Source organism: Halichoerus grypus, chromosome X, assembly GCF_964656455.1.
Source record: "Halichoerus grypus chromosome X, mHalGry1.hap1.1, whole genome shotgun sequence".
Lineage (NCBI taxonomy): Eukaryota > Metazoa > Chordata > Mammalia > Carnivora > Phocidae > Halichoerus > Halichoerus grypus.
Window position 1 is genome coordinate 41,144,825 of NC_135727.1, and position 64,100 is coordinate 41,208,924.

The 64,100-nt window shown below is 36.0% G+C and overlaps 1 protein-coding gene across 1 annotated transcript; it reads right to left on the reverse strand.

The window, feature by feature from the left end:
- Nucleotides 1-4,595: 4,595 nt before the first annotated feature.
- TBC1D8B (TBC1 domain family member 8B) lies at nt 4,596-60,708 on the reverse strand. The gene is made up of 21 exons (XM_078063882.1): nt 60,479-60,708; nt 45,391-45,501; nt 42,297-42,415; nt 41,508-41,733; nt 40,587-40,827; nt 37,487-37,694; nt 36,503-36,670; nt 30,691-30,840; nt 29,993-30,143; nt 29,108-29,322; nt 21,005-21,122; nt 19,798-20,083; nt 18,729-18,858; nt 17,583-17,681; nt 14,444-14,512; nt 14,029-14,269; nt 13,206-13,271; nt 11,436-11,519; nt 10,332-10,388; nt 9,242-9,339; nt 4,596-7,279 (listed from the first exon to the last, which is right to left on the reverse strand). Exons 1-21 carry the CDS (start codon nt 60,606-60,608, stop codon nt 6,884-6,886), a joined length of 3,363 nt encoding a protein of 1,120 aa, XP_077920008.1. The 5' UTR covers nt 60,609-60,708; the 3' UTR covers nt 4,596-6,883.
- Between the last annotated feature and the right edge of the window lie 3,392 nt (nt 60,709-64,100).

Below are 64,100 nucleotides of genomic sequence, written 5' to 3' on the forward strand. Positions count from 1 at the left end.
GTCAGGTCACTTTTATGAAAGTAAGGGCATTTATTTGATTAGAGAGACACCCTAGAATAGAAATTGGGACATTTGAGTGAATTCAGATGACTCTAAGTATTTCACCAATGAGCCTTACTTGCCCGTGGAAGCATGCTATTTGATGAGGCTGGCTCTGCCTTGCTTGAACCAGCTAGGGAATGTTGCTTGAAGGGAATGTTCGCTTGCTTGAAGCTACTTGCTAGGGAATGTCAATTTTCCTCAGGTACCACCCTTACCTCCTCTCATTGCTTCCAGACCTAACTAGTTAGGTCATAGAATTGCTCTAAGGATACAAATAAAAGTCTGAACTGGGAGGAGATAATTACAGAATTTTGCTAATTTGTAATGGCAGAGATCTGCAGAATATGTGCAGGAATGTATTTTGAGAATACTATGCCATGGAGGAAGGAATGTAATTTTAGATTAGGCTAAATATATCAACACCTGAATACTTACTAGAGATTCTGGATTCAATTACTAGTTTGCCCAGTTGGAAGTGGTTCTTTTTCGCTCAGTTGACTGAAGCCAAGGCTAAAAACTAGCCCATATTAAATAAAGTTGATATGCCAGATATTCCTTGGTATAATGTATAGGAGATACTCCAAAGACAAGGAAATAGAAACAATGGAGTCCATTTATGATATATGACCTTACATCCTAACTATGTCTCCCAAGAGGACCCAGGGGATGTTCTCTTCCCCAAGGCATTGAAATATATATTGATGAGAAAAGCCTTATTATTCCCGAAACATGCTACAGTGATAGTCTTCAATAGGCCAGGGATAAAAATGAGAGATGCTGCCACTGAAAGGAACTTGCTAATTTCAATGAGAATAATGGGATCTTAGACTGGCAAAGACGAAGTGGCAGCACTTAATGACAAGAGATGGGGTGAGCATGGTTAATGTGATAGAAGCATGGCCAGAGATGTAATCTGAATGTTTGGACTTGCCGAGAAGTTTGGTAGTGGCTGTTCTTCAGTTTCCTTAGATGGAAATAAATGAGCAGCCTACTTATTTTTTACTTGATCCGTATAGCCAACATATGTGTCTGGTGAACAAAGATCTAATTTAAGTCATTGTGATGGAGATTCATGGCCTCTACCCCAGTTTGCAGGCCTGAGTCAGTTCACATACCCAGAGGCCCTTGAAAGGAAAGCCAGGTACACTTGAAGAAGGACTCCACAATGAATACCATAAGCATGTTGTACATTTTCTTTCTGGCTTTCCTTTTTCTTTCTGGCCAGAGGGGCCTGTGGCCATTTACCAGGGTAATCATGACTGGGCAACTAGAAATACTCATACTTTTCAGAGACTGGACACTGACGTTGAATTCACACTTATCCAGGGCCACTTAGAATACAACTGGCATCCACTGGTGAGAATCAGGGCTTACGGAGTCAAGAGACAGAATTTTATCCTGAATCCATCTACAGTGGGTCCAGTGGATCTGCAAATACTTATATGGTTAGTTCTTAGTTTATGGATGTATATTTAAAATAGCCATACTCAGGGATGCCTGGGTGGCTCAGTCAGTTGAACATCTACCTTCGGCTCGGGTCACGATCCCAGGGTCCTGGGATTGAGTCCCCCATCGGGCTCCTTGCTCAGTGGGGAGCCTGCTTCTCCTTCTGCCTGCCACTCCCCCTGTTTGTGCTCTCTCTGACAAATAAACAAATAAAATATTAAAAAGAAATAAAATAGCCATACTCAGCAACTGACAGATCGATCACATTTTCTCCCTGACCAGTGTAGTAAGGACTATTTATGGTAGGAAGGGCCACAAAGGGTTTGCTGTATCTGTCAATACTGTATCCTTGGGGAAATCACAGAAATGAGTGCCCATCAAAGATATGAAGGATGTATGTAGTTATATGGGAGGCGGGAGAGGGATTTCTATTACATCCTCATTTAACTTGCCTGTTTGGCTTGTGCAGAAGGTACATGGGTCTTAGGGAATGAGAGTTGATTATCAAAATTTAATCATTAATCCCAAACAGGATTTTTAAAAAATCTACATAAATCATAAGAAGCTGCAGAACATTGGAAAGACCAAGATCTTAAAAGCAGCCATAAAGGAGACATTACCTGCAGAGGAAGACAAGTAGAATTAGAAGCTAGGAAATCTATTGCTTGATGCTTCTAGGATAGGAGAAAGATGTGGTTCTGATAATAGAAACAGAAGTTGCAGTATAATGTGAGATGAAGGATAAAACACCCTTCTACTGGTGATTTTAAGCTGAGGAATGTAGCTACCGGGATAATTTGCTTGCGTTGCTTTGAGGGATCTAGTGGTATAGGGCTCCCAGTGTCACATGTATCAATCTTACTTTAAATAGCCAAAGAAATGGATTCTGGCTGGAAAAGCGGAAAAACACTTTATTGAACTGTTGAGCTCATGGATCCACTAAGAAGCTCCCCCCAAAAGGGAGAATAAAGTCTGGGCATCCAAAAGCACTTTAAGTCCTATGTCAGAACCAGAGTGTTAATGTGAAGATGCCACCACTGCCACCAGAATGTATACCTCACTTTCCATCCTGCTCTGCTATATATTAAGAAATTCCAAGCAGAAGCATGTGATTAGCCAATCCTTGGTCACGTGGCCACAGGAGGTGGGGATTCTGGGAAAGCAAACATCTGGTCTTTTATATGGTGGGCAGAAAACATGAGTGGTTGTTGGGTGGGAGGAGAGTGTGACTATAAATGGATAGCATGAGGGAGTTTTGGGGGGTGTTGGAACTGTTCTGTACTGTAATTGTGATGATGGTTATAGGAATATATACCTGTGTTAAAATTCATAGAAGTGTATAGCAAAAGGAAGTTAATTTATTGTGTGATAATTAAAAAAATAAAACACAACTACGGCCTCATGACTAGTTGCAGAAATAAGGACTATAGTAGCTACTCATAGTTTCTCCCTTTCTCTTTAAGGTACGTAATTATATATAGCAATCAGTTTATTTCCCTACTTTCCCTCTACTGTTTTATATAAGGTGAGTTTTATGGTAATTAACTTTTTTTTTGTTTAGTTCACGTTACAGGATATCAAGATGGGACTGAGATTGAATTAGGACAAGTAGGTATCACTCATCCATGGATCCAAGTGACCAATAAAAACTTGGATCTTCCCTCAGGAGAGAGGATTAATGTATTTTTGTTCGTATGAGGATTTATGTCATGACAGGCAGCAGCTTGCCATTGATGCTATTAGCTCTTATGTATAAATATGGGAAGAAGGGTATGTTGCATGGTAAAAGAGGTGGATAACATAGATAGGTACTTGTAGTGGACAGACTCTATGGTGTACCCCCTATGGTCCCTGCTTCCTGATGTACATGTCACTGTGTAACCTCCCCTTGAGAGTGCGTAGGGCCTGTGACTTCCCTTTAACCAACAGAATTTGACAAAGGGGATGAGATGCCACCACTGTGAGATGTTACATTATGTAAAATACCGTCTTGTTCTAGAGACACTCCTTACTAGACTGATGAAGTAAGTGGCCATTTTGGGGAAGTCCACATGGCAAGGAACTGTGGGCAGCCTGAAGAAGTTGAGGGCAGCTGCTAGGAACTGAGTGAAGCCTCTAGGAGCTGAGGACAGCCTCTGGCTGACTAACAGCAAGAAGCTGGTGCCTCCAGACCTCTAACCATAAGGAAATAAATTTTGCCAAAAGCCTAAGTAAGCATGGAAGTCGATTCTTCCCCAGTTGAGCCTTCCCTTGAGAACCAGCCTGGCTGATTCCTTGGTTGCAGTCTTGTGAGAGCTGAGCCCAGCTAAGCTGAGCCCAGAGTTCTAACCCACTGAAATGGTGAGATAATAAATGTGTGACATGGTAACTTGTTACACAGCAATAGAAAACAAATGCAGTGCTCAATGTCCATTCTAGCCTCTTAGTGTGCCTTACTGTACTGCAGAGGCTAAAAAGCTAAAAGGATATTTTCCAGATTCCCTTGCAACTAGGATTCTGGATATATTATAGGTCAATCAGATGCATACTCTTGAGACTTGAATGGCAGAAGGGAGGTGAAGGCTATGCTTCTGCCATTTCTGCTGGTAAACATGGTTGCGAAGACGTTTGCTTGTTCTATTGCAATTTAGTCACTAGAGTGGGTGGTGAGAGGTGGGATGCTTGGCATCTCTTTTGCTGGTATAAATCATAGCAGGTGGAGCATGGATCTGTAAGTAGCAGCTGTGGTGTTGGCTTTTCATCATGGTAGCAGGAAGTAGCAGTTTCCTAATCGCAGAAGAATTAGCAACTCCCTTGGTGGCCTGGTTCTGTGGTGTAGTTTTGGAAGTTGTTCTTCAAAGTTCAATTTAGAGTCAGTCCCCTTGATAATTCTGTAAGCCACTTAATGTCTGGTAATAAATCTTTTCTGCCTTAACTAATTAGAGTGAATTCTGTTCTCTGCAACCTAACCTTAACTAATAGAGAAGTCCTCAAGTGATAACTGAATTAAGTGTAAATAAAAATACATTATAATAAATAACAGTAATATCTTTTAGTAAACAATTTTTCATGTTTACTGTAATAGATTTGTAATATTTATTTTTTTACAAGATTTTATTTATTTGACAGAGAGAGAGACAGCCAGAGAGGGAACATAAGCAGGGGGAGCAGGAGAGGGAGAAGCAGGCTCCCTGCTGAGCAGAGAGCCCGGTGAGGGGCTCGACCCCAGGACCCTGGGATCATGACCTGAGCCGAAGGCAGACGCTTAACGTCTGAGCCACCCAGGCGCCCCTGTAATATTTATTTTTATAAAGACAAGTAAAGCCTCCTTATAACACATTTAATTTAATGTATAAGGTATAACGCAGTGGTTCAGTTCAACACAACTACATAAGATTTTTAATATTAAGAACAACTCATTTGCTTAACAAGGTAGCAACTATAAAACTATGTGTTCATCTTATTTCTCTTGCAGACTCAGAAAATAAATGTTTGCCTTTTAAACTTCCATTTATAATCATTTTGCAATTCAAAAATCTAAGTATTCAATTTTAATTAATATAGGCTAAACTTCAATATTCAGACTTTAAAATCATATCAAATATTAATAACATATGCTCTTAAGAAAGTATCTTTTTTTGTAAATATAATTGACAAAATATTCAACAGAGTATGTGCAATAGTGCCTTTGTATATAAGCACAGAACCTTGTGTATTTCTAGACCTACTATAATTTAACAATCATTGCAAAATAGCAGATGTATGATAGTTTACATATAAACTATTAACTAAACTCTAAAATTTGGACACGTTTCAGCAAATCATTTCTGAGAAAAGGCATAGATGCTTATTTACCAACTGTATCTTTAAGTGATAATTTCCTTGAAAAGAAAAAGTTGACCAAATCATTTTAAAGACAACACTATTAAGTGTTTGGCCAAGTCCAATTTATGAAATTTAAAGGATCAACTTAAAATCCTTGAATCTCTTTGAAAATAACATCTTCTGTGATGATGAAACCCTTTGTGTTAGGCCTTGTTCACAGTGGACTCTTGTCAAAGGTTGACTATACCAATTCCTTTCCAGAAAGGGCGTCATCTTGGGTTACTCTCTAAAGAATTTTTGCCCTTTTATTGTTTCATATCTGAAAAGTCAAAGGGCTTAAAACCAAAGCCTTTTGTGAAAAAAGCAGCTCCAATGGATGATCTCTCCCCACAATCTAAGTCAATTGATTAATAAATTGCTCTTGTCAAAAATAGCACAGAAGATCGAATAGGTGTGGTTTGCTTGTTGTTTTTTTTTTTTTCTTTAAAGTGCTAACAAAAGCCCATTATCTCTAAATGGGCTTTCATTGTAATGACCAAAATATAAGCAGCATAAAATATAGAAATCACACATCTAAATCAGATAGATGGTCAAAACTTTTTAGGTAGACACCAGCAATTACCTTAACTATTATTACACACAAGTATACTTTATGAACTTGCCAGACTAACACAGTAATTCAGTCTATCTAATGTAGCTTAAAACATGACTGGTGAAAATTCAAAATCTAAAGCTAGAACCAAAGCAGTCACAGGCTGCTCTGAGACAAATGTCACAAACAGCAGTGCTCAGAAGAATTTCAAGTAATTGCGCAGTCTAATGAGAGACCTGTATAGTTAACTGAATTGTTTCTTAACACTTCTGAAGAGACTGGCTTTATCCAGCTTAAAATTAAATCCAATATTGTTTCTCCTTATATTAGCCCAGAATTTTGAGTTCTTGACTTGTTTTTATCAGTCACAGAGTTAGAAGTGTGTCAGCAGCTTCTGAACTGCTCTCAGGTAGGAAGAATGTAGAAGTTACTAAAAAACCATTTATTATTAGAAAACTGAATGGTATTAACTTTAAAAAGTTAGTATTATTTCAGTTAGATAACTTGAAAATGAGGTCCCTGTATGGTAATCACTTAGATAATTAAGGCTATAGATCTAAGAGCCTGGATTTCTAAAGCATTCTAATAGGACTGAGGCAATTTAGAAAGTAGGGTTTATCGATGACATGTCAGCATCACTAATACTCAAACATAACATCACATGTTCAAAATCGTCAGTAATTCATATGTAAATAGCAGCACAAATTAGGAATTTTCTTACTAAAAGTGATATGGTAGTGCCCTCTGGTGGTAACATTTAGCATATTCCCCTGATATTGCATATCATGTGAACTATAAAAAGTTCATTTGTAATGAAGAATATCAAAATCAGAGATTACCACAAAGCAATGAATTATTGTGCTTCCACATATCTTTTTTTTTAACCTTCAAGCACATTGGTAACAAGATAAATCCCTGATCCCTATTCCCAAGAATCAAACTGACAGCTACAGGAATCTTAGTAAACTTGTCTATAATAGGCAATTCCTGTTAAGAGATTTACATCTTGGTTCTACAGCTTAACTGAGAGGTTTTTGCATTTTCTAGTTTCACTTTTACATCTATGGGTTTCTCAAAAAACCTCACCAATGCTGGTTCATTCAACAAAGACGCAAGAATCTGTTCAAATGCAAATGACCACTGAGGTTCTTCCCTCAGAGAGGAGGGATCTTTCTTCAAGTGGCTCTCTGTTTTCCCCTCACTGGGTCCTCCAGAAGCACAGACTGTACCAGAGAATTCTTTGGCTGATGCTGTAGGGCTATGTAGTTTCCTTCCAACTTCTTCCATCCTGAGCAAAAGGCTGGTTACAACAGCAATGGCTTGATATAACGACTCTTCTTCAGGGTCCCCATGAAATAAGTTATATAGGGTCTTTGAAAACTGAATGAATTGTGACTGAAAGACATAAGTTAGAAATACCACATTTGATATTAGACTTAGCAAAAAGAAAGAGAACTTAGAAGTAAACAGTCTCCTATTTAGAATTTGTACCATTTAACCCTCACCATAGAAGTTAAAAAAAAAAAAACTAATGATTTGGTTAAAAAAAATAAATAAATCTTGGTTCTAGAAAGATGGGTATAAACCATGGAAGAAAATGCCCTTTAAAATGCCTTTTAAATCTTCATATGTTGCCTAATAGCAGTACATTTTATATATATATATATAAACATATATATAAATATATATTTATATATATATATATACACACACACACACACACACACACACACACACACATACATACATATACACACACACAATAATTCTTGGGCAGCTTACCTGCCATCATTCCCTCAATGTTAGGTGGTACTTTTTTAAAAAAAAAAAAAAGATTTTATTTATTCATTTATTTGAGAAAGAGCGAGAGTGAGAGAGCACAAAGCAGGGGGAGCGGCAGAGGGAGAAGGAGAAGCAGGCTCCCCACTGAGCAAGGAGCTAGATCTCAGGACTCTGGGATCACGACCCAAGTGGAAGGCAGATGCTTAACCAACTGAGCCACCCAGGCGCCCCTAGGTGGTACTTTTTTTAAAAAAAGATTTTTATTTATTTATTTGAGGCGGGGAGGGGCAGAGGGAGAGGAAGAGGGGAAGCAGGTTCCCTCCTGAGCCCAGAGCTTGATCTCAGGACCCTTAGATCATGACCTGAGCTGAAACCAGGAGTCAAACGCTTAACCACTGGCTGTGCCACCCAGGCGCCCCGGTGGTACTTTTAATTAGGCAAATTCACCTATTTCCTTACATGTTAATCATTCATTCATTAACCAATATTAATGAAAGGCTTAATAAGGAGTTTCCCTTGATCTCTCTAAAGGGCTACAGTGGGCAGCTCAACTAGGATGACTTAAATTTATGGAAGAATGTTTTGGGAACTATCTAGCAGTACAAGGGAGCTCCACAGGGCCCATTTAGACATGTTTCTCTTTAAAGGCTGAGGTGGGACCCAAGTGGAGAAATAAACTGGTGTGTTTGCTAATTGCCCCTAATAATCCATAGACATTCCTAAAAGGTATCTGTCAATTAAAAAAAATAATTCTAACACAATAAGTCAATCACCCTAACAGAAAAGTTTATCTGTAAATAAAAAGCAAATACAAAGGATGTACTTAATCAAAATAAATAGTACCGAACTCTTAAGTTTTATTTCTCTTTCTACCTTAGTCTGTAATACTGCTTATTTATAAAAAATTTTAGACTAAACATCATATTAATTCATTTTAAAAGGTACTTTTCAGCTACCAAATTACCCAGTCCACGAGGAATACCGCTATTTGATAGTTCTCATTTTGGTAAAGTTCTGGGAATCCTCAGTATCTAATCACCAACAGATTTTAATTTAAAAAACATAAGAACATAAACTGACCGAACAGTGTTTAAGAGATGGCTTTAGAATTGTGTCAAGTAGCAGTCATTAGTATTGTTCGAGCAGGTTCAAATACAAGATGATTAGAAACCAGCATGTGACCTATTTTAGTAACTTCTTATTCCTAGTACCTAACATTGGGTCTGTCATCTAGTAGGCACTAAAAAAAATGTTTACTGAATAAATGAACACTTCTAATAAAGCTGGAAATAGGAAACATTGAAATGTATGTTTATACATACATCTTTTCTATAGTCACAAATGTTGTCATAGCAGAGGAACTATTCTGAAACACTAAATGCATTTAGGTGCTTAAAGTAGGAAATCATTTAAAAATTTGCTCCTACTCTTCTGTGCTCATCTGAAACTTACAGAGATGATACATAGATTACTTAACTATTTTTGTAATAGTATATTAACTATTTTAGAGTTGGATACACCCACATTCATAAAAACAAAGAAGAACCTAGAATTTTTTCTTTGAAAATACTATACCTGATTCATTCTTGGTAAATCCTTAATGTTTTCTTCTTTTTTGGAAAGCTCATCTTGCCATTGACTTAGATATGCTTGAATATCAACTTTTCTTTTGCCTGTATGAGTGGAATAAAACCATTTCATAATGAACAGTTCACTTTACTTCCCCAAATCTCAGAAGGAATAACTACAATTGGAAATTATTTAAGATACAAGATTCTACCTTTAAATAACCCAGAAAATTATCTGAATTTATCTTTCATTTCACCCACTGGCTTTCAGAATATGTTCTCTATTTCCATTAAACTAAAACTTGTACTTTGGGAAGGCTGGGGATTAGGGAAGATGTGAAGAGAGAGGGAGAAGGATGCATTTTAGATTAAACAGTACACTCTGGCTTGATGATGTAAATTTCATGTAGATGTTCTCATGCATACTATTAAGTTTAAAATAGCTTCTATATGATGTTCTTAATATGCAGATTCTGAAGTGGTCTATGGTGGCTCTTCTTAAAAAAACTCAAAATACTACTATCCATTCATTCCTTTGAAGAATTTAATGAAGACAATTAATGTGACTATTAATAATTACTTGAGACTTACTGGAAAACTACGTAGATATACTTAGCAACCTAGGGAAGGTGTTGTATCCAAATGTACTGACATGAAAATGTCCATGATATATCACAAAATTGAAAAAGCAAATTGTAGAACAGTAGTTATGGAATGTTTCTTTTTCTATATGTGTTTGTGTATACATAGAAATGGGTCTGGAAAGGATATAGAACAAAATGCTTTCACATTTACTTCAGGGTGGAGTTCAGTGGGGGTATGAAGACTTCTGTTTAAATTTCTTTTATTATCTACTAACTCTTGTAATTAAACATAATAATTTTCAAAATAGTAAAATGAATATAGGTCATTTACTCTAAGTTCTGAGACTTAAGTATCAAGACAAGAAAGACTAAATTGTTAAACTAACACACAAAAGTGAAAAGGCTCTCAGGACAAATCAATAGCCTTTAAAGGGAATCCACTATTTGCCTTTGTAGCTAACCCTATTCACAAAAACAGTAACTTAAGCTAAATGATATTCCTAATCATAGTACCTTTTTCAGGGCTGTTTTTTAGTGATTCTGCTTCCTTCACATTTGTAGGCTTAGAAACTAGAGGAAAAGAAAACAATTGCATTTTGTAAAATATTTAACAAGTAAATACCTTTTGAAAGTAAAATAATATTTTATATAAAGACTCAGGCACATGTTATTTTCTTCAATTCCGGAAACCAATTTTAGCTGACATGACCTCCTCTCATCAGAAGACAAAATTTCAAGAACTTTTATAGTAGAAAGAACACTGGGAAAAAAATCTATATTAAAAAATCCTAGAAGTATACCAAATATTATTTATTTCTTGGTGGTATTTTCTTCCTTGTGACCTTCTTCAAACTAAACTGTATTACTTTTATTATTAGGGGAAAGAAGCATGCGGGAGATCAGAAGACTGAGCTACTAATCCTGATTGTGACAATACCTCATTGTGAAATCTTGCACAAGTCACTTCTCCGTTTTGTGTCTCCGTGCCCTTATCTATATAAATTAAGGGATTTGACGAGATGATTTATAAGGTCTCTTCAAACTTAATGTTCAAACACCAACATATAGTAACTATAAACATACATTAATCAGGACTTATCTCTCTATAAGACACTCATGTTTATGAAAAAGAGGCAAAGGATACAAAAATAAGCTTATAACACTTCCAAATTATGTCTTGGAGACAGATTCATCCCTGTCTCCTACACCTACAGTGATTTATAATAAGTATTCACTGTTGGAATAATAGCTATGACCTTCAATCATCAAAGATTCTACTGTTTCCACTGTATTTTAACAAGGCATGAAAATGGCTGGATACATTTTAGAAATTTCTGCAACATAAGTAGAAACAAAATGCATTTTCTTTCTAATCCTCCAGTAGACAAAAAATTCCATAAATCAAAACCCAAAACATATTTCAGTTAATTAGTCAAGTATTTATGGGGTACTTACCATGCATTTAGCACTGTGCTAAGTGTTATGGTAGCACCAAAGAAATATAAAGTATAATTAACTCAAATTTTATTAATGGTAGCTGGGTAAAAAATTATTTAAGCCAGGAAGATCTCTGAGTGACTAATCATCAAAAAAGATACATTTTTAACAGATATTTACCATGGAGCTGACTGAAATAAAGTAATTCTTCCTTGGAAAGTTCATCTCCTTTTGAAGGGTCCTTAGATTTCACTTCAGTATAAGCTGAAAACAGATAACCCAAATCAATTTACTAACAATAAGGGACAGAAATGGGTCAAGCAAATCTGGGGGCAGAGAGTTAAATAAAAGGTCACTATAAGAAAGACACATGTGAAGAAATGTAGAAGAGGTTCTACTCTATAGCAAATAAGAAGTACTTGATCACTCTGAGTTCTATTAGTTCTCTTACTTGCTTTTTAATAGTTTTCTGAGAGCCATTACAAGTTGAAATAAGAAAATCTGGCATTTTGAAATCTCTGAAAATGTAACCTCAGTCATTTAAGAACATCTTCAATAATAAGGCAAACATGAAGCTGAGTGCTGTAACAGATACACAGTGGTTTTTCTTTCCATTTTTGATCCTCTACTGAAAGCATATTCATTCCACGGCAACATTAAACATTCTAACAGTAATTTGACTTGACAATGTAAAGTCCTCCATAATTAAATTATTAGGTGGTTTATCTTTGGTTTTTTTTTTTTTTTTTTTTTTAAGATTTTATTTATTTATTTGAGAGAGAGAGAGAATGAGAGACAGAGAGCATGAGAGGGAGGAGGGTCAGAGGGAGAAGCAGACTCCCCGCCGAGCAGGGAGCCCGATGCGGGACTCGATCCCGGGACTCCAGGATCATGACCTGAGCCGAAGGCAGTTGCTTAACCAACTGAGCCACCCAGGCGCCCCTATCTTTGGTTTTTAATGCTCTGTTTGTGATCTGAGTGTGTGAAGAGTCAAAGATGGCTTTTAGAGTTTGGGTCTGGTAAAGAATGGTTCCTGGCTATCCTGGGAAGACTCTAAAAGAAATCCCAGGTGTAGCTTTAGACAAATTACGAGGTGCTGTTTCCTTGTGTGACTTAACCCCATCTAAACTAAGTGGTACTTTTGCAATGTTCCTTTAGCTTAAAGCCTAAGACTCTTTTCCCAAGATATGGATCAGGCCTGGGAAAGGCAGCCTCTTAAGGTCAGTGGAAAACACTGAAGTAAACTGGCATTATATGGTAACATTAGGGCAGTATGATAGAATAGAAAGAAACCTGAGCTTTGGAGTCAGACCTCAGTTTGAATCCCAGCTATGCAATTTATTAGCTATGTGATCTTGGCCAAATAATTTAATCTTTCTGAGCCTTAGTTTCCTTATCATCGAAATTGGAAGGACATTACCACTTCTCTGAGATATTGTGAGAATTAAGTAAAAGAATACATGTAAAGCAAATGCCTCAACAGAGCAAGTCCTCAATAAATGGTAGCTTTTATTTTGCTTCCTTTCCAAATGTTTAACATTCCTGCTGCCTAGTCTCAATTTTTCTGAATAATCTGTAGTATTCCACGAGTTTGGCAGTTTGTCTAAAGTTAAATTCTACTCCCCAGTGACAACAATAACAACAACATCACATTTCAATATTATACCAATATTCAAATGTCAGGTAGTTCTTATACATGAACTATCATTAAATTGACCACTAACTTGAAGGAAACTTGTGAACCCATCTGTTACACAGAATCTCCTCCATAGATTTCACTGTAACTATATATCAGCAAAAGTACTGGACATACGATCCATGGGCCATAATGAAGTAATGACCTTTTATCATATTGAAAATTATGTTATTTATTAAAATTGAATATCTGTAATTATACTTGTTAAAATGGAATCAACTCCTGTATATCATTAAAGATTGTTAAAGTCTTACCTGGAGGAATATGCAGCTTAAAAAGCAGCTTAAGCTTCTCAGTGAAATTTCCATTGTACATTATATCTGTCCAATAAAATTCAATTACAAATTATCATGTTTTCAAAGACCATTCAATCAATTCCAGTGGCACAGATTAATAAGATACAGATATTAGTCAGTAATTAGGATTCAAAAACCTTCTGTTACTTAAGCTAACAGTTAAACCACCATCCAGTCAGCCAGATTCTCTCTTCTTCAAGTATAAGCAAAATACCCTTTATCAGAGGGAAAAATGCTCACCTGCTGATTTCCCTTCCCCCCAACCTAAATTTTCTTTTTTCTTTTGAATGAGGCCTTATGACTCATTTGAGGAGAGAACTCCTCTTCAAGGGGGCAATCCCTGATAAGAAAGTATGCTGGGGTGTCTGGAAAAGCAAAGGAACAATGTAATTGGTGAACTAACTGCAGGTACATGTTTGTTGGATTATTTCTCTACCACTTTTCGAGGTTATGTAGTTGATTTTTACTGAGGGGGAAGCTCCTTTTGAAGTATCCATGTGCCTGAGTGGGGGGAGACATAGACATTTGCTTCCTTCATGTTAACCTTTAAAACATCCATATCTAACAGCTTGCTTTTCTGAGAGGGCTGGGTCAAAATGAGACCAATATACTTAGTTTTAGTAATAAACCCAGAAAAGGTCCACTTATTGCTAAAGCTGGAGATAATGTAACTCAGGCTGATAAAATCTGACTAAACTGGCAATAACAGGCAGTACCAAGTATTTCTAGGGGTACCTTTATTTTTGGCTTTAAAAAAGAAAATTACCGGACATCATCCTACCAATTGCAGAGGAGAATTCTTTGAAGTTTATAAGGCAGTCAGAGTTTTCATCCAACAATCTGAATGTCCATAAGGCTAGTGAGTCTTTGTTTGCAGAATGAGCCCAGGGACTCAACAAGTGATATAACGCTCTGAACTGCTGGCAGTCAATCTGATACTGTTCCAAATATGGCAGACTGGGGTCATGGTACTTCAGGACTGGACAACTCAAGCACCAATAATAAGAAAAAAACAGCTCTTTCTATGAAAAACAAATAAGAAGAGGAAAGTCAGTAAGTCATAAAAAGTAATTTTATAAAATTATTTTCTTTTAAGCATGCCTACTAAAACAATTAAAGATAAAGTATTTAAGAGTGGTTGTGGTAAAATCTTGCTTAAAAGTATTATTTTTTCACTTGAAGAAGAACAACAGTACCTTAAAGATGACATAAAGTTCATCCAATTCATGAAGGCTCAATTTCACATCTTGTGATACAACACGCAACTGTAAAAAGATTAAAAGCAATTTAGAATTTAACACTTCAGTATTGAAATTCTCCTTGAATCCATTTAGAAATCTCCTTCTGCTAGAAGAAAATAATTTTCTTCTAACTTTTAAAAAGAATAACAAAGATAAATGCACCAATTTTGCCCTTTAAAAAGGTTGTACATAGACTACAGTTCAATTCTACTCTGACATGTACTTTCACTTTCATCCCTTCATAGCCGGAGATCATTGCCAAAGGACATCCATTTAATGTCCATAAATATAAGCAACAGTATTCTAAGTCTCATTCCACATATTCCTCTCTTGCCACATAAGCAATCTGTCAAGTCATCAAGTGTGGCTGTCATTAAACACTTCAAAGACATCGCGAGAGATGTGTATTCCCCTCTCTGTGCCAAAAGACATAACCCAAGAAGAAGCTTAGAAAATATGTAGTTTTATCCTACTACATGACGAATAAGCATCAATGGTACAATGGTTTTGGTATTTAGGAAATTTAAAAGCAAGAGCGAAGATAAAAGAATTAATAAAACAGTGGAAATTAAAAACAATAAATAAAATGAATAAATAAAAATAAAACAATAAATAAAAGAGTTGGCTAATTTTAAAAAAGTAAAATAGACAAATATCTGACAAGGGAGATAAAAGAAAGCACAAATAAACATCATTGAGAAGTAAAATGATAATATAAACATAGGCACAGAGGTTATTAAAAGTGTCCAGCACAGAGGAGGTAGCATTAAATATCTGTTGAATGAATTCTATAAGTTTTATATCAATATATCTGAAAGTCTAGATGAAATGGGTAATTTTCTAGGAAAAAAATAAAACACTAAAATTAACCCAGGAAAAACAAATTCTGAACAGATAGAACTGAAAAGGTAATCAAAAAAATCTGCCTTCTACCAAAAGGCAGCAGATCCAGATGGTTTTATAGGCTCAATTACTCAAACTTTCAGGTAATGTATAATTCCTATGTGATCTAAACTATTCTCAAGCATAGTAAAATATAATTTATTCCAAAATTCATTCTATGACATGAGTACAACTCTGATATGAAAACTAAAGTTAGCACACACACAGAAAGAAAACTGTAAGCCAGTGTCATTTAAACACAGATGTAAAGAACATAGCTAAGCTATGTAGCAAAATCATCAAAGCAGGATATTAAAATAACAATATGACATGACCAAATAGGATTCATTTCAAGAATCCAACAGAAGTCTAACATTAGGAATTCCTTAATATAATTTACTACATTAACAAAGCTGGAAAAATATATAATCTCAAGATATGGAAAGGTCTTTTGATCAAAGTTAATATTCAATATTCATTTTTTAAAAATGTCTGAACCTGAATGAATCAGTAAGGCTCCTGGTCAACAGCAGGCTATTAGTACAGTCGACCCTTGAACAACATGGGGTTTAGGGGCACTGAACCCCCTGCACAGTCAAAAATCAACAGATAACTTTTGACTCCCCCAAAACTTAACGACTAATAGCCTATTGTTGACCAGAAGCCTTACGGATAACCTAAACAGTGGATTAACACATATTTTGTATGTTATATATATTACATACTGTGTTCTCACAATAAGTAAGCTAGAGAAGAGAAAATATTAAGAAAATCATAAGGAAGAGAAAATACATTCACAGTACTGTATTTATCAAAAAAGATCCATGTATAAGTTAACCCACACAGTTCAAACCTACGTTGTTCAAGGGTCAACTGTACTTAACTTTTTGGGAAGTCAAAAGTTACATGTAGATTTTCGAGTGCACAGGGAACCGGGGCCCTGTGTTGTTCAAGGGTCAACTGTATAGTATATCCATACTATGCTATACTATTCAGTACATTAAAAAAAAGTGAGGGGGGGTCTGTATGTACTGATATGCAATGATTATCATATATTTCTGATTGAAAAAAGTAAGCTGCAGAACAAAGTAACTGATATGATCTCATTTAAAAAACTATATCACCCCCCTCACACACACACATTTATGTCTACAGATACACAGAAAAAAGATCTGGAAGGATATATGCCAAATAATTTTAATACTGGTTGCTCCTGGGATAGGGAACCTTTACTTTTTTACATTTCTGTCATGTTTAAATTATTTACAGTGAACATGTATTACTTATTTTTTAATATTAATATATAAGGGGCGCCTGGGTGGCTCAGACGTTAAGCGTCTACCTTCGGCTCAGGTCATGATCCCAGGGTCCTGGGATCGAGCCCTGCATCAGGCTCCCTGCTCGGTGGGAAGCCTGCTTCTCCCTCTCCCACTCCCCCTGCTTGTGTTCCCTCTCTCATTGTGTCTCTCTCTGTCAAATAAATAAATAAAATCTTTAAAAAATACTAATATATAAAAACCAAAACAAGGGGACTATGCTAACTACATCACAGTAACATCACTGAATTATTTAATTGAAAGCTAAACCTAGAATCTTCAGAAATGTTTATTTTCCCATATTGGTATCTCTTAGGATGTGGCCTTTAAGCAAGCAGGTTTACAAGAACAATACATGCTAATGATAAAAGCTCAAACAGTACAGAAGGATGTATATATAGCAAAGTAAAACTCTCCCTCTTCCAACTAGCAATCTATTAATCCCACTCACCAGAGGCAACCAATATTAACAGCTTCTTATGTAGCCACCCAAATATTAAAAAAGACAGTATTTAAAACACAGTTTTATATCTTTTTAACCTAATCTTAGGTTTCCAAGGATAATAATGTATATTAGCAACACTGACTACTATATAGGTCAGCTGTTCTTACTGATGAAGCACATCACAAATATGTTATGCTTAAATGCCTATATCATAGCATTCAATATTAAAGGTCAAATAACAAAACATTTTGGAGAAATCAACATAATTCAACTAGAAGAAAATAATTTTACTTCCTCTCAAAAAAATTTACAGTAAGCTAAGCTGTGGCAAGAATCTAGCTCAAAAATTTAGTTATATTCATTTTCTTTACATGGAATGTCAATTTTTTAAAGGAAGTTGGAAAAAAACCTGTTTCTCCAGTTGGTTTCCCCCCATAGGGTAGATACTCACCACATTCTGCTTTGTCGTTTCCTCTAGGGTCTGTATGACATATAACCTATTTCGACAGCGCATGCTGTGTATATCCTCATAGCGAATATTACCATATTTCTGCAAAAAATATGATTTCAGTAGATACTCATTCATAATAAATATCCACTTTTCCCACAATTGAATTTCACTAGACTCAATTCTCAGAGGCCTTGGTTCTATTTCTAGCTATTTTCCTAACTTGTTCAGTGGTTATGCAAATTTTCACCTCCCACGTTTCAGTTTTTCTATATATTTGCTGGAGAGAATTCCATCTACTATGTGTCTAGCCTAACTACAAGAACATTGGAGAAATTCTTAGTCTCTAAGAAGAGAATAATTTTCACCTTTTTATACGGTGATAGATATTTAAAAGTGGTCATTACCTGTGAAAGCAAGTGAACATCGTTTCATTTAAAGGATAGCAAACTGAAGCACATGAGGCTATATAACCTAGGAACAGTTCACAGAACTCATTTTTATACAATGGAATACTACTCAGTCATAAAAAGAAGGAAATCTTGCTATTTGCAACAACATGGATGGACCTGAGGGTATTATGCTAAGTGAAATAAGTCAGAGAAAGACAAATATGACATGATTTCACTTATAAGTGGAATCTAACAAATAAACAAAACAAAACCCAGACTCAGATACGGAGAACATAACAGTAGTTGCCAGAGGGGAAGGGAGTTGGGGGGGTGCAAAATGGGTAAAGGGGATCAAGAGGTACAAAGTTCCAGTTGTAAAACAAGTAAGTCCATAGAGATATAAAGTACAGCATGGGGAATACAGTCAATAATACTGTATTAACTTTGTATGGTGACAGATGGTAACTACACTTATTGTGGTGATCAGTTCACAATGTATACAATACAAATGTTGAATCACTATGTTGTACACATGAAATTAATAAATATTGCATGTCAACTATACCTTAATAAAAATACACAAATAGAAGTGAAATTGGATTTTAAATTATGTCTTTACTTGTATTATCATCTTACTCTTAACATACCACTAGAGATAGAACTATAGTACCAATCATTTAAACTATGCTATGAACTATAGTACCAATCATTTAAACTATACTATGTAATTATATTTGTGGTATAAAAAAAAACTTACCTCATTTGACTCTCTAATCAAATCTGTAATATCCACTCTAATATGACTGCTTTTTTCATCACTCACGTTTGAACCCTGCTGAACACTTGAAGGCAATGGGCTATCCTTATTAATGACATTGTCAAAGAACCTATCCAAAAGTAAGAGTAATACAAGAATTAGTGGAAGTAAAATGCAGAGGAAATGACAGCTAATTTCTCCCTAGCTAGTTAGAGGTTAATGTCAACTGAGAGGACAAAGGATGGTCTTAAGAAGAAGTGGAATTTGAAGATGGTTAGGAATTAGGAGGACAAAGGAGCAGGGAATGGGATGGTGAAGAAATTATTTCACAGGCAGAGAGGAGAGCACAAGGAAAGCAAACAGCCTCAGAGAGTACTCAGCAAATACCACATAGCCCGGTAAGGATGGAATATAAGGTATGTAGAGGCAGGAGAGGAGAAATAAGAAAGGTACCTTGAGGCCATAACACAGAGTATTCTGAATGCCAGAGTGTTTAGATTTTATTCTGTACAAAATGTATTTGATGCACCATTCCAACGGTTACCCTAATCAAATATTCATTCATTTAACATACACATACATAGTGTATATACACATACATACACACACGCAACACACAAATGTTCCAATATAAAATAACATTCACAGAAAAAGCACTGAGTAAATAAAACTGAGCCTACCTGATTGAAATTACTTGAAAACCAGGACAATTTCTCCCACTGAATATTTAACATTATCAACTATCCTTCCCCTTTCAAATTACTTTTACACAATAACACTTTATAGCTCAAACTGGGACTATGAAAAGTCCCAGCATACTGAATCAACAATATTAGTATAAATGTGTATGTTACCAAGTGGTTTACTTCAAAAGGGATTTACTCTTATTATATTCTATTTGGAAATAGAGAAGGGGACTTTAGTCCTAGATTTTTCATGCAACTAGCTTTGTGACATTGGGCAAACTGTTTAAAGTTTCTAGGGCTCACTTTCCTCATCTGTAAAATAAGGGAGCTGAACAACATTCCAAGGGGCTCTCCAGATTGAAACTCTATGGTTCTGACAGTACCTGTTTAAAGCTGTCACGGCTTCAGCATCATCTTTACATGTGAGCAGTTTGTCCAAATTATAGTCAAGTATTGCCAATCCCAGCTGTAAAATGGCTTTTATTCCATCATAGAAGAAACAGTCCACCACATTCACTGCACTTTCAATTGGCAGCACACTAATAAAAAGTGTGAGGAACCATGAGAGAGAAACTGAGGAAAAGAATGTCATATCAGTCATGTGTTCTGTCAGCTGGGGAAGGTGATCCCTGATAAGTTCTTCGAAGACTGCCTGATCCACCAAGGCACCTGGCGAACATAAAAGGAAGTTTAAAAATGAACACCTTTCAAAAGGATTTGTTTCTGATACCTTCCCACTTGTTAGTATGCCAATGTATCTCATTTCTATTCCTTAAATTATGAACTTTTTCAGGGCCTTTTCTATATTTCACACATCTCTTTATCTGCTAGCAAAGTGTCATGCATCAAGGAAAAAAAAAGAAGCACTTGAGAAACTCAGTTCAAATTCATTTGAACAGTAATTTATTGAATATGATGTGCAGAAACCTGTAATAGGCACCATAAGAGATACACTAATTAATGAAATAGCCTCATTTTCAGAGGGCTTAATATCTAGTAGAACTTAAGATAAATATACAAATAACTGTAATGAAAGACAATATAATCAATAACCCAGCCATGATACTGAAGGCTTATGAGGGCATAAAGTAGAGACCACCCATGGTTTTGTGGTAGTGTCAAAATCTATAAATATTTGATGACTGAAGAAGATATAAGTAACTAACCAAGAACTTGATCCTTCTTTCAAACCTTGCAAATATCAATACAGTTCACATAAGCTAGTTAAAAATCTCTCTCTCATCAAGAAACTACTAAAAATGTTCCAGTAGCTCTGGATACTTCAGATTGCCATTGTTTCAGCAATACAGAGAAGGTATACTTAAAATTTCTATTTTATTAAGAGACAGACCAAGTATTTTATCTTAAAAAAGCAACATATTAAACAATCTTTCTAATCACCCATTCAGTACAAAAAGCTCTTCTCTTGAGCATGTCAGTGAATGTGACATTTTGATATTGCTTGCATTTTGTATATTTCAAAACCTAATTGATCAGTTCTTCCATTTGATACATAACTGGATAGACAAGAGACATATAAATTGTTTAAAAAAGAAATATCTGCTTATATATGGGATGTGTGTGTTTTACCGATGATTCGACGGTTAAAATAATCAGGCAACATTCGTTCACACACAGCAACCAGAAGCCAAAAAGCTTCTTCCTCTTTTGCATACAGAAGCAGCACTGAAGTTAAGATGTTCATTGCCTAAAATTCACAGAAAAATAAATAAATAAATAAATAAATAAATAAATAAGTGTGTGTGTGTGTGTGTGTGTGTGTGTGTGTGTATAGTTCGGGTGATAATTACATTTCTTCTTCAAATCTTAGTTTGCAGCAATAAAAACTATGAAAAATAATCATAATGGAAACATAAGAGTTCTGAGCCAGTCCAAAGCAAAACAAGGTGAAGTCAGGCTAACATTTGCTAATCAGTTACTTAACAGTAAATTCAAAGAAAATAAAGCAGTAATATGACTATAGAACAAAATAAGTAAAACCTCTGTAATTTTAGACTAATTTCATAAAATATCTTAATTATCGCAAATCTGGAAAAAAAAAACCACAATGCTCAAAAACATATTAGAATTGGAGAAACAAACTTCACCTGTATTTTCAACTACCTATAGAACATCCCTCTAGATGTCAATCATCCTCGATTGTGTTCAAAAATAAACATCTTTTTTCTATTAAATAGGATTCTTTTCTTCGCTATCCTAATTTTGATCATGCTAGAAACCCTTTATCTGCCACATCCAATTTATCTTTATAGCCTAGAGTTTCTTCTTATAAAATGTCTTTTAGATCTGCTTTACCCTCTCTATCCCACCCCAACCTTCTCCTTCTAATCTATCTTGCATACAAATGTCAGATCATTACTTTTATATAACATTCGGCCACAGCACTTATTATAAAGGAATAAAACCTTAATGTATAGAATCTGGAAAGAACGGAAATGTGTGAAGAAAATTAAATCTCCTGTATCCTACCTACCCAGAGATCACCACTGTTAACAAGTTGATGTATTTGTGTGTGTGTGTATTTTCCTTCCTTTTTCACCTTCTAAAGTTTGGAACAAGCTGTTGATTTTTTCACTTAGCATCACATTATATATACATTTTCAACGCCATTAAATAATTCTTCTCAAACAGTGTATTTAATGACTATGAAATAATCTAGTAAATTGAATATACTATAAATTACTTAACGAATCTACTACTGTTGGACATTTAGTTTGGATCCAATTTTCCACTATTATATATAACACTGCAAGGAACATCTTTTTATATAAATCTTCATCCAAATGTTTTACTCTTTTCTCAGGAAAGATACACAGCAATGAAAGTATTCAGTCAAAGAATGCTGTTTTTATTTTATTTTTTATTTTTTATTTTTAAAGATTTTATTTATTATTTGAGAGAGAGAGAGAGGGAGGGAGGGAGAGACAGCACAAGTCGGGGGGAGGGGCAGAGGGAGAAGCAGGCTTCCTGCTGAGCAGGGAGTAGGATGCAGGGCTCAATCCCAGGACTCTGAGATCATGATCCGAGCTGAAGGCAGGCGCCTAACTGACTAAGCCACCCAGGCACCCCAAGAATACTACTTTTAAACGACATATTACTGCCAAATTGTATTCCAGAAAGACTGTACCAATTCATATTTCTGACCAATAGTGTTTGAATGTTTATTTCACTCCTTCTTTGCCAATACTACTGAGAATTGTAATAATTATAATTGTCCTTGTTGATTTGATAGTGAAAATAGTATTTCATGGTTTTAATTTGAATTTCTTTGAGGCTGAACTTTCCTTTTTTGGTTTTATTAATCCATCTGTACTTTTGGTTCTATGACTAATCTTTTCATGTTCATTGCTCATTTTTATATTTTAATACTTTTCTTATAGATATGTGTACTAAGGATGTCGATTATTTGCCAGATCAGGCACAGTATTTGATCTCAAGTTTAGGTTGTTTTTTTTTTTTTTTTTTAAGATTTATTTATTTATTTGAGAGAGAGAGAGAGAGCGCATGCCTGAGCGGCAGGCGGGGGTGGGGGGTGAGGTGGGAGGGGACGGGGTGGCTTGGCAGAGGGAGAGTGATAGAGACAATCTCAAGCAGACTCCTTGCTGAGCGTGGAGCCCAATGTGGGGCTGATCTCAGGACCCTGAGATCACAACCTGAGCCGAAACCAAGAGTCAGACGCTCAACTGACTGAGTCACCCAGGCACCCCTCAAGTTTAGTTTTTACTCCATTAATTTTCCTGTTCAAGAAGTCATAATGGGAGGGGATGTCAGTGAAAATGGCAGAGTAAGTCCCTCTGAAAATGCTCTCCTCTATACAGGCAACAAGAACACTGGTGAATATTGTCAGAATCAATTTTTCAGAACTCTGAAAATTAACCAAAATCTTAGGGCAATTCAGAAAGCATTTATTTAATAAAATGGCTGAATCTCAGTAAAAAAGTGAGCTCTTCGGCATTTTAAATTACCCTATACCCAGCCCCCCTCCTCAGCTTCATAGTAGTCTTAAAAACCAACATTCCAGCAATCGTGATTAAAAACACCTAGCAGACAGCCACCTTAGGGAACAGACAGGGGCTAGAGCTCTTTAGGAGTCCCATTTCCACATAATTGTCATTATTTGACCTGTCTGGTGGTTTCCACAGAAAGACGCCACTCACAAGGCTGTGTTTATTTGACCTAACACAGGGTTCACGGTAAGCAAAGAGCCTTTTCCCCAGAGTGTTTGTTGGAAACAACTGGAGACAGTTATTGAACAAGTATGTGGCTTGCTGAGCAAATGGATAACAGTTGGGCCAAACAATAGGCTAAGAAAGGGTTAAAATGAATAGCTGGGGAATGAGATATCCATAGGGGCCGAACCAAAAAGATAAAAAGCAGAGAAAGGACTCAAATTATTAAAATCAGAAAATAGTGAACATCACTACCAATCTTTTTTTTTAGAGATTTTATTTATTTATTTGACAGAGAGAGACATAGTGAGAGAGGGAACACAAGCAGGGGGAGCGGGAGAGGGTGAAGCAGGCTTCCCGTGGAGCAGGGAGCCAGATGCGGGGCTCGATCCCAGGACCCTGGGATCATGACCTGAGCTGAAGGCAGAAGCTTAACGCTTAAGACTGAGCCACCCAGGTACCCCTATTACTACCAATCTTAACAGAAATAAAAAGGATTATAAGGGAATGTGATAACAAATTAGATAACCTAGATAAAATGGATAAAATCTTAGAAAAACACAAACTACAGAGACCAAGTTAAGAAGAAATAGAAAAATCTGAATAGACTTATAACAAGTAGAGACTGAATTAGTAATGAAATAATTTCCTGCAAAGAACACTCTAGGAACAGATGGCTTCACTAGCAAATTCTACCAAACATTTAAAGAAAAATTAACATTAATTCATTATAAACTCTTCAAAAAAACAGGAGGAAGAAATACTACCCAGCTCATTCTATGAGGCCCTGATACCAAAACCAAAGGTATCTCAAGAAAACTATGTATCGATATATTTTATGAATGTAAATGTAAAAATTCTAAACAAAATACTAGCAAACTGAACCCAATAACACATAAAAAGGATTATACACCAAGATCCAGTGAGATTTATCTTGGAAATACAAGGTGGTTCAACCTGTGAAAATAAACTAATGTAATACAGGATATTAATAGAATAAAGGGGAAAAAATCACATGATTATCTCAATAGAGAAAGAAAAATTGTTTAACAAAATCCAACACCCTTTCATGATAAAAACACTCAACAAACTAGGAATATATGGGAACTTCCTCAACCTGATAGAGGACCTACAAAAAAAACCCACAGCTAACATCATACTTTATGATGAAAGACTAATTGCTTCCCCCTAAGATAAATAGTAAGACAGGAATATGCATTCTCACTACCTCTCTTCAACACTGTACTGAAGGTTATAGCCATGTCAATTAGTCAAGAAAAAGGAAAAAAAGATATCCTGATTGGAATGGAAGAAGTAAAAATATCACCATTCAGATTCTGTGGTTTTATATATAGAAAATTCTAAGGAATCCACAAAAAAATGTACTAAAACTTAATAAGCTCAGCAAGATTGCAGTATACAAGATCAGTATATATAAAAATCAATCTTATTTCTATATAGTGGCAGTGAACAATCCAAAAATTAAATCAAGAAAACAATTCTATTTACTGTATCAAAAAAAATAAAATATTTAGAAATAAAATTAACAAAGAAGTACAAGGCTTAGGCAGTAGAAAACTATAAAACAACTTTGAATGAAAATAAATAAATGGGATAGATATTCTGTGCTCATGGATTAGAAGACTTAATATTGTTAATATATAGTATTCCCCAAGTTCATCTACAGATTCAATACAATGACTATCAAAATCCCAGCTGGCATTTCCTTTTCTTCCCAGAAATTAACAAGCTAATCCTAAAATTCATGTGGAATGCAAGGAACCCAAAAGAGCCAAAACAATCTTGGAAAAGAATAAAGTTAAAGGACTCACATTTCCTTATTTCAAAAGTTACTACCCAGCTGTAGTAAAAAAAAAAAAAAAAAGTGTGATACCAGCATAAGAACAGAAATATAAATCAATGAGATAGAATTGCAAGTCCAGAAATAAACCCTAATATTTATGGTCAACTGATTTTCAACAAGGGTGCCAGGGTGATTCAATGAGTGAAAGAATAGTTTCTTCAACAAATACCACTGGAACAGCTGGTTATCCACAAGTAAAGGAATGAAGCTGAACTCCCTCCATACACCATACACAAAAATTAACACAAAATAGCTCAGAGACCTAAATTTAATCATCAAAACTATAAAACTCTCAGAAGAAAACATAGGAGTAAATCTTTTTAAGCTTGGATTAGGCAATGGCTTCTTAGATAGGACATCAAAGGCACATACAACAAAGAAAAACAGATTGGACTACATTATTAAAACTTAAAAAAAAACTTAGATTAAATTAAAACAAATTAAAACTTTTGTGCTTTAAAGGACGCCACCAAGAAAGTGAAAGGATGGGATGCCTGGGTGGCTCAGTCAGCTAAGCGTCTGCCTTCAGTTCAAGTCATGATCCCTGGGATCAAGTCCCACATCAGTCTCCTTGCTCAGTGGGGAGCCTGCTTCTCCCTCTACTTGCTGCTCCCCCTGCTTGTGCTCACTCGCTCTCATTCTCTCTCTCTGGCAAATAAATAAATAAAATCTTTATTAAAAAAAAAAGAAAGTGAAAGGGCAACATATAGGGTAGGAGAAAAAATTTGCAAATATTATATCTGATAAGGGATTGGTATCCAGAATATATAAAGAATCATTAAAACTCAACAATAACAAGATAAAGAACCCAACTTTACAAATGAGCAAGGGATTTGAATAGCCATTTCTTCTAAGAAGACATACAAATAGCATATTAGGGAAATGGAAATCAAGACCACAATGAACTACCACTTCACATTCACTGGAATGGCTATAATCAAAAAGACAATAAAAAGTGTTATCAAGGATGTGAGAAATTGGAACCCTCAGTACGCGTTGCTGGTGGGAAGATAAAATGGTGCCGTCTCTTTGGGAAATAGTTTGGCAGTGCCCCCAAATGTTAAACATACAGTGAGCATATAACTCAGCAATTCCACTTCTAGGTATATACCCAAAATAATAAAAAACAATGTCCACACAAAAAGCTGTACATGAATATCCATGACAGCATTATTCATAATAGCCAAAATATTGAAATAACACAAAATGCCCATCAACCACTGAAAAAACAACTGTGGTATATCCATACAATGGAATATTATTCAGCCATACAAGGGATGAAGTATTAATGCATGCCACAAAATGGATGAACCTAAGTGAAAGAAAGTAGACACAAAAGACCACATATTGTATCATTCCATTTATATAAAATGTCCATAATAGGCAAATTCATAGAGGTGGAAAAGTAGATTAGTGATTGCCTAGAGTTGGGGGTGGGGTGAATGGGAAGTAACAATGGATATGGAGCTTCTTTTGGGGGTGATGAAAGTGTTTTGGAATTAGGTAGTGATGGTGGTTACATGACATTGTGAATATACTAAAAACACTAAAGGATAAAGTTTGTGGTATGCGAGTTTATCTCAAGATAGATCAAAGGAAAGTAAAGGAAAGAGGAAAGAGAGGGAGGGAAGAAAGAAAAGGAAGAAAATAGATCAAATAGCTGGAAGGAAAGGAGGGAGGGAGGATAGAATGAAAGGTAAATAAGCAAGCTAGTCAGTTAGTCCTAATGAGTCAGTACGGCTCACATGGCTTCTTGATCAAAAGCAATAAAACCTGCTTAGCAAATTCAGACTTTTCCCAGGCTTGAATGATTCTGCATGATCTTGTCCCACACAAACCTAATTCTTGATTCCAACATGAACCTAGCCAGTCTGATCTCCATGGCAGGCTTATTCTCACCTGAATGGTATTACTTATATTATTACCTTAACTCAGAGTAACTTTCCTCTTGCCCTCCATGTTTCTAACCTTACTCTCATCTTTTAGAGAGTTTTATTTATTTATTTATTGAATGAGTGAGAGAGAGAGTGTGTGTGAGCAGGGGAGAGGGAGAGAGAGAGCATTTCAAGCAGACCCTGTGCTAAGCTTGGAGCCCGACGTGGGCCTGATACCACAACCTTGAGATCAAGACCTGAGCTGAAACCACGAGTCAGATGCCTAACCGACTGAGCCACCCAGGAGCCCTTCTCATCTTTTAGAAGTTAAAAGCAAGTGCTACCTACTTTGAAGGTGCCACTATACTACTACATACAGATAACGTCATAGACTCTGTGAGTGTTAGTTCTTTGAGGAAAGAAGCACTTACACTTCTTTTTTACCTCTCAAAGATCCTAAAATACACTAAATACTTGTAATTTAGGTGATCCATTCACTTAAATTGCTTTTCAAAGAAATTCTCTATTGATAAGATTAATGAGTAGATAGGACTGATACATAATCATTATGAGTGCTCAGCTCATTATAAAGGGATGTGTGGCTGAGAGTACTAGCTATCCACCACAATCCAATCTCCCCTTCTTCCATAGTATCTGGACATATATGTGCTCAGTCACACTCTATTTTGCAGACTTTTTTATAAATAGGTGTGGCCATAAGACCAAGATCCTCCAACATAATGTGGATGAAGTGATGTACACACGTTCTAGGCCTACAAGCCAATAAAATCTACCACAATTGTTTCTCCATGCTCTCTCCTGATTCCTGTGAAGGGTAATAACAATGAAAGAACATCTTGGAAGCCATGTTTTGAAGATGACAGGGCCTGCTGTCAGCCTAAGTCCCTGAATAATCTCATGAAGGAGAGCTGCCTACTGACTTAAATACTTGCTCTTCTCTATTAATTCCTTTGAGGAAGCTTCTATTGTGTTTAAGTTATTACCTGTTTGAGATTCTTTGTGTTAGCAGTCTAGCATCCCTAATTAATATAGTGTGCTCCTAAAGGATTTTTTTTTCAGTGATTCCCCCACTACCTACAAAATAAAATTCAAACTCCTGACCTATCCCAGTCTACCTTATTGATTTTTTTCTCTATCTACTTCGCTTCATTCACCCTACATTTCTACTAAACAAAACATGGTTCTATATATATTCCATGTTTACCTCCCTGCATTTTGTTACACTGATCCCTTTACCTAGAACATTCTTTCATTCCATCTCCATACATCCAAAATTCACCGATTATCAAGACCTACAAATGCCACCTCTTCCATGAAGCCATTTCTGATTCCTCCAGATGAAATTAATTTATCCCTATTATAAATCTTAATAGAACTTTACATTTCTCTAATACTTTGCCCCACTCGTTTTTATTTGCTAATGAATATGTTTTAATACTTACTCATCTGTATACTTTCAAGGGCAGGATCCTTATATGATTCATCTTTACATGTCTTAAGCACTTAGCACAGTATCTTTTATAGAGCAGGAATTCAATAAATATTTGTTAAATGTACAAGAAAAATGAAGTAATATCAATTCTCTTAAGTATTCCCACTACCATCCTACTTAAAAATACCCCCTATATCAATCTCAGCCCAACCTCTGTCTTTCTTATCATAATTTTCAAATTAATGGAGCTCTATTTAATGTGATTTTACCATTTGGAACATGCATAGAGATGGGTTTATAATGAAGCCATACCTGGCAGTATCCAATTTTGGGATTCCTATATGCATAAGCAGTGAGTACCCGCCTCAGAGCAGATATGCCAGTGTCACTCTGAAAGGCTGGGTGTTCAGGCAGGGAGCGACGCAAATCACGTTCAATTTCTTCAGTAGCCAAGTTGCAGGTCCCTAAGGACTGCTCAACCACTTCAGCATAATAGCCAGGATTAGCAGCCATGTCATTAACAGCACCTGTACAGATGATTGCATTAACATACAAAAGAAGAAGAATGTAATAAACCTATTTATATATTTGCATATATACATAAAGATTTGGATTACTTTAAATTTAGCTTTATATTCAAGTAATGTCCTAGTACAAACAAAAGGCTTCACTAGAATCTATAACATCAGGATACCAATTTTATCCAATAGAATTTTCATGAACTGTTTTTATCCCTTAACTTTCCTTTGACACTAGAGATAGAGATACCTCCAATTAGCCATATCTTGCCTAATAAACTAATTTGCTCAGACAATAGATGTGTGGATATACAGGTAAATACATGGAACTACCTTATTCTCTTTGACTAATCTGAACTCATGATGAATAAGTCTTTGTTCTAGCCATCTTTGTAATTATTCTTACTTAGTGCATAACTTCTAGAAGGGGCATAGCTACTGTCTGTTAATAAAGTGAATATATGGGGGCACTTGGGTGGCTCAGTTGGTTAAGCGACTGCCTTTGGCTCGGGTCATGATCCCAGGGTCCTGGGATTGAGCCCCACATTGCGCTCCCTGCTCTACAGGGAGCCTGCTTCTCCCTCTCCCTCTGCTGCTCCCCCTGCTTGTGTTCTCTCTGTCAAATAAATAAATAAAATCTTAAAAAAAAAGAAAAAAATAAAGTGAATATATGTAATACCTGAAAAAAGCATCCAGAGCTCTCCTCTTAAGGTCTCTGGAATCCCTCTTACAACCAGATCTCGAGTCTTTTTGGTCCGAAACATGCTAACACCACGCCCACATTCTGCAAATAGGATGTCCCATGACTGTTCCTTCATCTTTTCTTTCAACTGCAACAAAAAATCAACCAAGTAAACACGGTGAGAAATTAACTTCTTTCAAATAATTTGAAAACTCTCTTCACTGTGAAACAATACCTATGGAAATCAAGAACACAGAAAGTCAAAATCAATATTGACAGAGGGGCCTGTAAACACTGGACCACTCATCACAAATCTTCCAAATCCATGTGAGCATAACAGCTTTAATTTGCTATTTTAATTCTTACCTAAACTCATATAAAAATGGGAAAAGCATTATACTTCAGAGGTAAAGCTTTGAACCATCACCTTGATTTTAGGATTATTGACAATCCATGCAAATAAAACCCAATGTTCAATTTTCATAGTTTATCTTAATTCTTGATAACAGCCCTTTTGTTTGTTAACAGCCCTTTTGTGTAATTGAATGAAACAAGTCACACAATAGTACCTGCTGGAAAACCTCTTCAAGCACCAAAAGAGGAGTTTTCAGTTGTGATACCTTCTAGTCTGCTCTAAGATTTTTATTTTTGATCAACTGTTTCAGTCCACAGATTTAAATATTTTGTTTTCCTACCATTTTAGAATTAAGAGTCTCCAAATTCTGAGGGTGAAATACTGTCATTAAGGCTTCGGTGTTCACAGTTTTACTGCATTCTCTCTGACATGTCAAAGATCGTACTTCAGTATTATCAGATGGGTCTGTAGGATCAGAACTAATAGGAATCTGAAAAAAAAAAATGTAATTGTCCCAAATGTATGCTTAAAAGTTTCTGCAAGAAGAAAAAGTGCTAATGCTTTATCTGTCATTTATAAACCACAATCAATCTACATAATAAAGATTAAAGCGCTGTCTCAGAGAGACATTGTTTTTCTATCAAAATTAGAGACGTCAACAAATCAACATCTAGAACAGCATACTCAGGACTTCAGTGAACCCACTCCCCTACAAAAGCAACAAAATACTGGCAAAAGATTTAAAAAATACCAGTTCAGAGCACTGGAAATTTACCAAAGGCACAGGATGAACTGAAAAGCATGATACAAGTGAAACTAATGAACTGTAGTAGGAACACCAGATTCTGTGAAGTTTTGACTTGACTCTGTTCTCATCACCCCTCCCTCCCAAGCTCAGAGGTAATGGCAGCCATGAAAACCTGCATTAACACAGCCACTGGATCTTTTGGTTGATCACTAAAATCCCCATCCCCAGAACACAGTATTTTGACCAAACTAACAGCTCCCTAGAAAATCTCCATTCCCAGGGTGTTATTTGATTTGATTCAGAGCTCAGGTCTTTGAATGAAGAAAGCCCAATCCCCAGGGCATTACAGAAGGCCATAGTAATCTGCTGATAACATCACAGCTGCCTAAAGCTATGATTTCAGTTTGGGGCAAACAAGAGCCTGGCTAAAAATCTAAAAGGAAGATTCGGATAACCAGATAAACACAGGGAACTTTGAAAGATTCTAACATATTCTTGGAGATGTAGATGGACGTATGCATGTACAGGGATGTGAAACTGCCCAGGAAAGAAACGGGACAGTGGAAGGCCCCAGTCACTCAATTCTGGCTGACTTTGTGGAGGTAAGCCATGAAACCTAAGCTGATTTATAAACTGCCTGAAGTTTGAGGTATACCTTCACATAAAGATTCCCTTGGTAAAAAGTAGAAAACTTAATGGTTCAAGGCATTTAAGGAGCTCTTCTGACCCATCATTGGCTGACCACCAACTTATACTGACTCATGGGGGTAATCCGAGAAAGCCAGGTTTAAAAATAAAAACAAGAACTATTAAAAAAAAGCAACCAACAGAAAATGGCTTTGAGAGTTCCAGTTGATTTTGTAAACTAAGAATGTGAAGTAGCTATTGTAAATATATTAAAAGAATGAAAGGAAATTGTGTTTTAAAAAAAATAAAAGACCAAGTTAAAAAGTGGGCAAAAGATCTGAATAGAGACCTCACCGAAGAAGATATAAAGATGACAAATAATTATATAAAAATGCTCAATATTATATCATTGAGGAATTGCAAATTAAAAAAACAATGAGATACTATTGGCCATTAAAATGGCTAAAATCCGTAACACTCACAGAAACAAGTACTTGCTGCTGAGGATATGGAACAAGAACTCTAATTCATTGCTGGCGGAAATGCAAAATGGTACAGCCACTTTGGAAGATGGTTTGGCAGTTTCTTAGAAAGCCAAACATAGCCTTACTATATGATTCAGGAATTGTGCTCCTAGGTATATACCCAAATAGTTGAAAATGTATGTGTACACATACATATCCGCATGTGAATGTTTATAGCAGCTTTTTTGATTGTTGCCAAAAATTGAAGGCAAACAAGGTATCAAGAGGTGAATGTATAAACACTGTGGTATATCCAGATAATGAAATATTTTTCAGCAATAAAAAATGAACTATCAACAAAACATAAAGAAATAGAAAATTTGAACTTACTAATAACATGTAAGGACACTGAATCTGTAATCCAAAATCTCCCACCAGAGAAAAACCCTGGACCAGATGGCTTCATGGGTGAATTCTACCAAACATTTAAAGAATTAATGCCAATTCTTCTCAAATTCTTCCAAAAAAGTGAAGGGGATGGGAACACTCCCAAACTAATTTTTCAGGGCCAGCATGCCCCGATACTAAAGCCAAATAAGAACACTACAAGAAATTACAAGCCAAAATCCCAATGAATACAGATGCAAAAATTCTCAACAACATACTAGCAGATCAAACTCAACAGCACATTACAAGGATCATACACCATGATCAAGTGGGACTTATCCCTGGGAGGCAAAGATGGTTTAACATGTACAAATCAATAAATGTGATATACCACATGAATAGAATAAAGGATAAAAATAATCTGATCATACCCATAGATGTAGAAAAAACATTTGACAAAATTCAATATCCTTTCATGATAAAAACTCTCAACAAAGTGGGTATAAAAGAAACATACCTCAACATAATAAAGGCCATATATGACAAGCCCACAGCTAACATCATACTCCAAGGTAAAAGGTTGAAAGCTTTTCCTCTGAGATCAGGAACAAGATGAGGCTGCCTACTCTCACCACTCCCATTCAACATAGTACTACAAGTCCTAGCTAGAGCCATCAGTCAAGATAAAGAAATAAAATACATCCAAATAGGAAAGGAAGAAGTAAAACTGTCTCTGCTGATAAAATGATTTTGTATACAGAAAACCCTGAAGACTCTACCAAAAAACTACTAGAACTGATAAATGAATTCAGTAAAGTTGCAGAATACAAAATCAATGTACAGAAATCTGCTTCATTCCTATACACTAACAATGAAGCAGCAGAAAGTCAAATTAAGAACACAATCCCATTTACAATTGCAACAAAAACAATAAAGTAGGAATAAACTTAACCAAAAAGGTGAAAGACCTGTACTCTGAAAACTATAAAACACAGATGAAAGAAATTCAAGATAACACAAAAAACTGGAAAGACATTCCATGCTCATGGGTTGGAAGAACAAATATTGTAAAAATGTCTTTATTACCCAAAGCAATCTACACATTTAATGCAATCCCTATCAAAATTCCAACAGCATTTTTCACAGAACTAGAACAAATAATCCTAAAATGTGCATGGAACCACAAAAGACTTAAATAGCCAAAGCAATCTTGAAAAGGAAAAACAAAATTGGAGGTATCATAATTCTAGATTCCAAGTTATATTACAAAGCGGTAGTAATTAAAACAGCGTTGTACTGGTATAGACACACAGATCAATAGAATAGAACAGAAAACCCAGAAATAAACCCACAATTATATGGTCAATTAATCTTTGACAAAGGAGGAATGAATATCCAATGAGAAAAAGACAGTCTCTTCAACAAATGGTGTTGGGAAAACTGGACGGCCACATGCAAAAGAGTGAAACTGGACCACTTTCTTACACCACACACAAAAATAAACTTCAAATGGATTAAAGATCTAAATGTAAGACCTGAAACCATAAAAAATCATCAAAGAGAGCATAGGCAGTAATATCTCTCACATCAGCTGTAGCAACATTTTTATAGATATGTCTCCTAAGACAAGGGAAACAAAAGCAAAAATAAATATTGGGACTGCATCAAAATAAAAAGTTTCTGCACAGTGAAGGAAACAATAAACAAAACTAAAAGGCAACCTACTGAATGGCAGAAGATAGTTGCAAATGACATATCTGACAAAGGGTTAGTATCCAAAATATATAAAAAACTGAAACAACTCAATACCCACAAAACAAATAATCCAACTTAAAAATGGGCAGAAGACATGAACAGACATTTCTCCAAAGAAGACATCCAGATGGCCAACAGACACATGAAAAGATGCTCAACATCACTCATCAGGGAAATGCAAATCAAAACTACAATGAGATATCACCTCACACCTGTCAGAATGGCTAAAATCAACAACACCAGAAACAGGTGTTGGCGAGGATGTGCAGGAAAAAGGAACCCTCTTGCACTGTTGGTGGGAATACAAACTGGTGCAGCCACTCTGTACAACAGTATGGAGGTTCCTCAAAAAGTTAAAAATAGAACTATCCTACCAATACAAAAACACTAATTCAAATGGATACATGCACCTCTATATTTATTGCAGCATTATTTACAATAGCCAAACTATAGAAGCAGTCCAAGTGTCCATGGATAGGTACATGGATAAAGAAGGTGCGGTATATATATATATATATATATATATGTTATTCAGCCATAAAAACGAATGAAACCTTGCCATTTGCAACAACATGGATAGAGCTAGAGAGTATAATGAGAAGCGAAGTAAGTCAGCCAGAGAAAGACAAATACCATATGATCTCACTCATAATGTGGAATTTAAGAAAAAAAACAAGTGAGCAAAGGAAAAAAGAAGAGAGAGACAAACCAAGAAATGGACTCTTGGCAATACAGAACAAATTGATGGTTACCAGAGGGGAGGTAGGTGGTAGATGGGGCAAATAGGGAACGGGGATTAAAGGGTACACTTAAAAAAAAAATTTCCCTAGCAAACCAGTATACCAACTGGTATTTTGCATATACCTTTACTAAAACCTTTAAAAATGGGAAGAGAAACTAGAAAACCTTAGAACTCTGACATACATCTGAAAAGATGATAAACTCATTTTGAGACAAAATCCTGTCTTACAACTGATCATACCCAACTACTAGAGGCACCTGAGAATTTTGGGGGAAAAATTCCAGTTTTTTGGGTTTAAGAGACACAGATAAATTAAAGGAGAAAGAAAGAGAAGCAGAGCATTAAATTTAACAGAGAGAATGAATCTGAAAGGGAATAGGACAGGAAAAAAAGTGATATAAGCAAGAATATGGAAGCACTGCGAGATAAACTACCAGGACTGATCAGGTTTTACCTGTGTCCTCAACATCAAACTAAGGAATATCCTGGGTGCACACCTGATGAGAATGAAAGATTATAAAGTTGGGGCATGAAAATTCTTGATGGTTAACATGAAGATTCTGGGTCTGGCACAGAGATATATGTATCTTTTAATTACATGTTTTCATTATGTTTTTCTATTATTGAAGAAAAAGCTAGTCTTACCAATACTGCATTATAATTGACTTAGCATAATATTTTTAGTCTCTACTCTGGAGAGGTAAAAGCTGCTATAATCCTATCCAAATAACATAGCCAATAAAGCCAATGTTGACTTTTTCTTTGAATTTTTAATTAAAATACAATAGTTACAATGTGATAAGTTTTATCAATCTATTAAAACATGAATTTCCTAAGCATTGAAAATGAAAATTAATTTGAATTGAAAGTATCTACATTTACATAAAGGACACACTAAATATCAAAATCAGTCTCTTAAGCACCCTTTGCCAAGAATATTTGCCTTCTCTAATATTTTACTAGTAAATAGCTTTGCCCCTATTTTGCTCTGGGCTATATTATGTAAGTAAGGCTGGACTACTCGATATTAAATAAAAGATATTTAGACTGGTTTAAAATTGCTGTCTCTCTACAGCAGTCAGAGGAGAGTCCTTTTTTTAAGGCCTTATTAAATTCTCAAATATAGTTTGAGTTATTAAAAGCCATGTCACATGAAAGTACAAGATGTGTATATCTGAGATACTGCAGATATAGTCAAGAAAGATCAAATGATAATAATTTTTAAAATATGAGTTCCTAAAAAAGGATAAAGTTCTTAATTCTCACTTCTGCTTTATAATGTGACTTAGAGAATGTAATTTCTTTGGTTTTAGTCTTTAAAAAAATAAACCTAAGCATGAATAGAAAAAGTACTATGAGTTCCTTTTGAAAGAATGGAGCACATGAAACAAACTTTTAAAAAAAAATGATTTGATTGCTGTATAATTACCTCTGTGCTAACATCGTGATACTGAGTTGGAGCTGCCCCATACTTGAGTCTGAGTTTTGCCACCAGCTGCTCAAAGTCTTTAACTTCACTGAAGCGAAAAGCTGTTTTTCCTTTGATGCTAATGATGACAGATTTGCTGGAATCATTTGTCTTATCTATAGCTAAGACCTGGGGGGTGAAAACATAAATGAATCCCATTCTCCCTTGTTGCTGACGCTTTCAGGCAAAATATGTTTAGCTTAATCTTTTGTGGCTAAAGCTTTGGTCCATGGTATGACTTATTAAGAAACAGACTTTGGGTACTAGTTGCACCACTGACACAAGTAAACTCAGTGCAAGTTATTTCACTTCTCAAGAAAAAGGTTTAATTAACATGTAGCCTTAAAAAATGACAATATAAATGTAAAAATTCAGGGCTACAATGCTGACAATTTATTTCTAACTTACATAAAAGCTATCAATTATATTCTTTTTGACTGTGTGTATCAAGTATAATAGTCTAAGTCTTGGTATTCATGTCATAAATGTCTGGGCGATCATGCTCCATCTTGAGTCATCCTGAACCTTATCTGGTTTGTAAATTTTTAATTTTTTTCTATTTTCACTTTTAATGAGAGCTATAATGCTCTTATCCTAGTACTCTTATCCTGAAGAATAATACTGAACTTAAAAAATGATTATTGGGGCACCTGGGTGGCTCAGTCGGTTAAGTGTTTGACTCTTGATTTTGGCTCAGGTCATGATCTCGGGGTTGTGAGATCGAGCCCTGCTTGGGATTCTCTCTCTCCCTCTGCCCCTCCTTCCTTGCCCCCCACTTGCTCGTATGTGTTCTCTCTTTCTCTCTCAAAAAAAAATGATTCTTAAAAATTACTAAAAGGGTGGTGCATATAGAGTTTTCAATAATTTACAGAATTAAATGATATTTTATTCTGTGAATGATAGCATTTTCAAACTAAAATTGATATGTAACCAAATTTGTATTACCTCTCGTAATGGAATGATTACACAACATAGATTGCCATCCTGGCTAGCAAAGCAGATATAGTTTTCTGAGATGCACATTTTTCCATGAGTGTTAAAGTGGCTGAATGGTACCCATAAGAAACATTCATGTACTTCTTTCAAAGTCTCTTCTTTGGGGAGCCTAAAAAAAGCATTGAACTGCTCACTGTGGGCTCGATTTTCCAGACCTCTGTAGAAAAGAAAAAAGAGGGCTCAAATAATGACTTCTAAAGTACACACATGCCCATATTGACTAATCTAAATGTACTCTAAAGCAGAAAGATTAAATATTACATGCTATGTTCTTCAACAAATTATGTAATGGAAGAAACACACGGATTCATAACAAATTCATTTTCTTTGTTCCCTATTCCAATTTTGTTTTATTACTAAATTATAATGCACAGAAGTTAGAGATGATGTAGGACTTTAAACCATCTGTTAAGGAGTGATTTGCTGGAAGATTATTATTATATTATTACATATTCATAATATGCGAATATGGCTAACACCAATATTGGCAAACAATTTTTATATGTAGTTATCAGAAAATCAAGTCACCCAGTTCAAACAAAATAAAAATGAAAAATAAAAAAGAGAAAAATTAAAAATGAAAATTTATGGGATCAAAATTTAGGCAAGAAGAACAGTACATAAAAGATAATATTAAAATTAAGTGAAACAAACAAATGAACATTTAAAAAAATCCATACTAGAGGCAAAATAAAACAACACTGCTTGCATAGTACTGGGCACAGGATAGGTGTCAAGAAATAAAGATGACTTGTTAACTGATATATAAATATATGAATAAAAAACAATTGCTTAAAATAGTACAATTTTTCTAGAGGCAGTAAACACTTGTGTTAAGCAGCAATACCATCTGGGGTAGTAAGTAAATTATGCAAGTTCTAACTCAAAGCCAACGAAGTTAAAACCAAATTCATCCTTCCAGCATATACTATTTGAATATGTGGCATTTCATCATGTCTTTCAAAATAATTCTGATGAACAGAAAACCACATTAATTTTACCTCACTTAAATTATAACTTGGTGGGTTATTATTATTTTAAAAGATGAGGTCTATTTATATAAATGAAAAGATGTCCATGATATATTATTTTAAGGGGGGAAAAAAGCAGACTATGGAATAATATGTAATGTTTAGTCCCAATCATGTTTTTTGCAAATACTTTTTAATTAATGCATTAAAAAGCCTGGAAGGATATACACTGAAACTAACTATTGCTAATGTGCTTCTATACTGTTTAAATTATAGAAGTAATACATATTTGTAAAAACAATAAGCCGAAGCAATAAAGACACTCAATTTTAGAAAAAAGTCATTTGGAGGCTAAGTCTAAATAATCTATTGTTCTTTTTAACTTACTAGAAAAAAGGATTTAGATATCTATGATTTTCAATAGGCTCTCTTAAAAATACACATAGACAAAAATGGATTTCCTATATCATTTAAATACAGACTTGGTAATGAATAACTCATTGATAGATGGCTTTTTTTTTTTTTAAAAGACCTTATTTATTTGACAGAGAGAGACACAGCGAGAGAGGGAACACAAGCAGGGGGAGTGGGAAAGGGAGAAGCAGGCTTCCCGCCGAGCAGGGAGCCCGATGCGGGGCTCGATCCCAGGACCCTGAGATCATGACCTGAGCTGAAGGCACTCGCTTAACCAACTGAGCCACCCAGGCACCCTTGATAGATGGCTTTTTAGAGGATATTCTAAGGGAAATAAAATGGCTAAAAAGTTTATGTTTATGGTGGCCAATCAAGGAACAAACTACAAAAACAAATGCTCAACTATAATATAACATAAACTGAATTCCTAATCCTTATAGAGTTCTATTTATAAATCATGCACACTGGGACCTATAAAAAATTCACCTTGCTGATCTATTTTCCAGAAAAGCAGACACACTCACAAAGAAGTCCTTATGTATACAGATTTTAGAAATGGTTAGAAATAGGCAAATGGAACAACCATATCCAGTTAGGGCTATGTAGTAATCACACAACCCTCTAGGTCACTTGCTCTGGTCTATCCATAGGACTGCAGCTTAGGTTCCTCTCACAGTTTCCCATACAGTCTATACCCTCATGCTCCTTGCCAGAAGCTGCATTCACTAGCTATTTCTAGATCCTCTCTTCTTTCCCTCTCCTTTGGCATGCTTATTTCAGTCAACTGTTCTGAGTGTTGAGCAGTATGAAAGGGCTCTGGTCAGTTTCAGCAAACCAAATAGAGAAGCAAACAGCTATCAGAGATAATTCTCATGTAGGCATTAATAATGATTAACATTTATCTAGTGTTTCATATTTTACAAAGTGCTTTCACATGTTATATTGTTCATTCCTCACAAGTGCTCCCTGAGGTAGAAATGATACATGAGGATACTAAGGTCCTGAGAGATAATGACTTGTCCAAGGGTTGTTGTACTCTCCTTATAAAGCCCATGCTCCACTGGCTCCACTAACTTGCCTCTTCATAAAAAATTATGCTGTCTAGGGGCCCCTGGGTGGCTCAGTTGGTTAAGTGGCTGACTCCTGATTTCAGCTGAGCTCATGATCTCAGGGTTGTGAGACTGAGCCCCAAGTCGGGCTCCGGGCTCAGTACGGAGCCTGCTTGTCCCTCTTCCTGCCCCTCCCCCACAAATACATAAATAAAATCTTTAAAAAAATGATGCTGTCTATAAATTATATTTAAAAATAAACACTATATTTTACAATATCATACCTGAAACTGTTTAGACTACTCATAGAGAAATGTAGACTAACCAGGCATATAAAAATCTCTATATTTCTAAAAGCACTCCAGGGCAAATCCTACTGGGATCTCAATAAGTAATTTTCAAACTTAACTTCTATTACTTCTTAGGATTAAACTTAATGGAGGGAATACTATTTGTGAAATGCATATGAATAAACTAAAAAATACCCACACATCAATGATTAATTCCAAAGAAAAATTATCATATAACACAGAACAGTTAACTTTTAATGATAATCAATGTTACTGTTCTTTGGTAAAACAGTATTTTAAAAAGTATTAATTAAGCTTTGAATACCTCTTGGTGATTTGTAGAGGATCATCAAGGATTGGGTCATTAGCAAATGTTTCCTTATCAAAAAGTCTCTTTATAGCATAGTTTGCCAGCTGTTCCATAAGAAGGTATGTTTCATTAATATGCAAAAACATTGAAAAGTAGTGATTCTCCCCTTGGGAACACACATGAATACTCTCTGTTAGTATAACATTTGAAGTCTTTTCAAGTTTTGAGACTGCATCCCAGGATATAATGAGTTTTACTGCAAATAAGAATTATAAGCAGATTTGATTAAATTTCTCAATACTGATTAACGTTTATCAATCAGGTCTTTTAAAACAATAGTTAACCACTTGAAAAATGCTATGAACAACTAAAATACTTTAGACTTCAAGATTAGTTAAAGTTTTGAAGCATAACCATGAACATACAATAATTGGTGATTCTAGGAACAGATAAAATTTTAAAGAATTTTTAAAAAATTATTCTGCTTTTATATTTAAATCTGTTACTTTACATAATTGCATAATCACTGATGTAAAAGCTATATGTGTGCTCTGAACATTACTGTTTGATTCTTCTTTATAAATGCGGGCCATTAGATACTATGGCTACTATGTTTATCCTGTATTTCTAAAACAAGGATTAAAACATGAATTGCAGAGTCCATAGTTTAGAACAAGACAAAGAAAGGAGCTATATGCCAGGTCACCATCATCATTTAATATTCACTCACTTCCCACAATATGCAAGGCATTCTATTTATATTTTCAATGGCTCCTATGTTAAGGATTCTTTCTCTAGATGAAGTGAACTTTTTAATGTACAGTTTAATTACTCTTAATATCAATCCTATTGCTTTATATACAACCTAACAACCCCACAGAGTTGACAGGTCAGTCAGCAAGTTCAAAGTCATGGTAAGTAACAGAAGCCACTTACTTTCTGATCCCAACAAAAAAGAATAGAAGCTCAGAAAGTTGGTGCTAAGATAGAGCCATCCCTGACAAGGAACCCGTCCTTTCCAATAACTGCATGAGTAATATGTCACTAACTTCTCCTGCTCTGGTAAACCAAAACATTTTTCAAATTTCAAAAGGGCTTCTCGAAATTTCTCAGGATCATCTTCTTTTGCAAAAGAATGTTTTCCCTCTTCAGCAATCAATCCCTAAAGGAGACAAAATATTTTTTGACAATTATTACCTACTAATAAAAATACATTTTATATATTTAAACAGTTCACTGAATACAACTGTATATATCTACAAGCTACATATATGTATAAATGTGTGTACATAAATGCTTCTCTTAGGACAGAGGTGAGCAAATTTTCTTTAATTTCGTAATAAGGCTTTTTCTAATGCCTCACAAGGAGCTACCACAAATATAGGTGCTAAATATTTTTGTTTGTTTGTTTTTTTGGGTTTTTTTGGTGCCGAAACCCAGGATTGAAGTTGCTAAATATTTTTTTTGATTGAGTGAAGGATTCATCCAAATTCCAAACTCATGAAATACTGAAATGAAAATATCCCTAAGAGCACTCACAAGGGCACCAAAAACTAATCATTGACTTTATAATTTTCTTTAGCACTGATTCTGACATTCATATGTGTACTTCTGCCAATCCTGAAAGGTGTCAGTAAAACAATGACCTTCCCACATGGCCTTTGATCCTAAAATAAGAGGGTCAAAGATATAGTATTCCATCTACAAAATAAATCCATCACTTACTCTTATCTTTCCTTGTACAAAATTAGTAATATCTTCATTTGAATCAAACACAGATAAGGTCTTCATGATATTTTGTTCCAACCAATCCCAATGTTTGGTTATTTCTTCTCTGTTGGCTCCTGATTAATAATGAAAGAGAATAAAAGACTCAAGGGAAACTCCACAACAAAACTGCTCTTGATATTTACAAGCTTAGTTTAAAAAGAAATAAAATTATATTCGCTCATTTTCAGAAATGATGGTCATAAAAGAATAAAAATATTAATTACACTTACTCTCTACTTCACCTGTATATGTAGGGATAAATACTATTTTTTATTATAAATGAAAGACTAAAATATTTAATGAAAGGGGGAAAAAGTAAATACAACTCATGACAAGAGATATAAAATTCTGAAAACAAGATGCCAGTAACTGGTGCCTACAGCAACCAATATTTTTAAAGAGAATATACAGAGTGCCAGAACATAAATATAAAATTTAATCCGTGGTCTTCAAGGAATACAGTCAGTACTGTCCCTATAATCTGTGTGACTGCAAACAGCATGCACATGACAATACTATGCACACTGTATAAATGTGGATTTCAACTGTGGCAACTCTACTTATCTTAGAAGGTGAAGCCTTTGCTCAGTCACCCTTTTCATTAAAAGGCCTTGTTAACCTAAAGAAGTTTCAGCAAAGAGGTTAGAAACCCTGTAGCAAGTAAATCCATGTGACCTGCTGGATCAGTGTTAGGTAGCTTGTTGAGGGTCAAATATTACAGTTAGCTCTGGGTTGCTTTGGCTTGAAGAACTTAAGATCTTTAACATCTTAAAGCCTTTAAGATCTCCCCAGCATTGGGAGTTATAAAAGATCTTTAAGATCTTTACCTTTAAGATACCTTTAAGACCTCCCCAGCATTGTGGATTATAAAAATATCATTCAAAAGACACATCTTGGCTCCTTAGTATGTTTTATGATACATGCAAGTGATATATTAACTGAAATTGCAAAACTGCCTATTTCTTACAATCCAGTTAAAAACTGTATTCATGTTACTAAAGTCACAATACCAAGTGTAATAACTTTCTTTAATGAATCACAAATAAAAGCCATGGGAAAATTTTAAGCCTTTATTTTGGTCCTTTAGGTATAAGGAAGCTTCAAGTTGGTAATTATTGTATTTCTGCATCATGTTAATTTGGGAGAATAAGTTACATAATAATCCCCCCTCTTTAAAGTAGAATGGATATTTTTCCCTAAATAATTTCTACCAACCAGATTTAGAGTTGAGGCTACAAATGTCTCATAACATCAGCAGGTATAATGTTTTCTTCATTTAGTTTAGATGGCATTCAATTTAAGAGAGCCAAGAGAAAACACTCACCGGCAATGCTAAAGTAAAAGTATAGGGAGATGCAAAAGATAAGCCACATATCTTTAAAAATTCATGGTATGCTGTATGTTCACACATATGAACTATCCAGGAATTCACACGTTTTTTTTTTTTTTTTAAGTGTATCTCTCTACTTAAGAGAGGGGGAGATGAAAGAAAGAGAAAAAGGCAGTCTTTCAACATTAAAAAGGCCAGAAATCCGGGTTTTTAATTTAGAACATTATAATGGTATCATAAAAGAAGTAAACTGTCATTGTGGGGTTTTTTTTAAATTTTGAGTTGTTTTATCAGGAAGAATATCCTAATTCATTTTCTATCTACAATGTATATATATATATATATGTGGAGGCATCTGAACTACCTCAGCATGAATGAATATGTAGCATTACCAGTAAGACATCTCTTCTTATTTCAAGGATATAATGCCTTTTGTGAGAAAGTAGGTGTGTAACTAAAAATGTTTCAATTTTTCAGGCTTATACCTTCTTAGGGGACGATCTTTAGTTTTGGGCTTGATTCCCCTAATCCGAGTTATTACAGATGAAGTGTGAGGAGTTCTCATCTTCTCAGCAGTTGGGTGAAGCAGATGTAAGTTCAAGAAAGGAATCATATAGCCATAGTGCTGACCAAAGTTTGCTCAAAATTTGCTGGAACACATGTTTCAGGTCCTTCACACTAATGGATTTTTTAAAAAAATTGTAATAATCTGTAATCCTTCTTCCCTAAACAATTAGATGTCTTGCTATTCTCTCAATGTAGAGTTACACGTTTAACTCCTTTCTAAATCAAAACTAGGGAGTATAAATAAAGTAAATATTCAATTTCTTAGTATCCTTATTTGTTTGGATTATACATTTTTCCCCTATGTGGAAATAATGCAAACATTTATTTTCTATATCAGACAAGAACACAGCTTAGTAATCCAATTCTACTGCAGCATTGTAAAAATCATCCCTTCACCACAGTGTAAGATTTAAATGCATCTGCACAAGGGTGCACACTATATAAAAGGCACACTATATATAAGGTTGCTGCTGCCCTGCCAAGCACTTCCGGTCCCTACCCAGGTCCTACTGCAATACTGGTGGTCCCAATGGTTTTATCCAAATAAATTGTATTTAAAAAATAAAGCATTTAAAAAGACAAGTCAAAATGTCTCAGAAACCGTATCTCCCAACTCAAACTTCATCTATTTAAATGTTATATTTGCCTTCCACTAATAAACCTTTATTTCACTCAAACTGAGCAATAAATCTTCCACATCGAAGTATCTTCCTTGCCCAATTAATCCAAAGGAAAAAAACTGAAATGATTAGTAAAGAAAAATGTAGGGACTAACACACCCTTTTAATATGTTTTTAAATATTTTTAAGGTTTAAAAAGTGTTTAAAGTTTGTAATTCCTAGTAGGAAAACATTATCTGAATGAATACCCTAATGGCAAACCACTATAGAATGGATTATACATTTTATTTTATTTATTTATTTATTTATTTATTAAAGATTTCACCTATCCATTTGACAGAGAGAGACACAGCGAGAGAGGAACACAAGCAGGGGGAGTGGGAGAGGGAGAAGCAGGCCTCCCGCTGAGCAGAGAGCCCAATGTGGGGCTCGATCCCAGGACCCTGGGACCATGACCTGAGCCGAAGGCAGATGCCTAACGAATGAGCCACCCAGGCACCCCTGGATTATACATTTTAAAAATCGTACTCACCACATGCAATTGACAGGTAAACTTGAGAATCTGGTGTCTGGTGTAGGATGCGAAATGGAGCAACTTTAGCAGTAGAGTCTAAAACTGAATCAAGAGTCCCAACCAGAAGCCCTGTTGTAATAAAGAGAACATTGAAATAAAGATTTTACAAAACATAAAACCAATATCACTTCATCTGAAAAACAACCAATGGATTAATCGTTTTTAAAATTTCTAGCCCAAAGTTTCCTTATAAAGATTTTCTTAAAGAAAAAATATATTCAGGGTGAAGAGATTACTGTGCTCCAACATGAGTAGTGCTTGAGAAAATTATCGTTCAATAAAAAATAAGTCAGATTCAATTGTCCAAATCTCACTATATATTTACAGCACTTACATATATCCTTTATAAGGTTGTGTATATAGCAGATAAGAATGTAGATTCTGGTACCAGAGATCTACTAGATTTGAATACTGGTTCTTGCCACTAGTGCCAAATTGAACCAGCTGTACTTATTTTTTCTTCATCTTCATTTGTAAAATAAGGGGGTTAAAATAGAACCTACCACAAAGGGTTGTTATAAAGATGAAATGAGCTATTATTACATATAAAAATTAGAACAATGTTTACCATATAATAAAGCACTCAATGTTAACAAATCTTGGATATTTAAACAAGATAAAACATTGATTAACTAAAATGTATAGGAAGGGGATTTTCTTTTTAACAATTTTTAATTCCTCAATTTGAATTCAAGGCTTTTGATCAATTAGTTCCAATGTAATTATCTGATTATATTTCCTACTCCTCCCTAGAATAAAGTTTGCTGCTTTAACAATCAACTAATTCCTCTGTTAGAGTCTTTGCTAAGCAATTCTCTTTTTACCTATGCATGTTAATGCAAGTCTTCTAGCTCAGTCCGCGAATCCAAATTCTACATTTTCCTCAAGACCCACTCCCCACATAAAATCTTTACTAGCAACCCCAAGTAATAATGCTTTCTCTTTTCCCTGATTACTTTGAACACTTAAAGTCTGTACAATACAACCTAGCATTTTGATTATTAGGCTAGTTATTATAGCTACCTTCTAAACGCTTCATGTATTGTCTCCTTACCTAGAATATTAGCTCTCGGAGGACAATAATCATGTCTTCTACTTCTGGGTTTGTATCCCCCCTAACTTTCAACATGTTGCTGGGCACAACAGGAGCAAAATTTCAATGAGATGACTGAAATATATAAAACTGCCTTCCTTTTCTGGAAGCTTTGATTGGTTGAGTGTTGGTGTTGTTTTATAAGGTATTTTTCTTTAGCATACAGATTTGAGAAAAAATTTAAACCAATTACAAAGTAGGCTTTTGGCTATTTTCCTTTCTTTACTCACTTAAAAGGAGTTAAGACTACAAGCAAGCTTTGAATGAGAATATAGGTAGGTTGGCAGATGTGTGATAGGAAGTTATTATGAGCATTGAGGGAGGTAAATTAGAAGATTAGGCGGTAGAATAGAGATATAAAGAGAAATTTGGCTCAGCTGAAAGGAAAGGGTAAGAGAGTAAATGTAAGAATCAATAAAAAATAAAAACAGGGGTCACAAATGCAGCATTATATAATATCAATTAGCAACCTGACGAGGGTTTTGATAGTGGAGGTAAAGTATCAAGGAAGATTTTGGCAATGGCAACATGTACAGATTACAGAGAAAAAAAACTGATCTGATATGAAAAAAAAATCTGGTATGAATGGAAGAATTCAATAAATAGAAATAAGAAAATCCAGACAATATTATGAAAGAGGAGGCGCTGGGGAAGAGAGAATGGGAATGAGGAGGAGAGAGGAAGTGATTATATTTCGACTAATAATGATGGAATTCCTGGAGGGTTTGGAGATAAAAGAAAAAAATAATTCTATCACTTCCAGCATGAAAAAGGTACTGTGAGAAATTGGATTTGGCTAAGAGATCAAGGATAAAGAAAAGTAAGAGCTAAACATTGCAGATAGCCTCTTCATAGCAATGTGATTGAAATTATTCAGGAAATGGAAAAAAAGGAGAATGTTCTCAGTTTGAAGACCAGAAAGTGAAAATATTCAGAAGAAAGATAAAAGAGAAGTAAAAGAACCAAAAGAGGTAACTCTCTTCAAGTTGAAAAACAAAATCAAGGGCATGAATGTCTGTGTATATAAATATACATATAACAACTTGACAACATTGTCAAAATAAAGGAATTATAACTTTAAATAAAAGCATTTATTAAACAGCACTGTTTTAGCTGCTAGATTTGCCTTCTAAGAACTTAAATTCTAAAAATTTCAGAAAAGTATTGTCAAATTTATAAGGAAAATCATTTATTTTGCCTTTACCACACTTTATTATTTTTTAAGATTTTATTTATTTATTTTTGCGAGAGAGAGTGTAAGAGAAAGAGAGAGCAGGAGCAGGGGGAGGGTCAGAGGGAGAGGGAGAAGCAGACTCCCCACTGAGCCGGGAGCCCCATTGGGGCTGGATCCCAGGACCCTGAGATCATGACCTCAGCCAAAAGCAGACGCTTCACCCACTGAGGCACCCAGGCGCCCCTGCCTTTACCACATTTTAAATAAAACTAGCTTAAATTCTATTTCCTTATGTACATACATTAGAAAAAGTAATATTAGAACAGGAGAAACAGCAAAATGGTAAAAAAAAAAAAAGAAGTACGGCTCAGCTGAAAAATAATGGTGGGAGAGTGGATGTGTAAGGAGGCAGAAAAGAAAGGAGAGGCCACAGATAATCATTCCTGAGTAACATAATAAAAATTAGTTCTCTGATAGAAAGTTGTGAGACTGGGGATAAAGCAGTCAAAATCACTGACAAGAAAGGCCATTTTTTGCAGCAGCAGCAGCAGAAATGTGTTCACAAGATTATAAGTGCCTTACACTATGTAGAAAGGAAATGGTTCAGTTTTTTTTTTTTTTTTTTTTTTTTTTTAAAGATTTTATTTATTTATTTGAGAGAGAGAGAGAATGAGACAGAGAGAGCACATGAGAGGGGGGAGGGTCAGAGGGAGAAGCAGACTCCCTGCTGAGCAGGGAGCCCGATGCGGGACTCGATCCAGGGACTCCAGGATCATGACCTGAGCCGAAGGCAGTCGCTCAACCAACTGAGCCACCCAGGCGCCCGGAAATGGTTCAGTTTTTATAAGTACATTAAATCCGCCAGTTAGTATAAAGCTATACGACAAATAATTTGGAAGCTAGCACTAGAATACATTTCCAGTCACTTGGGGAACTCTTCTAGCTCATTAAGCTATAATCATCATCAAGTCCTTGCAAGTCAATCAGGAATTAATATGTGCCAATGTCTGGGTTGTAAAAGTACAAGAAAACAAGCAGATAACTTTGGGTTGCTTTTCTATGTTCACAGAGGTTTATTATCTGACAGCCTGAACATCCAAGGTCATCAATCAGCCTACACATGGGAATTTCTATAGCTATAGTAAATTGGGAAGAGAATAGACACTGAGAGAATAGCTACATGACAGAACAAGAGATTTAAAATTATAAAGAAGTTCAAATCATCCTTTGAATGTCTATATTGAGTAAGGTACCAAAGCTCTAGATCCTGGTAATGTCTATGGGGTTTTGGTAGCATCCAGCCATACAAATAACACCAAACTTCTTAAGGATATACACCATCACAATACTTTTTATTAAATGGCATAGGAAGATAACAAAAAAGCAAGGTTCTACCATTTTTTTAAAATAGGCTATTTGCAGGTAATGATTATTGCTCATGAACCAATTCTTTTTTGCTGGATAGAGATAAAGCTGAAAAATTGAGCTGAAAAATATCCTAACAGGTCATGTAGTCCAACCTCTAGCATATTCACTCTATAGTATTTCTGATAAAAAGCCTGGCTTATTCCTTTATATTCCTATATATTCCTACTTTTCCCAAGGTAGACTATTGCTTCGGTGGGACTTTCTAATAATTGGAAAGTCCTTGAACACTACATCAAAAACTTATGATGTACTATATGCTGGCTAACTAAACACAATAAAAAAATTGGAAAGTCCTTTCTAAAATATGAAAGGATTTATATATCCAAATGTTATAGTCAAGGCTAGCTTCAAGGGCTTGTGACCTGTCCAAAGGGCCCCATGCTCAGAAAGGCCCCTGCTTAGTTTAATTCTCTGCTGTCACTGTCTTGAAATTTCTTAATTTTTGAACAAAGAGCTCTGAATTTTCATTTTGCACTGGGCCCCACAAATAAGGTAGGTGATCCTAGTTATAGTGGTTATCCCTGGGCAGCAGGATGACGGGTGATCACTATTTTTTTTAATGCTTATATGTATTTTTGGAAACTTTTACAATGAACATTTTTTACCTTTTTAAGATAAAAAATAAACCTACTTCTTACACACTTTTAAAAAAAGAAAAAGGTCTTTCTCAGAATAAATAAAATACTATTTCCTTGTAGCATTTGGGACCATGCAAAACATATTCTCTATTCAACACAATGGGTCTTCAAATATTATGATTATCTTATAATTATCTTATCTCCCCTTGCTTATTCTTCTCTTCTCCTAGCTTAAAATACTCCTAGTTCTTTCAATTGTTTGTTGTATGAGATTGTCTGTTATACGAGATTTTTCTTCTACCATTCTCTTAACATACCTATTTGTCAAAGTCTCTTATAAAATGTGCCATTCAAACCTGAATGCCAGATATGGTCTGAATAAATGCAGGTTTTTTATATTGTGGGCTCCAAGGTTATATTAATGCAGTCTAAGATCATACCAGCTTTTTAAGCCACTACATCATATTATATTAAACTTGTGATTGACTAATCTACTTTGATCTATTTCACAAGTACAAGCACCAACCTACGTATTCTCTGTCCTGTACAGCTGATTAAAACAACAACAAAAACCCCCTAAATGCAGTTTACATTTATCCATGTTAAATTTTATTCCACTGATGTCAACTGAGCATTCTAACTTGTCCAGATCTTTCTGAATCTTGATTTTATTTTCTATGACAGTGGTTCTCAACTGAAACTTCAAATTTGAATCATTTCGAGTTTTTGAAACTACTAAAGCCCAGAGATTCTAATTTATCTGGGATATGGCCTGGGTATTCTATTTTTTCCCTTAACTTTGTATTATAAAATTTTTCAAATGTAAAAAAAAATAGAGAAAATAATATATTGACACTTCTATGTGACCATCACCTAACTTCAATAATTATGAACATTTCATCAATCTTCTGTCATCCATCCCTCCTAGAGTCATTTACTTTGTTTTAAAAGGTTCTCAGTTGAACATAATATGCAGCCAGTGTTGAGATACCTGATCTATGGTGTTAATCGTCCCTTTCAATTTTTAGACACTTGCAAATTTGATAAAATTTTTATTCTTTTAAATTATTAAAAATTTTTTAATTTATGTTTTGTTATGTTCAGTTAACCAACATATAGTACATCATTAGTTTTTGATGTAGTGCTCAACAATTCATTAGTTGCGTATAAAATTTTTTAAAAGATTTATTTTCGAGAGAGAGAGAGAGAGAGAGAGAGAGAGAGAGAGCAAGCCGGGGGAGGGGCAGAGGGAGAGAGAATCCTGAAGCCGACTCCCCGCTAAGCATGGAGCGGGACATGGGGGCTCGATCTCAGGACCCCAATATCATGACCTGAGCTGAAATCAAGAGCCGGCCACTGGACCAAATGAGCCACCCAGGAGCCCCAAACATTTCTTTTTTGTATTAGGTCAATAATAATGACAAACAGGTAGGACCCCAAGGGCTGAGTGTTGGAGAGGCTGTTAAAACAGCCACAACTGGGCGCCTGGGTGGCTCAGCTGGTTAAGCGACTGCCTTCGGCTCAGGTCATGGTCCTGGAGTCCCTGGATCGAGTCCCGATCGGGCTCCCTGCTCGGCAGGGAGTCTGCTTCTCCCTCTGACCCTAACCCCTCTCATGTGCTCTCTCTCATTCTCTCTCTCTCAAATAAAGAAATAAAATCTTTAAAAAAAAAAAAAAAAACAGCCACAGCTTAGGGCGCCTGGGTGGCTCAGTTGGTTAAGCGACTGCCTTCGGCTCAGGTCATGATCCTGGAGTCCCTGGATCGAGTCCCGCATCGGGCTCCCTGATGGCGAGGAGCCTGCTTCTCCCTCTAACCCTCCCCCCTCTCATGTACTCTCTCTCATTCTCGCTCTCTCAAATAAATAAATAAATCCTTTTAAAAAAAAAAAACAGCCACAGCTTGAAGATGGTACTCATTATCAATATACTAATTTTGCACACTTTAGTTTGACAAGTGTCTCTTTCTGCTTGTAAACTAGATTGAGGGCACTGTGTAAGGCAACACTGCTCTAGCTGCAGAGGAGTCATTTAAATGAACTTCTTAATTACAAATAAGATTTATTTCCATCTAAGTAAAATGTTTGATTATAAATTTTGGCCATAGAAATGACTGCTAGAACTTTATAGTGGATTCTGTATCTTGTCATAAATTGTCATGTTTACAAAGTCAAAAAAGTACACCTTTACTGAATTTTTTATAATCTCAACTTCATTAAATGTTAATGAACAAACTAATTAGTAAACTGCCAACACACTTAGTAGAAAATACATTCAAATAGGAGAAAGTAGTGTTCTCAGAGGTTGTGGGTATTCTTGATTCTATTGCTTTTGCTACCAGATCTAAGCCCTTAAAACAGGACTGTGAATGCTTATTTTAGAATAATCCAATAGCCACAGTTGGCATTTTGAAAGCTGCCAACTTCACACTAAGAGCTTTGGAAAACAGTTAATAAAAATAACTCTTCTTTGTCCTGTTTTTCCTCTCCCTGCGTTCTTTTAAAGACATTTACTTGAAAACTAGATATACAAATGATACAGCACTTTAAAAACACTATTTAGAAGACCTAAAGCTGACCATAATCTTCATTAGTATAAAACGAGAGGACAACTAATACAATGATAAAAAATCAACAAATGTGATTGTTTTAAAACTTCACTTCTTTATACTGGAGTAAGGGAGAAAAAAAACCCAAGACCATCTGGACTGGAGTTGAAAGAACAGTGGAGACAAAAAACACAAGGTTTAATTCTCAAGTACCTTTAATTCTCTATCAGGTTTTCCTATTCTATAGATGAGGGCATTCCTTTTCAACAACCTTTTCTAGTTGCTAAGGGCATTATATCTTGAGTCTCATATTTCCAACCACAAAGAAATGAATCTGGAATATTTGCTGTGTCCCCAATGACTGCCATCTTTTGATTTTATACTATCATATTATTTGTCCTGCTTAGAATGTCCTCCTCATTTCTATCAAACCACATCCCAGATATTATTAGTTTTCATATTTGGCCGATTTAATTCAAAAACAATACAAACTGCTTTTTGACAAGATGCTCCTCAGATGTCACATTGGAATTCTGCCACCAGAATACCACCTATTGTTATTAATCACTGCTTTTAGGAATCTTTGTATCATTTAACAGGACATCTGATAAGCATACTTCACACCAGAACTGGCCTTGGAAAATTGTTTGGGGGTTTCAAATACCCCTCATTCATGACTGTAAATCACCAAAATCAGGGAGATATCATTACTGACTACCCCATTTGCTTGCTTACTTGTTTATTATGTCTGTCCCACTAAATTATGAACTCTGTAAGGGTAGGAACTATTTCTGTTTTATTCACTACTGTATACCCAATACCCAGGATAGAAACTAGCTACTACCCCATTTCTCTGTTCCTCTTCATAGCAAAATTCCTAGGAAGAATTATATATATTCACTCTGCCTCCAAATATCCGCTTGGCTTCATATGCTCTAGTCCCTCTGGTCTCTGCTCATATGTCAGCTTAAAGAGGCCTTCCTAGACCAAATTTATCTAAAATACCAACCTCCTCCCCTATCACTATACCTTACTTTGTATTTCTTCATATGGCTTATCACCACCAGCCATGTAGTACTTGTTTATTTGCCTCCCTCAACTAGAATGTTAGCCCATGAGAATAAGGATTTAGTTTTGCTCACTTGCTGTTATCTCCAGCACCTAAAACAGTGCTTGGTTTTTAGAAAGCACTTGGTAAGTATCTGTTAAATGAATGTATCCTCTAAAACCACATACAGAATTTATTCTTATCTTTTGTGCTTATATAGCAGCAGCAAAAGGTGGAAAATTGGGCAGATTTTCTAACATAAAGGTAATATAAAATACATGTCATAGCTGTACTCCAACAGGGTAAACATTATAGAGCCATTTATTTTATTATTAGTTTTTAGCTTACTTTACATCCATAGTCCACGAGAAGCATGGGTTTTCACCAGCTGAATCATTTCTACTTCAAGTATCATGTTTTGAAAAATATAACTAATGTGACTAAAGTTGTATGTATTCTTCAATATCACTCAGTAAGACAAGTGATGCTTTTATCTGTAGAAGAGATGCTTTTATCTGTAGAAGTGCTGTTGGGGAACTCCCAGGTTTTGGGCAATCATAGATCAAAATGAAATGCTGCTGTGGTATTTTATTCAAATACTTGTATATTATTCTGGTTATAAATCATAAATGCATAATCACAATCATACCAAAATTACTGAATAACTATCAGTGTTTTACTTTTGTAGTGGAATCATTGCAGATTGGACATATTCAATGTTACTACTCCAAATCAATTTCTGTATACAATGTGGGAAAAGTAATTACTATGGAAAATGGTATAAATATAGATGCTCCTTAGGCCCTACAGAAAATGGCACTCCATTACTAGATAAATGAATATCAGATGTTTATATAGCTGCTCACAAGTTTTAAAACTCATTTGACTCTCAGAACAATGTCATGAGGTAGGGAAGACAAGTTTTGTTTCCATTTTATAGATGAGGAAACAATGCCTTTATAAAACAATTACAGCTGAATAGAGACATAAAAATATTAAAAAATCAGGGCAGACAAAGGTAGTAGGGTTAATGAGGCAAGCGCAATCAATGAACTCAGGGGTGTATTGATGTATTTATGGATGTTGGCTTGTAGCTGACTTATTAAAAAGAGAATTCCATAGGGTAACCCCCGGGAGGGGAAATTATACTGTGCTCTGTTCCTTCCCTGGAACATTTTGATCCATGTGAAATCAAGTAAAAAGTTCCTTTTAAAGATCTCTTTGAATGAGAAAGGTCAGCTTTATAAGAGGTTTGGAAAAATGAAAGTTGGTCAATATCATCAGTTTTTTTTTATTTAGTCTTTTTTTTATTAGAATGAAATCCACTTGATAGCAAATATTAGTTTCCTACTTACATTATAAATTTCCAATATCTTAGCCAAAAAACCCCTCTCTATACAATCCACATCATTATTATTATTTTAACTTAACTCTTGAGGATTGAAGACTCATGATCCTAAGGTGAAGTGGAGTAGTGGTTTCCTGTACGCTTAAGGAAAGAAAGACCCCAGCAACAAGCAAGGGAGGGGAAAGGAAGAGAGAACAGTGTTATCAACAGGTATCTAAAAAAACTCCTGAGGCTTATAGGTATGCAGTCAATAATCCTTCCACTACTACCAAGAAAAAGTGGTGACAATGATCATCTTTCAAGTCATTAGACCACCAATAAAGCTGTCCTTTCTCATTCAAAACAACATAGATGGATCTAGAGGGTATGTTAAGTGAAGCAAGTCAGATAAAGACAAATACCATATAATTTCACTCATACGTGGAATTTAAGAAACAAAACAAATGAATAAATTAACAAAGAGATGAACAAAAAACAGACTCTTAAATATACAGAATTGGTGACTGCCGGAGGGGAGGTGGATGGGGGATTTGTGAAACAGATAAAGGGATTAAGAGTACACTTATTGTGATGAGCACTGAGTAATGTATAGAATTGTTGAATCACTATACTGTACACCTAAAACTAATATAACACTGTATGTTAATTATACTGGAATTAGATAATTATTTTAAAAAGATCTTTATTTTTTTTACTTTATTTTATTTTTTGTAGTTTCAAGTTTTTATTTAAATTTCAGCTAGTTAAGGTACAGTGCAATATTAGTTTCAGGTGTAGAATTCAGTGATTCATTACTTACATACAACACCCAGTGCTTATCACAACAAGTGCCCTCCTTAATACCCATCACCCATTTAACCCACACCCCTGCTCACCTCTCCTCCAGCAACCCTTAGTTAGTTCTCTATAGTTAAGTGTCTGTTTCTTGTGTTTGCCTCTCTCTTTTTTTTCCCTATGTTCATCTGTTTTGTTTCTTAAATTCCACGTATGAGTGAAATCATATGGTATTTGTCTTTCTCGGACTGACTTATTTTGCTTAGCGTAATACTCTCTAGCTCCATCCACATCACTGCAATGGCAAAATTTCATTCTTTTTATGGCTGAGTCATATTCCATTTTACACACACACACACACGTCACAACTTCTTCATCCATTCATCAGCTGATGGTGGACACTTGGGCTCTTTCCATTATTTGGCTACTGTTGATAATGCTGCTATAGACATCAGGGTGCATGTGCCCCTCTGAATCAGTATTTTTGTATCCTTTGGGTAAATACCTAGTAGTGCACTGCTGGATATTAGGGTAGTTTTAACTTTTTGAGGAACCTCCATACTGTTTTCCAGAGCGGCTGCACCAGTCTGCATTCCCATCAACAGCACAAACGGGTTCCCCTTTCTCCACATCATCGACAATATCTGTTGCTTCCTATGTTGTTAATTTTAGCCATCTTTAAAGTACACTTGAAAAAAAAATAATAAAGTACACTTGACCCTTGAATAACATGGGCTTGAACTGTGCAGGTCCACTTATACATGGATTTTTTCCCACACATACAGTGCAGTAATATAAATGTATTTATTCTTTCTTATGATTTCTTTAATAACACTCTCTTTTCTCTAGTTTACTTTATTGTAAGAATACAGTATATAATACACAAAATACGTGCTAATTGACTCTTTATGTTATTGGTAAGGCTTCCCTCAATGGTAGGGTGTGAGTAGTTAAATTTTGGAAGAGTCAAAATTTATATGTGGATTTGTGACTGCACATGGCAGGGTGGGGATGGTGGGGACTGGTATGCCTAATCTCCACATTGTTCAAGGGTCAACTGTAATTTTTTACTTGATTTCACATGGATCAAAATGTTCCAAGGAGGGAGTAAAAGAGGGAAGCACACAGTGTGATTTGTCCTCCCGAGGTTTGTCCTATGGGATTTTCTCTTCAATAAGTCAAAATGATATTTATTAATTTACAGTGTGTGTAGGGGGGGGGATATGATATTTCCTTATCTAAAATGTAATGTCATGGCCACTGGTACTCCAGTCCCAATAGTAAGGTACCTGGGAAGCCAAAAATTTTATCAGATAGTTCCTTTGTGAACATGGAATGCAGGCATATTTTGCTAAGAAAAAAATGAGAACATTTTCAGAGTTGGGTTCCTTGAGTTGGGAGCGGGGAAAAAAGAGAGAAAGCCTTATATTTTTGAGGGATGGTCATTAAGAAATTCTTTAAAAGGCTACTTTATTGTTTATTATGTATGTGTATAATTATGACGAATCATTTACATGGTGATTTGTTAAGTTTATATAAATATCATAAAACATTCTGAAATGGAAAGCTCATTTAAAACGTTACTATGTTCTAGTTTTTACATATGATTTAATTTCAAAATAATGGTGCCAAGATGAAAGAGGAGATAAGAAAACAGAATGTCTAAAACTTCTCCATTTTAATAAATTTTACTTTTTAGTCTTGTTCTACAACCCCCAAAGAAGGTCTACTGAGGGAGATTGTCAATCTAACACACAAGAACCTGCTTACACTTTTCAGATATGGAATATTCAAGAATAAAATAGTCTCAACAAATAATCTAATTAAAGCTTCCTCATTGATAGTCAGGTCTTCCTAAGTCCCAAACACCAGAATGTAGCCCCATAATTCCACTCATTTAGTAGCTCCAATCTACCAAGCAGAGCAAATTGTTGATTTGTGCTTAATAAGCCAAATATGCATAAATTATTTTCAATTACATAAAGCCAGGTGCTAAATTTAGATGCCACAGGAAAGTCATTACCTTTATCAGCCAGGATGATCATGTAAGGTAATGCAAAAATCCAGAAGGGTGAATTACTTCTCTAAATGAAAGAAAATTACTTTATCTATAAACTAACCTTTATGTATAACAAAAATATCCACAAGATATCTTACCCTGCTGTGAACCAGGACAATTAAGTAAGATAAATTAGGCAAATGATAGGTAATCTACAAGATATCCCTTAGATGTGTTTCAGAAATTTAGAAAAGGACCTCGGAATTCTAACTTACAAATTAGTCTCCTGTTATAACCGCCCTAGGGTTCTCTGTTGCCCCAATTCCATTATTAGAAAAAAAATAGAGTCAACTAACTTCAAGTCCACAGCTCAAGTCATTACATTGCTGGTGGTTATTGCCAATTATCACATGGCAAAGGAATAAAATCTTAAAGAAAGTAGAACTACTAACATTTCTAGGAGGTTATTATCTCTTCTTCATTAAACAAAATGTATAAAGGAATCATTTAAAGGGGTAGCACATAACATTGGATTTCAGCAAACAAAATGGACAAAGGCAAGCTTATGCTGGCACCCAAACTCCTGTGAGAGCTAATCCAAATGTGGATTTGCAGTAAAGCATAGCAAAGCTCTTGGCTTCACAAATTTAAGTCAGAATACAGTAACTGAGCAGTTATGAAACTCAGCACACACTTTTCCTCTGGACCAAAAAGAACCAAACAAAGCTTAAAAACACCTCTGCTCCTTTCTGACCCATTTTGCTTAATTTACATGTAATATAGTGGCAGCACTCATGTGGAAATTTCAAGCATTTTGAACATACGACAGGTAAAACGATCATGCAGACAGACACACTGACCACAATATGGGGTTATGGCTATTCTCAACATACATGTATGATAGAAATCTTGGTTTATTTCTGCAGACAAATCTCTTATTCTACAGATACGCGTTTGAAGAGTACATGGGAGTGGGTGGAATAGAGAAACTGGTGCAATTGGTCCATGTTTTAAGAAAATATGTCAAATGAAAAACTAAAAACAAAACAAGGAATGATTATTTAAAGGAAATTTGCAAGAAGTGAAAAACTATTTTATACTACATTACACTGATCTGATTCTCAAGAATCTGATTTACCTATTATTTTCCAGGAACACAGTTGTACAAAGTGAAATATACTTCTTTGGTAATGTGGACAAGAGCACCATAAAAATTCTGGTCAAATAAAATGGGGAACCAAAATATTATGCTGTAACACAGGGCTATAAGATCTACTTTAAATATACTCTGACCTGTTCTCCATGGACTAAAGAGGGTAAATTATGTCACTTGGTATTTATTAAGACTGATTCTCAAATGTTAATCTGGAAAATATATGCATCTATTAAATGGAAAGGCTCCTCTGTAAAATAACACTTGTAATTTTTAAAAATCAGAAAATGACAAAATGTGAAGTTTAATGAGGCAATCTTTGTTGCCATATTTTCAAGAGGACCTTTTCAGAAGCTGGATGAGATGAAGAGGTCTTGCAAAATTAAAAAAAAAAAAAGTCCTGCAGAACCTCAGAATTATCTCCACCCTGGGGGGGGGGGGCTTGAAAAAAAGGAAAGAACACACATTTATCAGCAACTTAACAACATACATTGATTTGGCACCTATTACCTTTCAGTTTATCCTCTCAACTCTGTGAGGTAGATACCATTTCACAGAAGAGGAAAAGCCATGCCATCTCCTCCATGAATCTTTACACAACCTTTCAGTTATTTGGTTCTAATTCTAATTTGCCTGATTTACTAGTTACTGGTTATAATTATAATTTGCCTGGTTTACTGGTTACTTCCCCCCAACCCCATCCTCTCCCCGCTTATCCAGGTTATGAGCAATTAATTCAAAGGCGGGGAAGTGAATCTTAATTGTCTTTGTACACTAGCATTCCACGTGGCACACAGCAGGCGTTTATGGTTGAATAAGTTAAAGAATTTGTCGAATGCCATTCAACAAGAGATGAGGGTAGGACTAAAACGCAGGTTTTTGTACTCTTCCCTCTTCCCGCTACATCACGCTGCCTAAATGAAGTCTGTCTGGCCCACCACTTCAAGGCCACCATACCAAACTGCAAACTGTCACGAAAAAGAGCCCTGCGTTCCCCAGTGCCCAAAAGTTTGAATGCCCCCACCCCAGACGGGAGGTCTCAAAATTCTCCGGAGGCTTTCAACACTTGACCAAGGAACAGTTCTGGATTTGCAAATCAAATCACTGAAGGCAGGATGGATTAGGCGGCCAGAGTTAAACTTCATTTGTTTCACGGGTTTGCTAACAATCATGGCTTTGAAAGGGCAGCGCCAAACCCTCGAGAGGGAAACGAATTACGACGGTTACTCTGAAATAAGATCCCAAGGACTGAAAACGGGGTGACAAAGTAAAAGATGCTAAATTGGGAGAGGTCAGCAATTCTGAGACCTATCCCTCGCCCTCCCCCCACTCCGATCCGCTCCCCCCACCCCGCTTCCTCATCTCTCATTTGAAGCCCATCCCTCAGGATGTGACTGGGGCTCCTCCCTTTCTCCTCACCATCCTCCCCACCCACACACACACACACACACACACACACACACACACACCCCGCACTCCCCAGGATGGTGATTATCGATAGGGGATTTTGTGAAAAAAGTTAAGTCCACAACTGCGAACTAGCCCCTGCACCAGCCTCAAAGCTACCTGTCGAGGACTAACACTCGTCATCAGCCCCCGCCCCCGTGGGAAGGGACCGGGCAGGTACTTTGCCTAGGAACCCCTCCTCTGCCTGATTGTTCCTCCGCCTCAGAAAGGACCCATCCGACCTTTCCTCCTCTCACCCAAAGAGCAGCTGCTCGCCCGGTGAGGCATTCTCAGGACTCAGGGAGGCCAACGGAAATGTGGTGGCGGGAGAAGAACCCCAGCCCCTCCGCCGGGGGTTTAGAATCGAGCGTCGGGTGGCGACGAGTAACTGTTTACCCTCACCGCCTTTTAAGCGGCAGCGAGCACAGCCCCGAGGTGGGTGCGGGTGGCCGCAGCTTACCTGTAAGACCCCCTCCGCCTTCCTCACCGTAGCCCCGACGCCGCTGCAGCACGAAGTAGTCGTTGGACCTTTCCATCAGCCACAGCTTCAGCGCATTTTTCAGGAGCACTTCCTCAGGCTTCAGCCACATCGCGAACTTTGTGCCGCCCGGCAGCAGCGACCCAGATGCCCTCCTCACCTCCCCCTCCACCCGTCTATTTCCCTCTACTTCTCCTCCCACCAAATCTTCCTCAGGCAGCAGCGGCTTGGGTTCAGGTTTTCCACACTTCCCCCAACCCTCCCTTCTCTCCCACGTAGGCAGCGAGATTGCCAATTCCCTCCTACAGCTCTACCGCCCGACTGGGAAATAGTCCCGCTTCTTTGCCTCCTGGGAGTTGTAGTTTCCTACTCGCTTTTCTGTGCTCAAACAACAGGAGCTGGGACTACAATTTCCACAATGCACTGGGATGAGAACCGGGTGGGGGTGCTTTCAAAGCGCGTCCCGCCACCACTTAAGTGTATTTTGCCTATTTAAAGTTTAAAGCGGTTTTTTGTTCAAATAAGTGAGCCCCAGGTATAAATGTATTGTTTCTTCTCATCCGTTTACAGCCGACGGCGGTAAACTGTAGAAAACAAAGTTTCTGGAATTTTGGAGTAACGAACGGCCCATTCTGGGAAGCGGCAGTAGGAGCACTGACATTTAATGAGGTCTTAACTTTGTACTAAAGCGATTTCATATACATTATCTCACGTAATTCTCACAGAGGTCTTGCGAAGTGGATATTATTTCCCACTTTGCACATAAACAAGAGCACAGACAGGTGAGGTGACTTACCCTTTGCACATAAATAAACAAGAGCACAGACGGGTGAGGTGACTTACCCAAGGTCACGCGGTAAGTGGCGTCTGATACAATTCCTTGTCTAATTCAAAATCTTCTTAGATTAAGTTTCTTTCTGCCCATACAGGAAGACTATAAAATCTCCAGGAGCCACAGGATTTTCTTCACGCCATGGGCGCCTCCCTCCCGCCACTGCCACCCAATCTGTTTATTTAACTATTGCAATCAGCCACAGAAAATGTCTTCTCCGACTTTCCTTTTCAGGATCTAAACAATTTATGAGCATTTTTTCCCTTTTATTAACCCCTTTAAGGAAAAAAAATCCCTTTCAGGGTGGTCTTCACCTCTTTGTACCCTTGGCATCTGCTTAAACACTAAGGTGAATGAGGTCAGTGATTTGTATGACCTCGCAGTGAGGACTTATTTGAGGGATGTTTTTATTTATTTCGATAACTGAGACTGCCAGAATTAAAGAGTGCACTGAACGCAAAAACGGTTTTGTTCAAGAAGACAGAGTTGGGGGGCAATGTACAAAAAAAAAAAAAAGGAGCTCTTGGTATGTTCTTTTGAGAATAAAGCCTCAGGCCATTTCGCTAAAAAAAAAAAAAAATGGGGTGGGGCACAACCAGGAGCCAAAGAACTGTGCCTTGAAGGGGTGTCTCTGGCTTACACCTCACAAGATGTGGGCCAGCTCAAGGGAGGCAGGCGTGTGCTACAAGCAGAGATTTTTTTTTCTTGGGGATGAGAAAAGGGTCAATTTGGGATTCTCTACTGCGAAAAGGTGGTAAATAGTCCCAAGGCAGCTTTCTGGAGAAGATGGGAAGAGGCAATCTTCCCAGAGCCCAAACTGCAATGTATCTTTGGGAAAAGCCATCCCAATTTGGATGTATACTAAGGAAGCAAATTTCTCATGTTCCTGGTAAAAGATTGGTAAATGTAGCAGAGAGATGTAAGGTGCCCCTTTTACCTTTCCTCCTCCTTTTAATTTTTTTCCTCATCAAACCACATTCTTTTGCAATATCCTTAATGGTTACAACTGTGACAAGGGCTGTCCAGAACTGGATAGTTCCTCTGTATAATATTGATTTAATCTTTATTAATAAACTTGCACATTTTTACATCCTTACTTTATCGATGAACAGGAGTCTCAGAAGTTAAATAACTTGCCTAAGATCACATAGCTAAATAAGTAGCAGAGTTGGGGTTTGAACCTAGATCTGTCTGACTACAAAACATGACACTATACTACCTATGCATATGGTTTGTAGATACCTCAAATACGTGTCCAAAGCCAAACTTAATTCTCCAATATTTCCCCTGCCCGAAGTTGTTTATCCTTCTAGGTTCTCATAGTTCAGAACACCACTGTTTACCAAGATGATCAAGCTAAGAACCTTGGAATAATCTTGAACTTCTTACTCTCACCACCTTCATTGCCTCACACACACACTCACACACTCACCTACTCACCTCTACTTTTTTTTCAAAAGTCCATCCCATCCTATTACTACTTCAGATTAGCCTCACATCACTTTCCGCCTACACTCTAATAGCATCTCACCTCATCTGTCTGCTTCCATTCTTGTTTTCTGATTTATCCAAGCCACATATTTATGGACATAATGTTATACCATGCAGAGATAATACCTCATTTATCTAGCAGTCAATCTTTCAGCTGACTCAGGCTTCTAAATCATAGCCTGAAACACCTATGTGAAAAGATACTAGAGGGGCACCTGGGTGGCTCAGTCAGTTAAGCGTCTGCCTTCGGCTCCGGTCAAGATCTCAGGGTCCTGGGATCGAGCCCCACATCGGGCTCTCTGCTCAGTGGGGAGTCTGCTTCTCCTTCTGTGCTCTCCCCCCACCACTCTCAAATAAATAAATAAAATCTTAAAAAAAAAGAAAGAAAAAGTACTAGAAAACCCTAAATAACAATTCCAAACCCTATGCCATGGAAAAGCTGAGGCTGTCAAAGATTCTACTGGATTCTTATTTGAAAGGAATTTTACAAACTTAGTTGACGCTTTACAGCCTGCGGCAGGTTTAGAAGCAGTAAGATTCAAAACAGGCGGAGCACTGCTGGAGAACCATTTAAAGGTTTGCTGCTCAAAATCCGGACCCTGGTCCAGCAACATCTGTGTCCCCCAGGAACTTGCTAGAAACTCAGAATCTCAGACCCCATCCCAGACCTGCTGAATCAGAATGTGCATTTTAACAAGATCCCTAGGTAATTTGTAGGCACATTAAAATTTTAGGTGCATTGATTTAAGCAAATTAGATATTTGAAAATCAAACTCTACAACAACTTGGGGGTGATTAATCATGTTTCCATTAAGACCTACATAGGCATCTTTTAAAAATAAGCCTTGTTAAAGAATTTTAGATGACTGAATTGCTTTTTAAAAAAGTTTGTATCAGGACATGCCCATTAAATTTTTCTAAGGCAGTGGTTGAGAACTGGGGTATTGATTAAAGGAGAAATTGCCACTATCCATGCTAAACCCTATTTATATATACTATTCTCTAACCATCAAAATCTAGGTATGTCCACAAGTGTCTCACATTCATGATGTTTTTGGAGAAAAAAAGCTAGTGGGGAGTATTTTTCAATCTTTTCACCAAATTAACTCTAAGGTAGGGGACAATGAATCTCTGGAGGTCAAAGTGTCCACTGTAATCAATTTCTTATGTAGTATGTAAATATTAATTTTTATATTTTTTAATGTTTAAAAACATTTTTAAAATTCACTCCGAACAGAAGAGGCAATTATTTGTTACAGCCTAGGGTGATAAAATTTCTCC

What these genes read in the sequence shown, in the direction of transcription:
- TBC1D8B (XM_078063882.1), bottom strand. Translation starts at nt 60,608, where the DNA reads ATGTGGCTGAAGCCTGAGGAAGTGCTCCTGAAAAATGCGCTGAAGCTG. An exon ending in AGGCGGAGGGGGTCTTACAG is followed by an intron (nt 45,502 to 60,478) that starts GTAAGCTGCGGC and finishes TTATTACAACAG; the next exon opens with GGCTTCTGGTTGGGACTCTT. An exon ending in TGATTAGAGAGTCAAATGAG is followed by an intron (nt 17,682 to 18,728) that starts GTAAGTTTTTTT and finishes TATTTTTTGCAG; the next exon opens with AAATATGGTAATATTCGCTA.